The 52,583-nt window shown below is 30.2% G+C and overlaps 1 protein-coding gene across 1 annotated transcript; it reads left to right on the top strand.

The window, feature by feature from the left end:
* Positions 1 to 9,232: 9,232 nt before the first annotated feature.
* Positions 9,233 to 33,134, top strand: LOC126771399 (uncharacterized). Its single transcript, XM_050491264.1, has 4 exons — positions 9,233 to 9,313; positions 15,063 to 15,216; positions 22,218 to 22,319; positions 32,852 to 33,134. Exons 1-4 carry the CDS (start codon positions 9,233 to 9,235, stop codon positions 32,899 to 32,901), a joined length of 387 nt encoding a protein of 128 aa, XP_050347221.1. The 3' UTR covers positions 32,902 to 33,134.
* The last annotated feature ends 19,449 nt before the right edge of the window (positions 33,135 to 52,583 follow it).

The following is a 52,583-nucleotide window of genomic DNA, read 5'->3' as shown; positions in this document are numbered from 1 at the left end:
TAAACTTTAAGAAATAAAAAAAAACAATAATAACATAAATTGAACATAACGGCTTATATAAATAAAAGCGATGAATTGATATCCCTTTTATAAAAGGATAAGATTAGATAACAAGAACTATAACTTCGTAATTATCTTAAAATATTTAAAAAAAAAAAAAACAAAAATTCCATTGAATTAAGTGATGGAATAGAGCACACGCAAATTCAAATTATTTATACATATTTTTTTTAATTTTACATTATTATTGTTAATTATCAAAAAATTAGATCGACAGTATTGAATATTACAAATTCCCATCAACAAGATACAATGACTCCAAAATTAAAATTTTATTTAAAAAAATCCATAATAGCATTATTTCAGTGTTACAACTTAAAATATTGAAACTACATTTAAAATAAATTTGACTCGTTATAAATTAATCATAACTACTGTCGAACAAGGGTCTCTTGCACGGGGTTACATTATTATTATGACTAGTATAGACAGGGCTGATTGGCGAAATAGGTGAATGTTCCTTTCGTTAATGTTAGATACAATCGAGGGCCAGTTGATATAATCAGTGCTCTTGTTAAACGCTTTACGGTGATGACTATCTCATGTCAAACAGCAACTTAACACACCGATATAAGAAAACAAACCGAGTTCGTTTAAACATAAAATAATTAATCGAATTATTAATGCGAAGTGTTTATTTCGTCACAATATAATGAAATGTACTTAAATTTTCATATTTCGAATGCTGCATTAACAAAAAATCAAATACACTTGAAGCGATTGCGTGAAATATACATATGTATGGTAATACGCGTTAATAATCTGTTTCCTGACTTCTTAATAATTCCTTCCTCAAAATCGATGTAACCAGAAAAATAGGAACTATTTAGTACTTTCAATATTGATTAATAAAAGTGTTGTGGCAACTATATATAAAAAAATATAAATATTTAAAAAAGTTACAGTTAATAATTCAGTAAATATAAACATTTACTATATCTATGAATGACTTCATCGTTATAATATTTAAAAAGTAATTAAATAGTCGGATTATGAGAGTGAGGGAATAGAGTGCATCTGTGTTTGTGTACACACTTGTGCACACATAATATGTCCTGCGGAGTTGGCTCTCTTGAAACTTGCCGCCCTGGCCGAAATCGTTTAAGAGGACATCATCATTATTTCTAATTCATACTTATTTACTCAATATGGAAGCATTATATTTATTGATAGTAAAACTTAAAACAACGTCAACGTTGAACTTTTTTCTTTTTAAAATATCCTGATTATTATAAATACCATTCGTATATATATAGTAATCTTTAGACAATATCGATTTATATATTTTAATGTAGCAATGGAGGCGGCTTGGCCGTTTTTGTTTGTAAAACCATACACTTTGTCACAAAAAATAGCGCCTGATTATGCAGTCACGTAATATTAAGTTTGGGTTTGTTCTTTGTATTAATATTTTAGGATATAATAATTGTACTCCAATATTTGTGACAAAATTCATCCATTATTGGTTTCGAATAAATATGGCTGCACGATCATAAAATCTAGAGATTTTTTTTTTGTCAAGACGAGGTTTTTATTTATCTAAAAGATATATAAATTTATCTTTAACGCAAGTCTATATGTAACTATTCGGACTTGAAATCTCTGACTTTAAAGTAATTTAATAATAAGTTAATTATTTAAATTTCTAAGATATTCTTTAGAAATAATAACCGATAAGTAATATAATAATAATGAATTATTATTAGTTTATTACTGGAATATTGAAATATATTATTTTAATAATAAATTGTTTCAAGGTGTCACTGTCTATGGTTTATGATTATTTGAATTTAAAGTAGATCATGCAAATCTTTTTTAATTTAATACAATAATTATTTATATAATATTAATATATCTCGTATTCTTTTTACGTCACTGATGATGTTATAAAATCCTATAACTTTTTATTGGCCCGACCCGGGATTTGAACCCAGGACCTCTAGATCTGCGATTTTATATCTAGCCACGAGACCAACGATATAGTCTGACGTTACTATCGGGGTGTCATAAACATGCATTGTGTAATTGGTAAAAAAAAAACAAATGGTTGCCTCAAAACGGATTAAAATATTTTACCTAACAATTACACAATATGTTTAAGTATATATATTTTCATATGCTTATTAAAATTTGTTAATAGTTTCATTGAAGCACTCTTATAAAATTATTATAAATCAAATTTATTGCATCATCCTTAACATTACATAAATGTTAAGGATACGGTCTCGCGATGAGTTAACGAAAGTAACCTGTTTCCAATAAAATTTTTATCGAATTTTTGCGTGTTAATTTAATATAAATCACTAGTTTTGACTATATCATTAGTCAATTGCAATTGCGACTATGAGTGTTTAACTGAGCCGCAAAAGTAACTTGACTGTGTCTACCCTAAATTAGAACAGGTTTCCTGGTTGAGTAACATTGTAGCTTCTTTTATAAATATAATTAATTGAAATTAAACGTAGCATGGCGTTTACATGTTATAAAATGGGAAAAGTAGGTCAAATATTATATGTGCATCTATCAAACAAAAGAAGTTGATTAATTACGGCCAAGGTATCGCTTGGTGTCAGCTAAGAACAAAGACGATTGGTTCTCATCACAATAGCTTAGCATACGTATGACCAAATGTAACCTAACATTTAGTACGTATAAAAATACGTAACGTATTTTTATAATATATTCGGTCAGCCTGTAACATCGAACTCGTTGATACGCTTAGGTTAAGAAATTAAGATAACAACTCATTTTATTTTTATTTTTTGTTATAATAAAAAATATGGAATCGAATAAATTTGCAATTTAAAACTCAATCAATACGATTTTGAAACGATGTAATTATTTTATTCTAGTGATATGCAAGGCAAAATAAACATTCACGGACGAAAATACTACGTACATACACAAGATATACGTAGAGCTCCTTCCAAAAATTTAAAGTTTTAAATTCATAAATCGAACTTATTCCAATTACTAAATATGAATTTTAAAATTTTGGCGAGTATATAAATATCAATATCAATAGGATTTATATATCGAAAGTAATTATATAAGACGTGCAGTTGTGGTTTCGATTTCTTGCTAAATTGCTTTAGTAAATAACTTTGGATTAATGAATAGCAATAATAGATGATTGAAGAGATGACTCGTGACTTTAAGTAAAAAAAGACCTTCATACTTATATAGCAGGTGAATGACCTACATATTATAAGCACATAGAACATGTTCATTTTTAATGTGCAATTTTTTATATGATTTTACAATCGCATAGAAAAAATTATAACCAATCATTTGTTATCAAATATCGAAACGAAAATTTCTACGAGAAACATGTTTGATAGCTTATTAAAATCAGTAGTCCGCAAGCCCGAGAGCTCACAAGCTGAATGAAGATAGACGGTGAAAAAAATTTGGTAACAATGTACGAACGCCTATTCGGTGCACGTGACAATATGACTTACCTTGGACTAGCCATTACATTCTGTGACCAAAATAATAGGCATTTAATGATACAGTCGAGATGTAAGTGTTGAAAGCGTTGTGTAATATTGAAGGCGCATTCACAAAATACTCCACATTACCAGTGCACACGTAGAAAGTACGGTATAACATTTTATACGAATCTTATTCTATACCAATAAACATATTGCGCTCATAATATCTTATTTCCGCGTTTTTAGTTCGATTTTACATACATTTTCTGGTTATTAAGCAGTTCTTTTTTAATTTTATACTAACACTAAGGATGTTTAAATGTTGGTATAATAAGTTCTTTCTTGTATAAAATGTACAGTTTTTTTTCCTTGTGTCAATGTAAGAACCGTCATAATATTAAAATAAGGCTCAAGTAATCGTTTGTTAGTAGCAAATCTTATAATAGCGATCTTCGTACAACATCCTTTACAAAGCGGGGTCAGAAATTAAAAAACCATTATAAATTGTAAATGAAGAATAAAGGTACCATTGCATTGTTCAGGCACAAACTTCCTTTTCTTAATTCTTATGGTCGACCTCAGGCATATAAGCGTCAAGGCAACTATAAATGCACTGGTTATTTAGTTATAATGCCGATAAAGGCCTTGTCATTGTGTTCGTGTTTACATAAGCGCCGACCTCACCTAATTCTTTTATTTTGCGGAAGATTGTCACATATGATTATTAGACAATTTTTTATATCTCGTTTTCAAGGTCAAAATAATTTAGTTTATCCACTCTCGACTCCAAGAGCGACTCCAAGTTTGGCCAAGCAAGCCTTGGCTAAGTTTATTATGTAATACACGTTAATTAAATATTTAGTAAGAACAATAGAATGTATTCGCTAATTACAACCAACTGTTATAAGAATCAAATAGACAAGACTTTAACGAGCAAATTTAAAAAGCGAACATCATTCATTTTTTTGATCGGTGCTATGTACTTAACACTCTGGCTAAATAAGATATAATCGCTTCGAGATAAATTGTTACAATTTAATGCATGATAACTCAATGTTGCCAATTGACATTTCATTTTGTCAGCACTCAATAAACTCGTAATAAAACCTTTTTAGACCTCGATTAACTGATCACCTGTAATTGGCGATTGTGTGAATAAAGCGTTCATGTATTATACGGTCTATTTTCCTAAGTAATGTAAATGGTGTGTCATTAAGATCTATCTTCAGAGCATACTATTAATATAAGTCATATTTAATAGATATTATATTTGAATTACGGATCCAACAAATATTTTTTTATCTGTTCTTCGATCGCAATATTATAATTTCGGTAATTTATTAATACCTGTTAGCAACATTAAGTACATTATATATAATTTTTTTTATGAATAATAAATCATGGCAAATTATTATTAAATAACTTGTATATATCGCGGAAGACGGAAGTTATTGCAACCGGTTTGTGGACACGCCGCGTATGTGTACGAGTATGTTAATATGCGCTTGCGCTGGTTTGGCGTAAGCAGACGAGCGATTTATTAATAGTAATTAGAATATATTAATAACAAGTTTTAAAAATTTGCTTTTATGTAAATTATAAAACGGTAATATATCTGTAATAAAACAGACCTAATCGTGTGATTGCGTTTTTTCCTCATAAAAAAAGGTTTATTGAGACGCAGTAACGATAATTTTTATAATGTATGTTAAACACAAGACAATTGTTAATCTTGGGTTCATTATTTTTCATCTTATGTCAAGCATCTTTGAACTATTCTGTAAAATAATCAACTCACCCCAGAAAACGGTCGTTAATTGTCAGAAAGTGATACGTATTATTGAGCATAATATCATAACATTTCAAGAATAGACATATGAAAATAATATATCACCTAAGTCGGTTGTCAAAATTTCACGGGTGAGTGATGAAGTGATTTCTTACGCAATAGCATTGCTGAATATAAATATTAAGCATTACGGACTGATGTACAATAAAAGTTTAAGATATTCGTATTGATACGTTTAGACTTAAATTATAATGTTGAGCTAAAATTACACCTAAGAGGTGGCGAATTTTTCTTAAAAAACGAAAAAATATGACAAAGCTAACGACAAATTTGTCTTCTGTTTGTGGACACTTAATATCGCCTCAGGCTTTTCGATAACAGTGACGTATGGGCGAGGCAATGGCCATTCATGGCGAGTGCCATGATATACGTACTCGTGTATTGTGTAATCGCTTATTAATACTTCACATTTAGCTTATTATTTGATAATTTGATAGATATTAGGTATGGTAAAATTAGGAAATGATAACGGTTCGGTTTAATAGAATGTTGTGTTGTTATTTTTATTTCTTTATTATTTAATTGGTAGTTGGGCTTTTTGTGGGCCCGTCGGGGTAGGTACTACCCACTCATCAGATATTCTACTGCTAAACAGAAGTATTTAGTAGTGTTGTATTCCCGTTTGATTGGTGATTGAGCCAGTGTAATTACAAGCACAAGGGACATAATATCTTAGTTCCCAAGGTTGGTGGCACATTGACAACGTAAGGAACAATTAATATTTCTTCCAGTGCCAATGTTTACCTGTGTGCCTACCTATTTCATAAAAAAAATCGAGTAGTTGTATTTATACGCAATATGACATAAATGTAGACAATCGTTGACACGGTCAATCATTTTATTATTATCGTTGACAGAAAACGGTATTTTTTATGCACTTGCAGACGTGGGGGTCAGAGTTTGGCCTTCAAGTACATTTACTTACGGGCAATCTTATAACCGATTGTTACAAGACCAAAATTGCTTTATAGTTGAATTGCTACTAAATATGTTAGGTGTGGCATAACGGTCGTCAATTGCGTGGAAACGGAGTATATTACAACTTTGGGTAACCTTCGTTATGTAGGCGACAACATTGACTTCAGCGTTGTCATGCTATTAGCATTGTATATACTTGAAGATAGAGTGATAATGTTCTTTTTTTAAATTACAAAGTTTATTTGAGGTCAAACAATTGTAGGTCGTATATACAATACTATGAGATATTTTGCAATATTATTATCATAGTAATTAATTAGTATACTGATCTATATTTTGATAAAACATTGTTTTACATTAAAATAATTTTACAAAGATTACTTATTGATAAAAAAATACCAGCTCATTGTATCTTTTATACCTTGTTATATTCGAATCTGAACTGATCTAAATTAAGCAATAACTTTTATAGAAAAAAAAACAAAAAAAATTGCACCAGTAATACGAGTAATATAATTTATTTCTATAGCATTATCTTAACACCATTCTTAAAATACTTTTGTTTGAGTGTCGACAATTTAATTATGTTAATTGAACATGAATTGCGACTGACCTAATGTCAATCTCAAAGATCAGCAAACTAAACAGGAGACATCGCGCTTTGTATAGTATATGTGTACTCCCTATTTCTATATTCTTTCCGATGATGATTTCTTTCCATTCCGATGCGTCCCATCGGACCAAACATATGTCATTTGGGGCCGGTTTTAAATTTAACGTAGTCGAGTCGAACCGAGTCTATTTGCCCTGCTGCTTTACTTGTAGCATCACAAGGGCCAGTATGAACAATGTCGAATGATGTAGTTTAGGACTTTTTACAGAAAAAATAGTAGTGATTTTATTGAAATACTATCGACGTAGGTACTTACTGATAAATATTAGAAAGTTCATGTTTTTCGGTATGTGTGATAGATTGATCCGATCGTTTTCCAGTCATCCTTTGAACTATTTATATTATTTACATACGAGGTTAGGTTAGTCGCCACGAGCTCTCATAAATACTATTTAATAATACGATTTATAATAACTTAATAGTAAATGTGAAATATAGTAGCTTGACATATAATCTCAACAATATATGAGCTCAGCACCGACTTCAGACAGCTTTAGCACATAAAAATATAAAATTTATTAACACCTCCTTTGATTTTTTTTTGATTAAGTGCATTTTCATATGTTTTTTATCTTTTTTTTAATAGTTACGATATAATATATCTTTGAATATTTGTGTTAGTATATATAAACTATGGCAAGACAAAAAATAAACTAGTTTTTCGATAGATTATTTTAACGCGGAAATTATAATATTTTATTATGATTATGATTTATGATTTTTATTATTCACGAATTCTATTTTAATTAATCATAAAAAAATAATAATGTCAACTTAAAAAAAAGAGTTTTATAAATTAATTCACATGCGTGTTACATTTTTTGCACATTGACACAGGATTGATTACCTATGGTACCGACTACTGGCAGCTTAGCTCTCGAACTTAAGCCGGAACACAACAATACTAATGGTTGTTAGAAAGACATAGTATTCTAGTATTATAATTGCATCATAAGTACTATATAATGTATACCTCTGCATGACTTAGGTATTTAACTTGCCTTTTGGTCACCATATAATCATACACTAATTGTGCAAATTGTTTGCAAATTATATTGACTATTGAAATAATTGCACGAACTTGACATAGTTACCTTATTATGACCGATTTACTAATCAGTTAGCAAATGAATTGATTTATTGCGTGCATAACTGTATCGCTAATTTAAATTTTAAGTAGAAGTAATTAGAATCATATTTGTAACGTAAGTTGATGATTTTCTTTACGAATATATATATATATATTTTAAATTTGCATTATTTAACATAAATTTATTTTAAACAAAAGCATAATATAATGATTGCAAATATATATTTTTTACTTTTCTTTTTCACTTTAATCTACGAAATTGTTTCTCAATCATTGTCTCATTATTTCAAATTTTAATATAAATGTATATTTTTAATCCATTAATAAAGAAACTTAAATTAAAAAGAACAATGCTTGAACTGATTCTTACGTGCACTTAAAACAATGATTTCACATGACAACTTTTAGTTGGCACTTAACTGCACCCTACTTAAAAGAAAAACGAGTTCTTGTTAACTCGAGCCCTTATTCATTCCATGTTCTTTGCGCATTTTATTAAACATCTATTGTACACTCACTTTTGCAACATTAGTTGTTGTCCATGCATATTGCAATGCATACTTTACGCATTGATTTAATTTGTTGTGTTGCACTATAAATATTTGCAATAAATTATCATGAGAATGTTCTGGAAAGTTGAATTTTAGGTCCGTAAAGACTTCGAAGATATTACGACATCTATCTTTACGCGGTAATTCACATTGCTACTTTGGGGAATTGCAATGTTATAGATTTTATGGAGTTCGTAAGTTGCTTTATGCATAGTAGTTAAATAGAGTATGATTGGAATCCGGTTTTGTTATAAAGCTATACTATAAACGTAAATATATAAGTAATTATTTCTCTTACAATTGCATTGATTTTGAACAGTTCTTCGTTTTTTTTTACGTTTTATTGTAAGCGTAAAAAGTAAGACGAAATACTATAGCAGCTTTCCTTAAAAAAATCGCTGTAGACATTAATTTTGCGTTAAACAAGCCCGTTATACTTTAGGTCGAGATTGTTATCAAGTTACAGGATATTGTTACAATTTAATACATTTATGGGCAAATCATAATAGACGTAGGTTGCGCCAAGACGTTGTAAAATACGTTCACACTTCATTTATTTCGACTGCACGGCCGTGTGAAGGCTTAACGAACCGCTGGAATGCATGTGTTACTCCTGTTGTAGTGGCATTATGTTAAAGGATGTGTACCTTTAACATAATGCCTTTAAAAGAAGAGTCGGCCAAGCTCTGTGACATTATTTCTATATACCCCTCCGATTTTAGACTTCAAGCATATAATGTAATTGTATAATTATAAAAGCTGTCTATTGATTTAGCCTATTTCGGCTTTGCCTATATATGATGTTTATGAAGTGACTAGTTATTCAATGCAGTGGCTTCTTTTTTCGAATGTCAAACCAGTGATGACAAAAAAAGATAAATTATTTTTTAAATAAACATCCACCTAACCTAAACAACCGCTAAACAACGTTCATAAGTAAGGTCATAAGTGTGCACATACACAAAACGGGCATGCACGTGTGTGCACGTGTTTTGAATTAACATAGAATGTGTTCTAAAAATGAATGAATGTAAGCGTTATACGTAGCGTTATTAAAAATAAGTTAATAATTTTATACTTCTTAATGATTTCGGCAAGAATATATTTAAAATGAAATCTAAATGAGGGAATATTTTATTACGGTTAAGGTTTAATACTACTAGTAGTATGAAATATTCAACAGTTTGACTGGTTTGTACGTGGTCTCGATAATAGGCAGGCGTCGCACGTAGCTAACGTAATCGTCCTTGTAAGGATGCAGGCTAGATTGTGCCTAGATTGAAGAATTTATGAGAATAATTAGGTAATAAAACCTTGCTCCAGTATTGTAAGGAACTTGATAATTGATACCATTGTTCGCTGGATAAAAATTGTATTAAAATTATTTTATTTATACTTCAATTTTGTGCAATATTGTGCTAGTACTGCTACCCAAGTGTTGTCTTGAGATTAAGACAATATACTATAGAGAAGTTAAAACCTATTTCTTAATATGTCTATTAGTTTTATGCCCATCATTACGTATCATAACGTACGCATTTTGATGCTTGATGATATACATAAAATATTTCGAGTTAATGGGCAAAAAGTTAATTTTTGCTTATATCTAAATCAGCAAATAAAGGGACTTATTTAAAATTAAAACTTCGTATTATATTAACAAAAGTATTTATTTTATGTAAATATTGAAATAGCTATTTGTTAACACAATTAATTCAAAGCATTTCTAAAATATTGATAATAAATAATAAAAAAAACATCGCTTTATCGATACAAAACAAAGATCAAAATTTTTAAATCTAAGAGCATGTTACGTAACTTAGACTTTACTTATCCGTGAAGTAAGCCGCAATTAGGTAACAACAGCTGATTGTTAAGAAACTATCTCGTAATATTATGGACATTTATATATATCTATATACATTATATGAATTAGAAAAATATATCTTAAAAAATATTATGCAAGATTACAATATTCGATAACTTATCGTTTTCTCTTCCTTCATACGAACGTTTTTTTATTCATTCCACTAATATTATAAAAGCGTAAGTTTGTGAAGTAGGATAGATGGATATTTGTTACTCTTTCATGCAAAAACTACTGAATGGATTTGGATGAAATTTGAAATAGAGATAGTTTATACTTTGACTTAACAAATAGAAGACATAATACAGAAAGCTAGCAACATTTATATCCCCCCCCCCCCGGTGACGCTGTAGAGGCCACACAGCAACTTACATTTCGAAAAAAAAAAATTTATATTGTTAATTTTGAAAATCTAAAATCTACAAGCATAAGTTTTATAATAATACCGAATAATTACAATATTTCAAGGAATAGTTATGATATATATTAGGTATTGTGATATCCGTTACGTTCGAATCCGTTAGCTTTATAAGATTTTTTTTCATATAAATCCGGTAATATATTGTAACGCTATGATCCATTTTTAAAAGCTGAGTGAGCGTGTAGCCTGACACGTATAATATATAAAATTTTAGATTCATTAGTGACTCACATTGACAATTTAAGAAATTTCTTAAGGATCAAAGTATATGGGCAGAGTCTGGACCAAAAGGGAAAACCGTGTGTCTTATCTATACTAATATTATAAAAATTAAGGTAAACTGAATCGATTTTGATAAAATATTGTATGAACCAAGCTTGATTCCTAGGTAAGGATATAGGTTACTTTTATAACTTAGGTACACCTCCCTCTCTTATATGCGGGTGACGCCGCAGGCAGAAACTAGTATTTATATGTATATAGGCGGGACAAGGTATGGTGGTTATCAATCATCGGGATGCATAAGTCACTTGAGAGATAAAGAGTTAGTAGAGATTACGTAGCCGTTAATGCAATTACTTTTAAAATAATTTATTCCTTAAACTAATAAACTTTGCACTATGGTTATCTTAATATTCAAATTGACTTCGAAACAAACAGCCGGCAAGTTTGAGCTTAAATGCAGTCTAGGAAGTTTCGGCTAAGGGTAGTATTGATAAGAGCATTAGCGATAAAACAACCTCCAGCGTTATGATACAATCTGCGAACTTACTTCGACATGGTTTCATGTTTAGTCAGATCAATACTTGGGCAAAACTAATCTTTTCGTTGTTCTATTAATATTGTGGAACATTTGTTTGTTAAATTTTCACATGACAGTACAACATCAGTTAAAAATTATGATCCTCATCCTGACCGATTTCGGCGCCAGCGGCCATACTTAAGAGAGACAAGTCTGACTAGAGCTATGCGGGACATATTAAAGTACTCAAGTGCAATTTCCAGAATCACATATATATAGGAACAAACAAAGTAAATAATGATCGTCAAACATATTTCTTACTTTATAATCTATTCATAATTTCGATAAACTCAATTTTATATATTGAGCTTACATGTCATAATTAATAAATAATGTTAATTAAATTAAAAAATATTATTTTAACAATACAATAAAATATAGACAATTGAAAATTCGTATAAGTTTTACAATTACAAAACTATTCTAATTCGTTCATTGTTTGTTTGTTCTTTTGTATTAAGTATTGTTTCTATTATATTAAAATAATATTTAATTATTCAAATTAAAATTAAACAAAGATAACCTACATCATATCCTATGAGTTATTACTTACACCGTTTGCCTGGAAGAGATCGCTATGTAGCGATATGGTCGCCAAAATTGTATGCTACTTTTATTTAGGCTGTGTCCATGTTTTTTCTCTTTGTGGTGTACAATAAAGTATAAAGTAAAGTAGATAACATGTATTCGATATATATACATTTTACGAATGAACACAAATATTCTAATCATCATATTACTAATTTTTCACCTATAACGTCATCAGCGGCTAGATAAATGATCATTCGTTTTAACCCAAATAAATATCACTTTCATTGACTGTTAAAAGCCTGGAGATTACCATACGGTAAATCTACGTTTATTACTAGATATCTAAAATTAAATAAATGATATTCTTAATCTAGTTTAAGCACGTACAGTTATAATGATAGTTTTTAAAGTTAGGAAATTTGTTAAATTCATACTTTCAAATCAATTATAGTGTAGTGGTATTGGCGTTCCTTAGTGGGCGTTTAACGTGTGCTCAGATTTATCATATTTACTTCAAGCGGCAAATTATCACTGACGAAATATGAATTAGCATATATCTGAATATATTATAATATAAATGGTTAGCTTATGGCTATTAAATTTTACGATAAAATTACTTTGTTCCAATTCATTTACAATATATAAGTTTTTTTTGTTGAATTTGAAAAATATGTTATCAAAAAAGTAAATGAATGAAATAAACTTAATTTACTTTAATTAGTCACGTTTATATTTATATTATAATTATATTTATAATTTGTAAATCATAATACTCACGAAACTTAAGAAGTTAGTTAGCATTCATGTAAACAGGGCTTGTATTCAGCATTTTCATAAATATATTTAATGTGAATCATATTTAATAAATAAAGAGATTGTAAATATCGCACTGCTCGGCATATGCATTCATTTTGAGTTTGAATATATCAGATTTTCATCTGACACTTCAGCCTTACCACCGAGCATATGCTTAATTAAAAACACAATAAGCGTATCTTAAGTCCATAATACTTGCCCGGATATTATTCTGTGCCCTTCCGTTTAGATCTACGTTTACTATCTGAGTCATCTCGGCTCTCGATACTAGTTCAGTGGATTACATTTATATCATACTAAAAGTCAACTTTGATTTATAATACCTGATTTCTATTTGAAATGTAGATGACTAATAGGCCTCTGACCCACAGCACATAAGTGGCCCGCCTTCAGCAGGCCTCAGTTAAGGTCACATATCAAGTTCATACGTTCGGAGGCAAATTGCGCATGTGCATTTGTTACATAAGAGTTTCCGCGGTTCCCGTTCACTCGCTATTGCGGAATTGCAAAACCTACAATCCTAGGACTGTGAATAGCGAACTGGTTTAAATGCTGTTTATGTTGCTATTTAAATGAGTATTTGTTTTTCTATTATTTCGTTTTAATTGTTTTTATAACATTTAAAAACAAACTCTTATGTTAGGCTCTATTAAATAGTATTTATATTAATATATATTATATACTTCGCAAATATGATTATGACAAAAAAAAACTAATATAGATTTTTAATTTAAAATGCAAACTTTATTTTAATTATTTATATTCAAGAGAAGGGTGTTTTAATATTAGTATAACAATAGCGTTACAGAATTATAAAGTGAATGTATTTTTATATGAGCAATTAAATTGAAAGCAACGAATTATAGTAAGGTCACGGAAGAAATCAAACAATTGTTCGTTCGACATATTGATTAATTAGATGTAGTTTTAATTATGTTTTTTTTTTTCATTCATTCGCAAATGAATTATTGCACTCATGATTGTATGCTTATAACGTCACGTGATTTGGAACGATGGTCATCTTGTAACAGTTTCTTTTCCGAAGATTATATTTTTTCTTTAATATGTTAATTTAGGAAATAACTTCGAAATGTTAGATTTATGTATATATCTGTCAGCGCAATACAAATGATGTCTTTACAAATATACCCATTTGTTAATTTTATAGATCCTTATTTGTCATAATCGAGGATAAAACTGTATATATCTGGTGGTAGGGCTTTGTGCAAGCTCGTCTGGGTAGGTACCACCCACTCATCAGATATTCTACCGCAAAACAGCAATACTTGATATTGTTGTATTCCGGTTTGAAGGGTGAGTGAGCCAGTGTAATTACAGGTACAAGGGACATAAAATCTTAGTTCCCAAGATTGGTGGCGCATTGGCTATAAGCGCTGGTTGACATTTCTTACAATGCCAATGTCTAAGGGCGTTTGGTGACCACTTACCATCAGGTGGCCCATATGTTCGTCCACCTTCCTATTCTATAAAAAAAAATATCACGGTTATTTATAGGCATTTATTGATTATACATAAATTTTTGTTTACGTGAGTAAATATTTACATCAACTAATATATTTAGTTCAATATTTTAATATGCAAATCATCTGTATATTGAAGCGAGACTCGTTAATGAATTAATAATTCATTATTGCTTATTGGTCAAAATCTGTCAAAAATATTACACAATATTACAATTTTTGGATACAAATATAAATTTTATGTTGAATAAATTAATAGCCGAGATGAGTCCGTCATTAAAACATGTGAATCTTAAACGAAGATTGCGACTTTTAACTATTATTGGACAAGGAACACCTCTTTCGTTAGCTGAATTTATATTAGTAATTCATATCGTGCTCATGTGTCAGATGAAAATCTACCCATGTGTTTCTACCAATACGCCTTAGGGTAATGGTGGATTAAGGTCCAAACCATCTCCTTAAAAAATAAAAGAGGTGTAAGTCCAGCATTTTGACATTTACAGGTTGCTATTTTTACTTTGATTAAATATAGTATTTATTATAATTTTGTTCTGTTTTGTTCACAGGCGCTTATTCTTTGCGCGTGCGCGTTAATGACATCGGCACAGTTCAACCACTTTGGTCTTGGTTTCTCAGACGGTTACCTCGCCACCAACTTTGGCCCTCCGAGTTTAAATACTCTATCTGCGGCAGCTGCTAGAGATCCGAGGGCTAACACAGGTACTGCCGTGATATATCTATGTAACTCATTTAAGCCGCCACCTACAGACTTATTAAAGCCTCTTGTTTAATAATATTCAGTCAGTTAATATTATAAAATACCAAATAGTCTATTTAAAAAAATACTTAACGTACATAAGTTTTCTTTTATATTTATTTTTACGAGTTTCATAGTACTGCATAGATGTTGAAAATACATGTTATTAGAAAACAATAATTTGTTCTTATTATTCTAATCGTTGGTAATTGAATGATTGCTCAGTTACTGTAATAATAATAATTTAAAGATATATAATAAATTTGTGCAACAACCTAACTTTATGCTCTGTTTTTATTGGCTATTTTATACATACTATAATCAATAAACAGTGCAATTAAGAACAAATTTAGGGAATATATTCATTTAAAAATAAAATTTGTTGTTACAATATATTAATTATGCGAGTCGTCCGCCCCAATTACACACACGCAAAATATATATTTTTTTAATCTAAACTGTTATTTCAATTTATCTATAAATAGTGTGATCAATATTTAAACTTCAATGAAGATATAAATATGTTTTTAGTTACATTAGCTTGAATTTAAAAATGTAATAGATTTATAAAACAAAGCATAAGTATACATACTTAATTTATATTATATACTAAACATAATATATATGTATAATATTCTTAGGCCTAGAATTAAATTACATTTAAGACTCATAAAAATTCCTGACTTACTTTGGTCAGCTTAGCATATAATAGAAGGTAGATAGCCATATATAGAATAGTTTAACAAAAGGATATTAAGAAACGTTTTAAGGCGTGGTATCTGATGTTTTGTGGCAAATATAGAAACGACTGCATTTGACTAATTGTTTGTAACGACATGTGTTCAGGTTATTACGAAAACAAACATTGCAGTCGCAAATACTTTCAACATCGTTTGTGGTTGTCTTTGTCTTACTATGGTTATTTTTATTTTTAATTCCTAATAAAGTGCAGTAAGAGACTGGGAAATGTGTTATACATTTGCTTAAATGTTAATTGTTATAATAGTAAAAGAAAAACTACACTTTCAAGTTCGCCATTCCATCTCAATCTCAAGTTATTTTTTCTAATTAAATTATTTTTAAGTGAATCACATAATTAATATGTCTTTGTTCAGATTCAGACTACAATTATAATAAATTTCATTCCAATCTGTTCAGTGATTTAGTGATGATATATTAATCAGATAGACAGCGTTCATTTGGAATTTATAATAATAGCCTTAATGTCTAATTTGTACAATTAATGGTATATAATTTACACAATGAATATCATATTACAAAATGTTCCGCTGAATTTTGCTAGTAAAATATTACTGAAGGACACTACATCGGTTCCCACATTTGCCAATGCACTTTAATTATTTAGCATTTTTTATGCCCCAGTTTTTTTCACGGTTGCGGCTTCCGTAATTTAAACACTTGAAGCCAAATGAACGTTTACGCAAACCAATGTAAATTAGACTGGTCTGTTCGAAGGCAGGAAAGGGGCCGACCAGTTAAATTTATTTAGTCCAATTTCTAAAGAATCGAGCCCTACTAATTAATCTTTGTTGAAACACTTCCTTCATGAGTTACTAAATCATATACATGCAATCTATTTAATAAATAAATTAACCAGTTAATTATAGATAACAAAACGATTTCGAATACTTATCTTAATCTATTAACGCCGTTACTCGATTCATAAATTGTTATTTGTGTAAGCAATATCGTTTAATTAATACTTTAATTAAGTTTATTCAAGTTAAATATAATGTTTTTTTAAGCTTGATTAAGTAAATAAGAAAGTCAAATTATTTGTTTCGATAATGAGAGATTTTGAGTTTCTAAATAATTAAAGTTATTGTATTATCATGAATGACTAAATTTGTGATTATAATTCATCTCGTGCTTAACGGTGAAGGAAAACATCGTGAGGAAACCTGTATGTGTAATTTCATTGAAATTCTGCCACATGTGTAATCTACCAACCCGCATTGGAGCAGCGTGGTGAAATAAGCTCCAAAACCTTCTCCAAAACCTCAAAAGGGAGAGGAGGCCTTAGCCCAGCAGTGGGAAATTAACAGGCTGATACTGTAATGACTAAATATGACTTATTTTGAATCTCTTAAAACACACGATGAGAATTCGATTCGATTAAGAGATTATTCAAATCGAGCTAGTAGTTCCTGAAGTTAGCGCGTTCGACCGTAAATACACTCCAGCTTTATAATAGAATAGAAATAGTTAAGCAGGGCTTGCTTCCTTTCATCCAGACATATCGTGTTACTAGTGTTTAAGAGATATAGTTATCTGATCCCAACGACCTTTGCAGGCGAATCAGTTACGCATTAGATTGGAATAATTTCCAGACCGAAACAGATCTGTATTATTTAAATGGTTTCAATGCTAGATTTATGATAGCGTAATGTATTCGTATACGTTATAAATCTATGGATCTGGCGACCATAGCGGTTGAATCTGTCTACTGACTTAAAAAGCAATCAGGCTTATGACCTTTAAATATATTATTAATTGTTGACTGACTGCTAACCATCGCAGGTTTGATATTAAATCTTGACAAATGGAAACAAAGTCGATACGGACGTTGAGCGTGTTTGTGATGACTGGGTTTGTTTTGTGCGTATAAACGACCCTCAACACAGGTTTCCCTCGTGGATAATTTAGTTAAATTTAATACAAATTTTTAAACATAGAATCAGAATTTGTCCGAAGAGAAAAGTTAAATTAAATTAGACTTGTCAGAATAACGAAGGCAAATATTCGCGCGACATTGTATATCATATACGTGGTTATTGTTAGAAGGGTCCCGGTCCGTTTAATGACAGAATCATGCTCGGCTGAGCAAAAACCGTCGAGGACGTTGCACAAGTGTTTTGCACACGGCATCCCTCAATCAGAATTAATTGTTGCGCGTATAACGAGTTTGATAAAACGTTATATAGCTATTGATGTTTTGTGACTGTATTTCATTATATTTTTGGATGGATGACAGACGAACTCTCATAAAACGCTTTTGAAGAATTCTTTCAGTGCTTTATGTTTTTTATGTAGCTGAGCTTAGTAATAGAACATCATCATGTTTTTTTTATATATAATGGTGTGTTCAATTGCAAAATTCTTCTCCATAAGAGAATAAGATTGATTTATGCTTTAAATAATATAATTCAAATATCTAACTGTAAGGGAGGAGCTCGTCCTAAAATTTTCTTTCATCAAATTTCGAATACAAAATCGAACACTAGAATTATAATTTGAAACGTCAATTTCTTTTTATTCCTTTATTATATTACACCAGCAAACTTTAAAAAAAAACTCTTGATATTTTAATGATATATTTATAAAACTTGTAGGTACATACAAGTTAACAGTCAATTTGCATTTTAAACGAAAATAAATTAGATCCCATTTTGTTGCTGTTAGTGATAAAACAAAACAAGTGTACTATTGTGTTGTAAGATCCCGCGTTAAACAATCATTTCACAATATGTGCAAGAGATAGTAATTACCTACTATATGCGTGTATTTAATTATTAAAAATCACTACACTTAAATATTTAAGATATGAAAAAAGAACGATCTTTAAGCAACTATTTGATAATGTGGTATTTGTAATATTTAAGTATAAGGTAGGAAACGAAATACTGCATTGTTTCATAATTATAGTAATTACTAATATACCTTCATTTGCTTTCTTACTATCATATAAAGGCTTTTTTTTTTTTTTATAGAATAGGAAGGTGGACGAGCATATGGGCCACCTGATGGTAAGTGGTCACCAAACGCCCTTAGACATTGGCATTCTAAGAAATGTCAACCATCGCTTATAGCCAATGCGCCACCAACCTTGGGAACTAAGATTTTATGTCCCTTGTGCCTGTAATTACACTGGCTCACTCACCCTTCAAACCGGAACACAACAATATCAAGTATTGCTGTTTTGCGGTAGAATATCTGATGAGTGGGTGGTACCTACCCAGACGAGCTTGCACAAAGCCCTACCACCAGTAACTATCATACTAACAGCTATCATTGTGGCTAATACGACATAGCCCAAATCAGGATCAATCCTACATTCTCTCCACTATGACGCAGATAAAGCCTTTAAAGCTGTGTTTTCTAGCTTACATTCTAGTAATTTATGGGCTCTTACACTTAGCTCTTATGGTTTTTGCATTATTTTTTTATTTATTTAATTCAAGTTTTATTCTACTACTTGACTACTACTACTCGCTTTTTTGCCACTTACGTTGCCGTTCTATGCACCGGCAGTTCGAGACGTCTTGGTATTCGTTTTCAATCGCTCGATTCACTTCGATGATTGATTAAATACAATGTTACGCTTGTACTGAAATTATTATTTTGTTGTACGAGCAAAGCTGTTCACTTAGAATTAAAACGGTCTAGTAAATCATGTAAATATTCCGTCAATGGGCAGAAGTTTCCTAACTAATTTGAAGCTCGCAGAATGTACAATTATGAATATGTCAGAATCTTCTCGAACATCAAGGTTTCCTTACGATGGATGTCTGATGATTTTTTTTTTAATATTCAAATATGTGAAATGAAAAATATAATTTCTATCTCTACTTTACTTCTACTTTAAATAATTTAAGCGGAACAAAGTATGTATTTATTTAGCGAACGGTCAATTATAACTTGTTAATAGTAAAAAATTTATATATAACTTTAACTGCCTTAGTTTTGTTTAAGTATCCTGTTCGAAAGTTTGTATCATTTATGACTAAATCTATTGTTCTCTAGCGACACCGTTTACAAAGGTTATTAGATAAAAAAATACATTCCCTTGTGCTTGTTTCAACGAACTATTTATAATCAAGGTAGATTTTCACCTCATAACTTTATTTACGCACAATTATTAGACTAATATGATATTTTCATCAATCTTTGACAGCGGTGCAAGTCGTTAAAAGAAAACAAAACTTGGTAGTTAAGTAATTAGAAGACATCACTTTACTTAATTATTTATTTATGTAAATTATTTGATTTATCTGTAGTTAAATGCGAGTGAGCTCTGATTGATTTCTATTTGAAAGCTATTATAGTGGACATTCGTGGATTGCACAATTTTAATTATCTACCGCCTATATATAAACTGTACGCCCACTGTACAAAAATAAAAAGCTTATTGCAATTAAATCTTTATTTGCATAATAATAAGAGCTATAATCGCATTAGTATTGGAGCAATAATATTGCTATAATTATTATTTTAATATCCTTGAATGACAACGTTGTTTATTTAGCATAATTAGGCTTGTTTCTATTTAATTATTTTGTAACGTAACATCATATTTAGCTGAACTAAATCGATTCGACGACATACAATTAACAATAAATTCATAGTGTGCCAATGATATAAAACCACTTAGGCCTTTATATAAATTTGTCGTAGGATGTAATAGATAATATATAAAGGGGCGATCATTTTTAATTATTTTATTTTATTTGTTGATGAATAAAAGTTTAAATGATTTGTTAAGTTCATTTAAGATATGAGAGTATATATTTATAAATACATAATATGCGTATATATATAGATACATATGTACCAAAAATCAATGTAATGAAACGAGGTCAATGACCAGAGCGTATTCTTTTTCTCCTTCTCTATTTATATCTAAAGAGTCCACATAACACTTAAATTTGTAACGTTACTAAAGATGTACCCGTTCGCGTATTCAGGTTTCGAAGTTTATGTAATAAGAAAGTTTTTAGCACATATTATAGCAAATGTAAGTTACGAGTTAATTTATTGGTAATCGTGTTAATGTGTTGAAAGTTTTTACTTATAATTATTCTACAAAGTGATTTTCACAAAACTTTCTTGTCGTATCAATAAAATTTGCAATATGTAATGTTATTGATCGCGTTTATAATAAATAATGTTTATTTGCTTCGTAATACATGTATCTTAAAATTTAATGAACTTATAATAGTTTTGTATGAAACGCTTTTCAAAATATTAATATTATATATTATTTGTATTTTTCAATATTATTCATGCGCAAGATCATCGCGAGTGATGCAAAAATCATTTACTACTAAACCATTATAAACTTTGGTCTATCTGTATGCGGATACGATAGCGGATTGTAGAATACAAGATTCGATTCTCGTGTCAGGGTAATTAAAAATATTCGATTTTTCTCTAGCAAAATCTAAGGAGCTAGGTAGCCCATACGTAGAGAGCTTACGATCTCATGGCTCGTAAAGCACGTCTGCTCCCTTTTCGATCGTGCTATACCATAGAACTATGACATGGGAGTGTGAGCACTTGTATTCATAAATCTAAAACAAGAAGTTATCTTACTTATTGAGATTGACAACTGTAGGCAAAATAAAACTTACATCCTGCAGCATCTTTTTGATACGATATCCAAGCTTGAATTCTATTGTTATATCTATAACTTAAACCAGATATATTTATATTGACTGCTAAATATATTTACCATTTAAATATTTGTTAGACTTGTGTCTTTGTGTATTTTTTCTGATCTTGAGCTTGTTAACTTTTGCCTTGTTGTAAATTAAATTTATTTTGTAATAAATTAATGCGGAGGACATTGTTGAGAAGGTTGAACGTTTGTACGATATGTAATTAAGTTTTGCTTAAATTCGTCTGTTTGATTTTTAAATACGTAGAAAATTTTCGAAAAACTATTTTATCGTTTAATTGTATTATATACAAATGATTACGTACACAATCATCACATTAACAATGACTATAATAATATTAGTAACAAAATTATAAGCGTAAGATTTTATCTACGTAAATTGTAGAGTTATCTACATAAATTGTAAATTATTAATTTTTATAATCTACATATTTCAAGTTCAGTAATTTAATAAAATGAAACAAATATATTTATAATATTATTAAAATATACCGTTTATATAAATTTTGTATGTTTAAACGATAACAACGTTTTCTGTCTTTACAGGCCCAGTAGTGTTCCCACCTTCGCCCCCCGGCGACCCATCTCAGAGCAGCGGAGTAGTCCCTGGTGCATCGGGTTATGGCTTCCAGCCTCCGAGCTCCCAAGGTAAAATTTACCGACGTTAGTGACAAAAAAAAACATAGCAAATACTAGTTAGCAGCTCATGTACCACGGAAAGAGACAGTAAGAAATCATTGTATATATAATCTGTATCTATGACTGTATTTGCTTTTAAAACTTTAAGCTCTTTTTCTTCTTATTTACCTTGTTTTAAATTGAACAGTTAATTTATAAGTTGTAACATCTGTTTCTTTCTGAATTTTCTTTTCTTTCATTTCTCGTATTTAAATGGAATTCGTTAACATTTTTTAGTAACAAGTTTCTTAGTATCTTAAATATTTGTTTCTTTTTCTTTCATAATGATTTCTCGCTGTCTTTTTCATTGAGAATTTAAAGCCCTTCAAACTTTGTTACGAACTCTTAAAGCCATTTCTCCCTAGGAGATATCAATAGCATGTTTTTTAATTTATTTTCTTAATAATTGTATATAAGTAGTTAATGCTTGTATAATAGTTAAAAATGCATGTTAGTTACTGCACCTGTACCTTCCTTAATCAATTGCATGTACTTATGTTATTTAAAAAATCTTAATTATCTGGAACAATAGTTGTAATTACTTGGAAACAACATAACATGGGATGTTTGTTTTTATCGCATTTTCTTAATGTTAAATATTGTTTAAGTTTTATTGTTTGTTGTACAGCTGTAAATGTCATCGATGTAAATAAATATTTATTACTTTAAAATAAAAAAAATAAGAATTGTACCCTGTTTTATTAGAACCTATAAGTGAATGCATTATTGTTTTTTATAATTGTTGCATTGAATTAATATAATATAAATAAAATTAAATCTAAGCGACTTATCTTAATAAGTACAAATATATGTTACTTTGTATGCTTGTGCTCTAAGCCATTCACCCGATTGTGATGAAACTTAAGCGTACTCAGCGTACGACCGCGAATGTTCCTGGCCTATAAAACAACATTTTTTTTTAATTGTCCTTCAATATTAAGGTTTCGTGGACGCTTATTCTATTCGTGGATATAATAAAAGTGCCGCGTAAAGTATGATATATCGTTCTAAGTTCTTATTGTAAAGTGACAATTTCTTATGAATCATTGTGATCTGCGGTCAAATTGCGCCCAATCTTGTCCAAGCCGTTCCGGCAGCGAATAAGCGACAGTATGACCTTCGCAATGCCGGATCAATGTATTACTAGACTGGTTCCTTCTGAATTTATTAATAAGTGTACAATATATTTTTTCGTCAGCTGTTTTCGCTCACGATTCGATACGTTTCTGTATCGAATATCTTATTAGGTCTTTTCCTGTTGTGACAAATTATATTAAATTTTGATTATGAGTTCTATTTACTTCGTTTATTGTATATAATTGATTGTGTATTTTATTGACTAAGATGATTCTATTTAAAGTTTTATTACACTTGATTACCATATGAATAATTTATTTTATTTAGATTTCTAATGATATATGTATATAGAAAATGCTCCAGATTAATCATAAGAGAGACGTAACTTTTAAATGTGATGTCAATATTCTTTAAATGAGTTGTGTGTTAATATTTTATCCAATATTAGGATGTTAGATAATTTTATAAGTCATTAACCCACTTTAATGTGGGAAGCGAAAAGCATTTGATACTAACAAACGAGATTACAAAGCCTGATTACAGGATCTAGTCTTATTTGGTTGCATTCCTATCCGCAGCACGTCTTGCTTCGTCCTTTTGTTGTCAAGATATTAATCTACTGTCGTTTATTAGTTCTGTGTTTAACTCTATCGATGTTGCAATGTTTTGCCTTAGCTGTCTGGATTTAGAGATCCAAAGCCCCTAGGCACTATGTTATTTGAGGCCTATTTCCTATTACGAAGAGGTTTGAGTAAAATTATAATGTTTTTGGCTGGGTAGGCCCCTCGGCTGGCGGGGCCTAGGCCTAGGCATAAATCCGTGACTGTTTAGCTGCATTATTTTTTTTCTATGTATTCTTTGAAATATTATTTTCTCATGATTGTATTTAACTCTCCGATACCGTCGATAATTTTACAGCGAATTGCAGGAAATATACAAGATTTTGTAAAAAACGCAAATGGAGTATCCAATTTAATCAAGAACATTAAAAAAATGATTTGATTATAACAGCATATCTATATAATATATATTAATATAGCACTCTTCAATCAAAGGCAAAGAGGAAAAGAAAGTTTGAAGCTTATCCACCTAACTAGACTAAGACTAGCTTAGTCTAATGCGGGTGGTGGCAGAATTTCATCCGACAGATGGATATTTCCATTCGCTGAGTACCTAAGCCCCCGAGCATAAATTATGAGTTGCTTTTGATTTTATTTTTTTACTTAATTTTATATGTAGTAGTTAATATGTTTAAATTTTCTCCCTCTCTCTCTCTTTCTTTTTTAAATTTGTATTTTTTATAATTTTGCGTCTTCTTTCTTTTCATATTTGACTATATGTATCTATGTAATGTTGGATACAATATATGGTTAATTAAAGATTTATTAATATTTCTTATTTTGTTGAGTACTAGTTCCGCCCGTGCCTTTGCTGGCGTTTTTGTTAGGTACCCTTTTCTGTACCCCTGACAATGTGTATGCAAAATTTTATATGGATCGGTTGTGTAGTTAAGACGTGAAATAAACAAACAAAACCCAAAAAACTCAGGGTACCAATCACGTGTTCCAGCCGCTGGACTATGCCGGCTGTACCAAGTTTTTTATAATTTAATTTATTTTTATAAAAAAAGAACAGTTACTTGATTAATTGTACATTTAAGTCTTTATAAAATTGATAAACCTTGCCGAAATATTAATTTAATTTTCATAAACGATACGATAATTGAATTTCTATTATTCATCTCGGCTCTTTTTAATTGTATTTGGGAAAACTCGATGACTTTATATACGCAGTTTTAACTCGTCCCAAACATTTAATTTGGACTCCCTTAATCTCACAAACCCTTCCAACACGGTCAAACGCATTTAAATTATGAAATTGACATATCAAAAGCATGGGGGAACAGAAACCAATTCAACTAAGCTTGTAACGCGACTCTGTTTGATATTTATTTAATCTCGGTCTAGTGGCTTCATATAACGCTGGAGATTCCGAGGTCTTCGAGGAGAGAGGTTAAGCCTGGGGTCTAGTGTTAGGTCAATAAAAGTTATTGGGTTTTTCTTTTGAAGAATCTCAGTAGCAGTCCGGAGTCTGGTTTGAAGTGTGTGTTCTTACGTAAAGCCGTTGATCTTTCGCCTGAACTCTTTCCGGTCGTGTCGGATTGCCGTCTCACCAGATGATGAAAGTGAGAGAATAGAGCGCGTTTGCGCACAAACCTGTGCACTATAATATGTCCTGCGTAGTTGGCTAATCTCTTCTGAGATTGGCCACCGTGTCCAAAATCGATGAGGACACATCATATATTTATTTAGTACACACTAGAAGTAATCAAGTTAGGTAATGGAAATAAAGCAAAATACATTTATAATTAATTAAATATAAAGTATTTGTGTCTGTTTAGTTTTATTTATTATTTAAGTTTATCTATTTTCATTGTGTATTGTAATATACTATGTTTAGTATATATATATATATATATATATATATATATATATATATATATATATATATATATATATATATATATTAAATATTAGTATATAAAAAGGATAGATAAAAAATTAAAGTGTGATGACATGTATGAATATAAATTAAAATATAAATAATGACTGGTCATGACCTCTTGGAACAGTAGTAGATTACAGGCAGAAGTTCACCATTTTACGTGATACGGGATATCTGGGAATATAGCACCACTCCTTCGATTGGCGTTATGTGGTATATATATTTTACGAAATAGGTAGGCGTAAGTAGACACCACCGCCCAAACCACCAGCACGGCATACGTCCAATTTTGTAATATATTTTTTAGAAGAGCAAGATATACATAAAAACACATTACTTAAGAACTTGAATATGATTTAATAAAAGAGTTTGTGCAAAATTAATTAGGACCCCGAGTCGCTGCCATTTCGCAGCGGGGCTATGCGATGTTTATCTAATGCATATTTATATGTTTGCTTTCAAAAATACGCGAGCTATGTGTGCTCTTTAAATTAATTCGTTGGGGTTAATGTGTTTTCGACCATGATAACACCACACCCTGGAAATCAGGATGTGCTTATTTATTATACTTAGGTATACTGAATTATAACTTACAAGGTATATGAGAACGCTTATGTTTTTTTATTTGTCCATATTTTATATATTATTTATTATATATAATATAACTGTAAAATTCTTTAATTTTTCGCAATCAGTTTTTTTTTATTGAAGATTATATATATTTTTTATTGCTTCCACTGGTCTTAAGTGGGCTGGTTAATTTTTCGACCAGAGAATCTGTATTCTACAAGCACAGCTATTATTCATTTTAATTTAGAAATATTTAAAGTTCTTGATTAAATTACACCTACGAGATAAGATGTTTGGTTCCATTAAAATTCTGACACGATTTTATAAAAACTCCCCTTGTTTCTGACTCTAAATCTATGATAAAGGTGCAGACCCTGGTAAAATCTCGGGTTGGTAAACAAGTTGTTGGGATTTGTTGCCAAGATATTCGCAAAAGCAGTCTGGTCAAAGAGTTGGCAGTGCACACGCTTGTTCTTACTAATATTATAAACTAGTTCTCGCTCGCGGCTTCACCCATGTGATGAGGACGGGGCGTTAGGTACTCCTAAGTGTACTATAATATATCCTGCGCAGTTAGTTAGACTTCGTTGCGAATGGTTGAATTTGGTTTTACTGTAAACTCGTGAATAATTATCATGGGTGCTATTTAAACCTATACAGATAGCAACATTTAATTTTAAAACATTCCTAAAAGTAATCATGAAAAGATTTAATTATTATTAATATAATACATGTTCACAATTTATATATCAGACCAATCAAAAACTGCACTATAGAAGGTCAATACAAATAGTTTTACTCAACCAATTAACTACTCGATCTACCAAATCTTAACCTTTCGTAATACTTTCCAATTCTTATCACTTAATTGGTTCATGCATCAGAAAAATGTTATGACATAAAAACATTATTGTGTTTGTAATCTATATTTAAATTGTGGTTTTACCCATGTTGAATTTGGAGAGTAAAACTCTGTATGTCCCACAGCTGAGCTAAGACTTGCTATACGAGGTTTGGAGCTTAATCCATCACGCCGCTTCTTAAGATAAACATGTGGCAGATTTTTTTTTCGACACATACGGGGTGCTTTATGATATTCCATTACCAAGAACGAGATGAATTATAAACAAAAACTAAGCAATTGAAAAATTATATTGTCTGGCATTGAACCCGCAATCGTCGGTTGTGATTCACGTGTCCTAACTTTCTCGGTTTACTTTATTTTTATTTGTATTATACGTGCCAGACTCATATATTTTTTTTAATTTTATTATATTAGCTAAGCTAGTTACAATAAATTTGACAAGATATATATGGAAACATGAATGCAATCAATAACAATATAATAATTAATTGTGTCCTATATAAAACTAAATGTCATCCGGAAGCAAAATGACCGGTCACTAACGTTTACAAATTAAAAGTCTTGTTTTATTTTAGGTCGTAAATATGAAACATTTCCCGGCCCACTGCACTAACTGTCCACTCGTATCGCTTGTCGTTTTTAATTATTTCTCGCTTCTTGCATCATCTAGTTTAAGATAACTAGATTTCGATAGTATTAACGTTGATGAATACAGCGCTGTCTAGTGACAATAATCAGATTTCCATACAAATCGCAGTCTAATAAGTAAAAACATTCGCACTAGGCACACAAATGACTCTTATGATTACTGCTATACTTAAGGTTGAAACTATCATTATTTAATTAATCCAATTGCTTATATTTATAATTTTTACCTGCTATGAAGGTTACAGGGAAAACGGACGAAATGTTCTTGGTTAAGAACCTTCAATATAAACGTTTTACGTATTTATTCTATCCGTGCGAAGCCAGGAAGGGTAGCTAGTATAAATATAATAAATAAATAATTCTAGTATTGTTTACCAGAAATATCATTATAAAATAATAAATAAAAGTTAACAGGACATTACGTAACATGAATTCTCTTCAAACTTTCTTACATTGTCTCGGTTTTCAAACATGACAAAAATAGAGAAAAGTTATAATTGGATAACATTTTGCTTTTTATAAAAGATCACATCGAGAGAATTTATTATTACTACACGAAGCGACCACTTACAGCTCAAACTTTATGAGGTTGATATTATTGTTGTTTGTTAAAACGTATTTGAATACTCGAATGAGGAGCTCAATTTAGAATGGTTGCGAAAATGTAGTCATAGTATCAAAATGTATTAAATATAAATATTATAATAACAGTTTATCAGTCAACGAAATAATCACAATCTAGCAAAACGCGCAAGGTAATATGTTTAGCACAATAAAACTGGTAGTAGTACTTTCTGCTATGTCTGCTTGTTTGCAGTTTCGTATCGTGATATAATTTTTTTTCTACTTCTTGTCATCAATGGTAATCGTATCTTATGTTAATCAATCAATCAATAACTAATTACGAGTAATTTTTGCTATTTTTTAAGGAACACTTCATATTAACATTAGCTTGAATCGTCAATAATTTCAAAATATAAGACAAAATTTGATTAAGATTTTCAAAACAAATGCAAATATATTAATAAGTTTTTTTATTTCGGCTTGAGGTCGACTAGTTGTTTTATCTAAGTTAGGCTCACTTCACCTTTTAATCTATGAATAATACATTTATTATGCCTTGAAAATGCACAGCAAGAAATTTTGTGTTGGTGTTAAATTTTGTTGCGATACAATTGATATTTAATAAGGAAACGTTTTTTTGTTACGAAAGATAATAACGGTAGATGTTAGCTCTATAATAACTGAACTTCTCTTGTTTCTGATTACGAATGATTATTTATTTACTAAACAAAACATATCTTTAAATACATTTAAGTAGAATGCATTTTTTTTAAGTTACGTTTTCCAGTAACAAGTACGATACTAAGGATACGTAAAAGATCAATCTACATATTATGTTGTCAAAACAGACCACGAAAGTTTACCGTAAAAATGATATTGGACCTGGATCGCTAGGAATGGAAAATTGGACCTAGGTTACTAACAAATTAATTAATTAAAAATAAAAAATATTTTAAAAAAATATATATCAATTTTATATTCAGTGTTAATTCAATATAGCGCTTTAAAATCCAAAAAAGTTTAAATCCGGGTAAGCAAAATTGAAGAACAACTGAATGCTTCAAGCATTCGCCTTAAAAGGAACGGAGGTCTTGCCCAGCAGTGGGATAATTACATTTCGTCACTTTATTTTAATATTATAAAGTTACGTAACCGCTGCTATGTATTTAATATCTAGCCTAATGGAATACATAACAAGTTACACGTTCTCCTTGATATTAAAAAGTTAACTACGTAAATATTTTAATAGTATTCAAAATAATATTGCCTTTGAAGCGTCATCTTATTACTGATATTTGTTCATTGACGCTAAATTATTAGACACGTTATATAATGATATATATAATTATCATTATATTGACGTAACACCTAAGATAATGATAGTAATTTCGTGTATACAATTTATTTAATATTATGTTCATATACAGCAGAGAGTATTGTACTCTTTATAAAACATATGTATATCTATTTATTTCTTAAATATTTCACACTCTTCGAAGTTTTTGTACAAATATAAATCGACATGTGATATACGTGTTAAGTGTTAAAGATAATAAATAATGATTCATGAATTGAAAATTGATTATATTGTATTATAAAACTTTATTCAAGCAGATTTTTAAACGCATTTTTTGATCGTCGATTAAAAAGATGTTATTTGGTAATGGCCACTTACCAACAGTTGCCCAATTTGCCACTCTGCCTACCTATTTTAAATATAAAAGCTACCACCGGTTCAGAATGAGGATATTTCAATATTTACTTTAAAAAGAAAAAAAGACAAAAAGTACAATATCCCGTAAAAAATCGCTAAAATGTCAATGAAAAAATATATTAATAAAAAAAAAAAAAAAAACAATTACAAACATAAATAATTAGAATACTCAATTGTTATCGTCCTAAGTGAATCCTTGTTCAATCACGTCGATATTAGTCGATTAATTTCCAAATCGTAAGCGTTTTTTTCAATAAAAGTTTGTGATGCAATTTGTGCTTATTTATCATTTTGTTTTTAATATAATATTTGTCAAATAAATTTCAACAGTGTAAACGTGGTAAAAACCCACCAAACAGTTTTGGTGGGATATAAATTTAATTAGGATAACATATAACGATAGGTATAGTCAAAAATACGAATTAATATTTTATCCTAGTTAATAATATCAATGCGATAGTGAGTTTGTTACACTATCAGGCCTGTACTCCGGAATTTACCCGATTATCGTTATACTACGCGGACACGTTGTCAAAAGTCCTAATGACAATGCAAACGGACATTAGTTTTATATAAATACTATATACTGATATCCCCTATAGTTACGTAAAATATGTATAGTTATATAATATAAATAAATACAAATTATATTTACATTCGCCTTACAATGATAATTTGTTAGTATTATATAAATACGATACATTATAAGTATTTAAATTTCTAATGATCATTTCCGTATTTATTCTGTAAGAATGAAATTATTATTCTAAATTTTAGTTTTAGTTTCCATTGAAATGTATAAATTCATAGTTAAAATCTACAACGATGTAACGAATAAAAATTTTACTGCAAACATTTAAACTTCGTCCGTATTACGAATTGAAAAGCATAAACGAAACGTTTTTGTGACATGAACTGTCCAAATATCGCGTATCAAATACGCCATATGTATCAAACGTCTTGCACTACGGAAATGGCCCGTCTCGCCGCCGCGGCGCCTCACAGGAACCGCCCTGAAGGGTTGCACCGTCACAAATCAAGTTATGAGAAACGCCACAAAAGGAAACTTTGTGCATTTCCGTCCCGACGAGCATGAAATTTGACGCGAGACAAGCAATTCTATCCCCTAAATGCGCTTAAACAAACATTGTTATCGTTTAAGCGAGACCTAATATAAGTAGACGTAAATTAAATTTCGCGCTGAGATTGAAAAAATCAAGAAAATACTGTACAAGTTTTCACTACCACGAGTTTCAGTGTGTCTAGTACGAGTTTTTCTACTCATTCGACAGCGTTGACGTTAACTGCGATTTACGTGCAATTAAAACAGCGCCGTGTAGTGATAATAAGTAGTGTGCTTCATTTATTCATAATATTCAAATTATATAATAATGTATCCGGCGGTTTCACGCGCTTTAAATTAAAATTATACCTATTTTGTATAGGCTAAGTTACAGTCCGCCAATAACTCACAGCTGGGCAAAGTCTTAGGACTCATACCACGCCACAACTTATGCGTACTTGCTTACAGAAATAACTAAACTCCACAATATGTGGTGTGATTTATGTGATTGAATCTCGACAGACCTTAACTAAATTATATAGGTAAATACGGTAACTAATATGATAATTAACAACAGACACGTCAAAGCTTACGTTCATAAAAATATAATCTGAGTTACATTATTGTCAAATAAAATAAAATATGTACGACCTTGTAATGTATATGCTAACGAAAATACTAATTATGCTTTTTGACATTTTAATACCGGGCATATTGTGTGTAAGGAAGTGTTTTTGATGTAACTTACGATTATTTTGCTAGAGCTTATTTTTAATAGTCCTGCATGTGTTCTAAAAATTTTTACTATAAAGTTTGATATAAGGGCAGAATAAATTATGATAGATATATTCAGAAACAGGATTTTTTTATTTATTAACAATCTTTACAAATAAAAAAGTGTCTGTCTGTGATTTCGAAGTAACTACCTCTTTTGTAAGTTAAGCTAGTTTAGTCTCTGTTTAGTTATTTTAGAGTAACACTACTCGCAAATATATTTTTTAAATATGTGTACTAACAAAACCAGCGGCTTCCTAAGCGTTGAATTCAAGCTTATGAAGAAAATCCTTTTAAATCAATTTCAACGTACATAATGCCTGTTTAAAATATATATGATATAATTTATTTCAATTCGTCACAAACTGAGTTCGCAGGTATTGCTAGTTTTATAATAAATTTAAGTAAATAATAAATTTAGCAACATAAATGCACAGCTAGTGGCTCACAATCAATTGTCGATGGTGGATATAAAAATTAGTTAAAAAAAGGTTTTGTTATAATTTAATTTCATTAATTTGGTCAAATATTTATGTAATAGTTACAACCACTTTTATGTAGAACAATGGAAACATAAAACAACATGTGATTTTATTATATAGAAATATTATCATACATACATAGTCGGAAAATTATTATATTTTTATTTCATTCTACACAAAACTCATAAATCCAGCTATACGTACACACGCACACATTAAAACATTTTTTTTTCGTTGCAGGCTCAGGTGTTCCAAGATATTTCTACCGAGGTTTCTACAGAAGAAGATAAAATTTATAAATAATACATAAATGATATATAAATACTAATTAAATCCACATGTACCTACCCTATGTATTATATTAGCTTTCATGTTTGTACAGTTACATTCCGTAGTACAAATATTAAATAACATTGTATATAAAAATGTAAATCTGTGATATCTGTGTGAAAGATGCTTTATTTAAATTTGCAATTAAATAATGAAGAATTAATTCGCTGTCGACACATGTAATGTGTTGATTCGGATTTTAAATTATTTGTACGTTTGTGTTTTACAAGCTCCTGATTTGTAAATAATTAAAATATTTAGATAAATAAGTTGTATATTTTATCCTTCCTTAATTTTGCCGTAACAGCCTGTGAATGTCCCACTGCTGGGCTAAAGGCCTCCTCTTCTCTTTTTGAGGAGAAGGTTTGGAGCTTATTCCACCACGCTGCTCCAATGCGGGTTGGTAGAATTCACATGTGGCAGAATTTCAGTGAAATTAGACACATGCAGGTTTCCTCACGATGTTTTCCTTCACCGTAAAGCACGAGATGAATTATAATCACAAGCCGAGATGGCCCTGTGGTAAGAACGCGTGAATCTTAACCGATGATCGTGGGTTCAAACCCGGGCAAGCACCACTGAATTTTCATGTGCTTGATTTGTGATTAATTTTATATTAGTTGAAAAAATGCATGCATTCGTAATGTAAAAAGTTAGTAACCCACTGCTGAGTGAAGGCTTGTTGCGCGCTTATTGGAATTATTACACGCGTCGGAGAATTTCATATGATACAGGTAGGCATTCCTCACATTGTTTTTTTACAACGAAGTGAATCATAACAACAAAACAATCACATGAGAACTCAGTATTGCTTGCCGGGGTCGAACCCGCAGTCTTCACTGGGCCATCTCGGTTTTTGAATGGAGCCAATATTATCCAGTGATCGGGAGATCAATGACTTGAAAAGGCAGTAGGTCTTACCTTCAGTATTTTTGGTGTGTAAAATAAGCTTTTTTATTTAAGCCGAAGTGAATAAATATAATTGTCGTGAGACAGCCTGATCGTTAGGTTAGCGGATTTCACAATACAAACTCTCTCACACATCTTAATCATTAATATGAATATAAATATATAAAATTGTTTTAAGAAATCTTATATATTACAATTATAAATTAAAAAAACTTATGAAGAAATTATACTAATTTCATATTTTATTCAGATTGCCGCGTTAGTCTAGTGGCTAAATATAAGGCTGGTCCCGAGGGACTGGGTTCAAGCCCCAGGTATAGCTAATTAAAAGTTATTGCAATTTTCTGTCGAAAAATTCTCAGTTGTTGTCCGGAGTATGGAAGTTGGAATATGTGTACAGCCGTGCATGCGTGTCTCATCTGATTCCCAGCGGATCGGGCAGCCAACATTGGATATATTATAGCGCACACAATTGTGCACTATATGTCCTGTGTCACTTTTTACATATTTTATTTATATATAAATATACACGTTGTTTTATATAAAACAAGGTTTCGATTATATTCGGGTTTTTGATTACATCTACCCTCATAGGTTCATACGAGATACGTAGAACAAATGAAATTTGAGTTCGCAGATGTAGTGAAATGCCACTTTACGCCCCTTATCATTGCCTAAACGAATTTAGCTAAGGAAAGAACTTTTATATCCTTTCTTTTATAATAACTATTCTATTTAAAATAGCGCTAAAATTGTAGCATAGCGTATTCTATATTTAAAAATATATAACAAAAAAAAAAAAAAACAATGTCTTGAAAGATACCGTTCAAATACTCACATTTATAAGATAAGATTTTGTTTCCACATATTATTACATTTCGTTTACTATCTTATATCTTATTCGGAGGGCTATTTATTTTTAAATTAGATTCTTTTTCGGGTGAAGCCTCCTGCTTTGTATTCGATATGGCTATTATGCAGGAATCCGTCACCGCCACTGACTCGATAAAAAACCTTAACCTCGGGTTACCTTCAAAGAGAAATTTACCTTTGGAAAATGAACGACGTATTTCGAAGATAAAATTTCGTTTGATATTCAAATCACTGATATCCATTGGGTATACCTGAAGAAAATAAGAAATAAACATGAAATTATTTCAAAATTACATTACAGTATTATGTTTTAGCAAAATTCGAAAACATTATGAAGCTATTTTTTAATTAATAATTAATAAAACCCGTCATCGATTTCTATTCAGTAATAGTGTTTAATGATAATATTATCAGTAGGTAAGTTTGCCGTTTTTTGTTTCCATTTAGAAAATCATTCAACAAAGGCACTAAGAAGGTAAAAAAAAATATGTAATTTAATGTTGAATAGGTTCGTTTTTATGCTTTTAATTTATTTTATCGTCACGGCCTCGTTTGACTAACAATTTATAAGTAACATGTGACATTTATTAAATATGACTTATTGTAACTTTTTTGATGTCATAATTCGTGTAATGTGTTTTTATTAATTTACGGCCTTATTTACGTTGCGTAATGGCTGTTTAGTTAAAATGTTTTCTTTTTCTGTCATTACAGATTAGACGGAATAAGAAAACACAACATTGTTTATCAAATCACTCCCCAAGTAACGTTTATAAGTAAGGCGGTTAATCATTTTTTAATTTGTATATATAGTGAACTAAATCTAAAACTTTATATACAAGGTGGTAGGGCTTTTTGCAAGTTCTTTTGGTTTGGTACCACACACTCATCAGATATTGTACCGCTAAACAGCAACACTTTGTGTTGTTGCGTTCCGGTTTGAAGAGTGAGTGAGCCAGTGTAACTACAGACACAAGGGACATAACATCTTAGTTCCCAAGGTTGGGGGCGCTTTTGCGATGTAAGAAATGGTTAATATTTGTTACATCGCCAAGCGGTGGTGACCACTTAACTCGTCCGCCTACCTATTATATAATAAAAAAACACAAAAAAATATGAATCCGTTTCAGATTTCACGAAATATGTTTTAGACATATTATTTATTAAAACTACACGTCATTGAGTACTGTTCGTTATTGAAGCTTCGGTTGCTTATTAGTTTACAATTAAATACAGATACTTTTTTTTGTTAATTAATTGGTAATATACTTAGGTAAGGTCAAAGAAGCTTATGATATTCAATGCATTTCTGATTGAAATTTTATTATTGTACGCAACCTTTTAAGGCAAATTACTAACACACATAACTTGCCAAACAGAACGCATTAATTATTATATGATAGTATTTTAAGGTCCACGGAAGGAAGTCTTGTTACATGTATAAACAACATGCATATAGCATGTCATTTAATTAGCGTCAAAAGAATCATAATATAATTATTTATTCATATATTTTTGTAAATAACATATATAGATAAAAAAGGGTTACTGGTGTTTTTTTTCGATTCGATGCTATAAGGTTTACAAATATTTTAAGCTTATACACAAGATTCTAAAATACACTACAAACCCCATTCAACTGTGCAAGTAGCCATCATTATTTTTAATCTAATAATATAAAAGCGCGTTGTAATAATTATTTATAATGGGTGTATTTTTAATTTTATATCGTTCATACGAAATTTTATTGTAATTTTTATATAAATTATTTATATTATAGGTACATCATTTCACAAATGTAAACGTCAAGGGTCAGTTAGATCGTCGAGCTATAACAGCCACTGCGAAGGTATATCCGAACAGCGAAAACAGTTTCTACCATTCCCGGGATCAATCATCTGCGACCACCTCGGATGCTTAGTTAGCGTCTGGAGGGAACTTCACTGGTTGGGATAAATTTGAGAGAAACAAAATGAATATTTAAATGATATGTCAGAAAGAGAAAGCGATATTGGTCGTGTTACATTATGTTACATGGCTGTGACAAAATTCGTCTATAGCCAAAGCGATGTAAGATTTATAAGCATTTGTAATGATTAAACAAGTGAACTTATCTTAATATATAAATATTCTTAATATTAAATTTTTAGTTAAAAAGTTATATATGTCTGTTCGGTATGTAACAAAGTTATATCTAGGAATTGTATTGCTGTAAATTTTTGCACACATGTGTGCTTTACAGATACATATACATCATCATATATCAGGACACTTTTTTATGTTTATTAAATGAATTTTCTAAGTTTTGTATAATTTTAAAGGTAATTTATTTAAAAAAAACATTCTTGATATAAAATTGAGTTCATTTAAAAAAAATGGTATGTCTAACCTTGAAGTAAAATCATATGTTTGGTAAGGTTTTTTTTTTTTTTAATTTAGTTACTATTTTTGGTATTTTGATAAGAGACTATGGTATTGAAAATAAATATAAATAAGTATAATATTTTCCCATACTTTTGTTTTAGTTTTTTCTATATATATTATTGTGTTATTTACTATTTTATTTATTATTAAGTATTATTTACTATTTTATTTTAGAGTCAAGATTTCCATTTACAAATCATATTATTGTGTATTTTTAATGTAAATAGACATTATTTTGTAGTACATAGTTTTAAACGATATTAATATAGTTTATAAGTGTATATCAAAGCACTTTAGGCAAGTTTGTATAAGGCCAGGCAGATGACAGATAAGAAAATGATAAATGGCATAACATATACATACTGCATTTTACACACACACACACACACACACAGACACGAGCATTATATAGACGGATTTGTTTATGGAAAATGAAACGAAGACAACAACTGCCTGCTTAACAAAAATAAGAGTAAAGACAAATAAGAAACTTTGTACAGATGCGATTATTCATTACGGATTCGCGCAAAAAGGGCGTTGTTATTGAAACTTTAAAAGTAAAATTAACGTGAATATATGTAGTTAAGTGGAATAATGACTAGTGTGTTATAAAACAAATATGTATTCATCAAAAACTGTTTGTAGTGTATAATATAATAGATTTACTGGTGATTTAATACTTGTGGTAGAGCTTTGTGTAAGCTCGTCTGGGTAGGTACCACCCAATCATCAGATATTCTACCGCAACACAGCAGTACTTGGTATTGTTGTGTTGCGGTTTGAAGGGTGAGTGAGCCAGTTTAATTACAGTCACAAGGGACATAACATCTTAGTTCCCATGGTTGGTGGCGCATTGGTGATGTAAGCGGTTAACATTTCTTACAATGCCAATGTCTATGGGCGTTGGTGACCACTTACTATCAGGTGGCCCATATGCTCGTCCGCCTTCTTATTCTAAATATATAAAAAAATTAGCAAATCGCAAGAAATATGTAAATCTAAAGTTTATCTTTACTTCTGATTGAAATATGTTATTCATAGTTTCAACTCAATCGGATAAGTAATACAGAAACTTATAGAGGACGGACAATGATTCATATTCTTTATAATAAATATATACAAATGTTCAAAGACACGTAACTCGATTTAATATACTAATTATTAGCATGACATTTTTGTGCCTCTTTTAGAAATCGTATTGTATAACGTTTATATATATATATATTTTTTTTTATAGAATAGGAAGGTGGACGAGCATATGGGCCACCTGATGGTAAGTGGTCACCAAACGCCCTTAGACATTGGCATTGTAAAAAATGTCAACCATCGCTTATAGCCAATGCGCCACCAACCTTGGGAACTAAGATTTTATGTCCCTTGTGCCTGTAATTACACTGGCTCACTCACCCTTCAAACCGGAACACAACAATATCAAGTATCGCTGTTTTGCGGTAGAATATCTGATGAGTGGGTGGTACCTACCCAGACGGGCTAGCACAAAGCCCTACCACCACTATACATATATTCAACATATATTACACATCGATGTTTCGAAAAATGATAGTCATGTATAATATTACATTGGTTTTATATATTTATTTATCATAACGTAACAAAACAATTACATACATGTTATACAATTTAAAATTTTTATATAAGTGCCATATTTGCCTTTTAAACAAATCTGTCCGACATAATTTGCTAGATATTGTCAGTTGTAAAACAACACATCTTAAAATTCTTATTGTAACGTTAGCTGTTATATGTACTCGTATGTAGTTGGCTATTGCGATTGACTGTTATTTATTAATTATGTTAATTATTAATTAAATATATAACAATATACGGAAATTATTGTTTTAAGTAAAATGATCTTACCAAAAATATTTTTTATTAATCCCTCGTCAGATGATTTTGTTTAATAGAACTGAAATAATAATTGTCATATAGGTTCAAATTATATTAATTTAACTATTTTATTATAATCATTTTCTCACTTAGCCAATCAATGTATGGAATATGAAAGAGTTCGAATCTCTATTATTGATGAACATGCTTGTGTATTATACATATATGTTGAGTTTTTAAGTTCCCACTTATCATGACTTCTAATGTTAAGTAAAAACAAGACATCACAAAAACGTAATTAAATTTTAATTTAAATCGATTTAGCAAAAAAATAGGTAGCTCAATATTGTCAGCTTAGCATTTTAAATATTTGAATATGTTACTAGTAATGGAAGAGCCCGTGATTGTCTCCAATGCTGGGTAATACCTCTTTATTATAACATATTACATGACAACTCAGTGGTGCTCGTACGCGTAATCTCTGGTTAAGAACCACGTATTCTAACCACTAGCCCATCTCGATTCTTATAATATATAAGCAGCATACATTTTTTAAAGTCACAAGAAGTTATTTGTTTTACTTACATAAAATACAAGAAGAAGAAGCAGTCAGAAGTAACAGAAGTCTCTACATCAACGTAGTCTGGATACGATTCGAACGATTTTTCTCGATAAACATTGGATAGTGTTGTGCTCAAACTTCGTGCATCATTAAACGAACTCACTAAAATACTAAATAAGAGTTATAGCTGTTTTAGTAAACAAATTAAATAATTCTCCACTTGAAGTCTTTCGTCACATTAACATTAGTATTCCTAGACATAAGACACTTAATCTTTCATTACGCTGCCGTCCATGACATCTAAGTATGTAGGCCCTTTTTATTACTTAACTAGCTGAGTGGCAGAGCCCTCTTTGTGTTGGAACACAGAGAAAAACATATATTTCCATTGATTAAAATTTGACCGAAATTAATTTCTAAAAATGACATTTGCAATCATAGAAGCATACAATTTTTTTTTAATTACATTTCATTTTAGTTAATACAACGAAAATTTTGTAGGTTATTTTATTCTATGTAATTTGAAAAATATAAAAGTTAAATGAGGCTTAACGAGACGAGACCTTGTCATTGTTACAATAAAAAAATTGTCCAAGAAAAAAATAAAAAACGCGTTATTCGATTTTAAGTTTGAAATTGGCGGTACGAACACTGTGTATATGAATGTTTTATATTATTTTATAGAATGTATATATATATATATATGTATATATATGTATCGTATGTGGTCCTAGCAGTAGGCAATTTTGTATTGAACCCAAAAGGATGTCTAAGTATATGCGAGTTTTAAAAAAAAAGTGAATTCGTCCATAAACCCTGGTATTGTAAAGTTTACTTCCAAGTTATTTTAAATTGTAAAAGTTTTTGGAAAATAAAAAACATTAGAGGAAGAAAAAATACTGAACGTCTATACGAAGTGTCTTTCGCCGGTTTTTCTAGTCAGTTTTTTTTTTTTGATTCGTTTGTTTGACTACCGATAGGAAAGTTCATCATGATTCATTCATTATGAATGAAGTCAAAACTTAACATTACAAATAATATATGTGTAAAACTATCGATTAAAAAAACTACGGGGATATAAGACATGTTATTATTTAATGATTTATTTTCAACTATTTTTTTATTTTTGCAAATACAAAATATATTTTATGGATTACGATTAATGAATAACTTACCGTTAAGTGATGATGGGTTTTTTTCATTATTAGAAGAAATTGCTACGAAATAAATTTTGTTATTGAAATTAACTTAATTTTATTAATTTATTTAATTAACAGTTTAGTATATACACAGAAATAAAACAGATAAAAAATATCAAAAGATAAGTAATGCTTATTCCTTCAAAATATTTTTCAGCTAAGAAAAAATAAGTAATTTTGCATAAAAATGTAAATTACAAAAACTGAATTCTTTTGCCAATAAAATAATTGTTAGGAAAAGTATTATTTTACCCATCATTTCTAATTAATAATTGCTTAGTATTTTCTACATTTACATTCTGTCAGTATGCCTCCAATCTAGGATAGATTACATGAAATAGCGTCCTAAATGGAGTAGAATATATTGTGTAGCATTAAATATTAACAACAACGAAACAACAGTATGCCATTAAAGTATTAAATCTTATATCAATCGTTGGCGGTTATTCATTTGAACACGTGCAAAATTGAAACGTGACGGTCTTATCATAACTAAATATATAAAATAGTCGTGGATCATGATTCATTTATTTCGTTAATTGTATTTCACATTATTATTATATCGTGACATTATTGTTTTGAATTTCGTCAATACTTTTCTTATCTAATACCTAATGCCATCAGACAAGACTGCACATACAAGATTGAATTTGTGATATGTATATTTACGAACTCATATCATTCACACTCTAGGGTGACTGGAAGAAATCTCTTATAGAAAAATGCTTTTGTTCTTTTAACACCTTTACATTCATGTTATAAATAATCTTGAGAATATGATTGGTACATATATGATAAAATAAAGTTACAATCTAGATCAAGAACTATTCTTTTAAACCTCGTTAATCTATTAGTTACCTTATCCACAAATGTTAGACCAATAAATAAAGTTTTTGGAGTTTTCTGCCGAGAAATAGTCGCAATAGTAACCCACAGTTCTGTTACGTTGGCAGCGTAATCCCATGTTTCTTTAAGTGCTAGCCGACCTTTCGAATGTCATGACGGTTTGTCGAAAGTGCACCGCTTTTTCCGCACAAATTTGTGCCCTTGAATATCTCCTGCGCAATAGATTAGGCAGTGAAATTGAGTGGAAACACACATACACAATGCGAAGTTCAAAGCAGGGGTTGGCTTAAATATATATATGTATAATGTATAATGCGATATCTGCTATTAATTAATTGCGAGTAAAAGATAATTTAAACTAATATTGTATTTATATATATTAAATAATATTTTAATACATGCATTTTGGTTCATTTTAGTGTTTTTATAGATTTAAAAAATTTGTTCTTAAAAGTTTACAAGGCACTTGATTAGAAAATCTAAAATCTTGTAATGCGGTAGTTCAATGTAACTTTTTATAAATTAACCTAACCGTGACCGTGTAAAGATGTTTTTTATTTTAGTTTATAGTAAAGAACACGTTAATATATAAAGTTCGTCGTACACATTAAGAGTACAAGAGTACATTATTAATATTTTTATGCTTAAAAAAATTATGTTTCTAAAAGTATTTTTCTAAGCATTTCTGTATTATTGTAATTTTTTAGCACTTGTAGCACTTTTCCGAATAATAATATCGACGATACGAACTGTTTGCAATCAATTAAAAAGATAAATAATATTAAATTATGACGTGTGAAATTTGAGGATCACCTGTTTATAAGCGGTTCGAGTAAAATTTTATTATTTTTGGCTTGGGCCCTTTGCTTTGGGAGCCTTATAGACCTAGGTATAAATTTTGTTTCAAGTACTTAAACAATATTTAAGTTTAATAATGATTATTAGTTTAGTTATAGTACCATGGCCGTCGTATATGCGCTTAGAAAATAAAAGTGTATATTCCTACCAACTTTGATTATCTGGCTATCAAGTTACTTGATGTGCTTATTGTTTTGCTATATTTTCATAGCAATCGTTTAAACTTGTACGTAATAATGATAATAGTAAAACAGGCGTTTGCGATAAATTGACTATTTTTATAGTTTATTAGCTTACCTGACAGTTATTTCAATAAAAGATATTAAGTTAGAATTAGCGTTAGCTTATATATTTTTGTATTGTTCAGTCCATTAGATTTTAGTTTTTTTAAAAATGATTTTAATGTTATTTTATAATTTCGTCTAGATGTTTAAATATATATAGATAAAATATATGTTGTATTGTTTTCAAGCCTTCTCCTCCCGCCGTAAGTTTCGCCGGGGCTAGAGGGTCTCTGTGCCTGGAGAACCCCCTAGGATTCGGAGGCCTGCGGAGGCGGGCCTACCGTCGGGACGTCACGGTAGTATGGGCAAGCGATCCCGTGACGTCCCCCTAAAAGACGGAGTGGGTACCGCTGGTTTTTAGTGGGTATTCCGGCGCCAGTGAGTCCCACATACCCCCCCCCACATCATGTGGGGATATAAATGCGTGAAGAAAAAAAAAGCTTTGAATCGAGGGGCTTGCGATGTGATTGATGTAGGAACGTTATATGTTGTAATCACTTACAGGTATTTTAATAAAATCAGCTAACTAGCCTGTGTGTATTCTAGTGATGGATAGGTAAAATAAATCTTAATAAAATGTAGAATTTATTACTAAAAATGCAACCAAAATAAGTCATTATTAATAGTGTTAAGTTTGTAGAAGCTTTGAAGATTTATTACAATTAATAATAAAAAGTATATTTAAGAAAATTTGTAAATTTTGTAAAAAAAATTAACTAGGCTGTTCTTTGTACATGTTAGATTATTATTATCTTTTCTCTGCTCTCTGTGAGTAACACATGCATTAGCTTGCATGATAAACAAAACAATTAGAAAAGTTCCATAGAAATACTTTTATGCATATTATGCATAGTTCGGTTAAGTCAAATATTTTAGCAAATATTATTTGTATTACCGTTAGACATTTTTTCAAAGTCTAATAAATAATATATATATATTATATTATCTGTTTTTAATTACTTACGCGTCTAAGTCTAAAACCAGGTAAGAAGACTGTATCGCAACTGTCTCCACCCCCAGCATAACCACCAGGTAAATTAAAAAACAGGTCACTGCTATAGTATTATACATTTAATTTTTTTTTAATTTACCTACCTGCCCGGGCCCAAAGCCTGGTAAAAAGCCTGTACAACCTTCGTGACCCCCAATATCACCACCATCTAACAGTGGAATAAATGTAGAAAACAGTAATACTCCAGATATTTGTCGAAGAAAAAGATTTTTGATTCTTATAACTGGTACTTTTTTTTTAATAAAAATAAACCTTCAGGCCCAGTGCCTACAAATGTTATTTTTTATTTATATATAGTGCTTGCAACTTACCTATCATCCCTTTATAATAAAAAAGTCAAATGAAAATTAATAAAAGAAATAAATTTATTTTGTAAAACATCTTTTATTTTCTGATCCTGTTACTACAGGTGATATAATATTTTTATATGAATACTTGAATAATTACAATATTGCATAACTCAAAATATTTATTCTCGCATGAGATTAGTTGCGTTCAAAAATTAAAAATTCTACACATCTACACCGTCTTCTCATAAACATATAAAACACACACATAAATATAAATGTAATATGTATGCATGTAAAACTTATTGTTATTGACATAGTAATAGTCACATATACAAACATATATGATGTAAATTGTCGTATGTCAAAGCTATAATTTATTTTTCAAACTCAAATTAAAATAAATTCCTAATAATTATTGCGTAAGACTGGAATTCAGGCACAGTTGAATATAACAACGAACAAAATTTATTTTAACTAATCATCACCATTCGAGCACGTAAGCTCCTCACCCAGCCGTACGTACCTACTTGGGAAAAATAAGAAAGAATTTCCAAGGTCACGCTCGTGCCATCAGGCTGGAGGCCAGTTCTAGAAGTCTAACAAAATTTTACATACACTAATAGGATTGAATGTGAATGAAATGTTTGAATTTTAACCAATAAATATTCAATTTGGTCTGACTTAAAATATTCCATGACTTTTTAATTTGATTTTATTTCCGGTAAACGCAGACAATACAGCTAGGGCAGACAATAAGCAGACTACAAATATTATTATAAATTTAGAAACCGATAGACCTTGAATTCGTGTTGCTTAATTTATGTAAGTAATACTAAAAAGGTTATATTTTATGCATAATTGTAAACACAGAAGCAAAGTTCATTCAGTGTTTTCTCAAAATAAACTAAATTGATTATTATTTTAAAATTATAAGTCTTTATGTGCAAGCTAATTTAATTTAATTGTGTTCAATAAAGTTGTATGTATTTCCAGAATAAAAGATATTAGTATACATTGTCTTATTAGGTAATAAAATATTTATTGTACTTATACTGTTATTTTTTTCAGAAATCTTGTTTCATATGAATTGGAATAAAAAAAAATGTGGTTAAAAATAAAAATAAAAATAAAAAGACTAGTGGGTATATAAAAATAATAGGTTTGATGAATTGTTTCGATGAAGTTATTTAATTTTAACTATAAAATCAATATTTAATACTCTTTATTTTGTTATGTACTTGCAACTAATATTTTTAATACGCGACAGTTAAATAACATCATTTAAGAATTGAGGTTTTTGTAAAAGTATTCTATTGTGAAGTTTTAACTCAAAGTTATTTATTTTAAAAAGCTTTTGAGAATCCACTATACATAATGAGTTTTCCAATTAAAACGGATAATGATGCTTTGTGAAATTCACTGTCTGACAATTGTAAGCGCAGAATTGTTTTTAGAGTTTATTATAAAGAGTAAACTATTGAAATAACTAGGTTTAATTGTTTTGGCAATTTAGTTTTTGCTAATAATAGCGATAACGTAAAAAATTATTACGTAAACATAGATATTTTAAATTTCTGACAAAGCGTAAGTATTAAAAAATGTTAGTATAAAGAGCACTATGAAAAAAAGACACTATGTAAAACAATAACAAAAAGAGAAAATAAATTGCAAGCTGTAATCACTTGTAATTACAGTGAACTTTGATTTAACAACGGCATTTTGTCGTCATCATTACGCGATAGCGGCACCAAGGTGGAGGCTACCTTGTGTTAACCCAGGAAAATCCCACAAGGCGATATGAACTCCTTTTCCCCCTGTCGTATACTTCGTCGGCGTGAGGGGGGTTTTGTGTACCTCGAAAACCGAGGAATTTAAGGACCGCAGAGGCAGGTCAGTTGTCGGGGCGTCACGGTAGTATGCGCTAGCGATCCCGTGACGCCCCTCGAAAAAGACGGAGTAGCTACCGCTGTTTTTAGTGTTCCGGTGTACTAGTGCCGGTGAGTCCCACATACTGTCCCACTTCATGTGGGGAAAACGCTTAAATACGTTATAATAGTCATTAAAAAGGGAAATCCCATAAATGATAGACGAAGCAAGCGATTCCGTTCGTGGCTTTAAATAGTTACGATGGATTAAGAGGGAGTCTGAGTTGAGGTCCAGGTCCCTCATACCATCTCCGCTTTCATGACGATAAGCATATGCAGTTTATAAAGGTATCCATCGCTGCCTTATGAGTCGATAGCTTTATTAATATAGAAGACAATGTACAGGTTGTAATACGGTTAATTTAATTTACTATCAAACCAATAAGTCGAATAATTTAAGTTGTTGAAATTTGTAATTTGTGTCGAAAATATTTATTCATTTATAATAATTTGTATCGAAATAATTTACATTACTCATTTTTCTTATCCTCAATATATAAGATATGTTACTTATTTATATAGTTGTTTTTTATTTACGTTTTTTTTAATTGTCTTAAACAGCGATTGTGATGAGATCCTTATATATAAAGTTTTAATAAAACATATTTATCCTTTAAATAATGATATATTTCTTCAGCCAAAGTAATACTGGAACATACAATTTATCTCATTAAGAAATACATATACAATACTATTATATTATATTTTTAAAGTTCAATATTACAATTTACATGTAGTAGGATACATATTATCCTTTTTTCTTATTTAATGTGAACACATTTGTTTGAATCCAGTTTTATGAAATAAATAAAAAAAATAACGTCATCACCGTCTTTATAAATTTATTTTTAAAGAAAGAAGTAGGGATTATTTATTAAAATATTTGACGGCATTAAAATTTGTAATTTAGAACCGAGTTGATCTATCTGCCTGTTCCAGAAGAGCTAATAAAATTATAATTAATATAATATTTTTAAAATACTTACTTTTTTTAACAATGCTGTAAGAATATTAAAATTATATATTAGTGATATAATGTCAAAATAATACTTCAATAATTTAAGTCAAGTGGTCCGAAAATACAAGGCAACACTGTTATGTCACGTGCTTAATTTGTGTTTGTAATTCGTCTTGTACTCGACGGTGATGAGAAATATTGTGAGAAAACCTGCATGTAAGATGAAAATCTGCCACATGTGTATCCACCAATCTGCATCGGAGTAGCGTGGTGGAATAAGCTTCAAAGGTTTTACTCAAGAGGAGACATTAGTAGGCTGTAACTTTTTGCTGATAATAAAAGAAGAACGTCACTCTTAACTTATGAAATACGACAGTAAACCAACTACTTAGTCAAGAATCAATTCAATATTTCTAATAATATAGTCATATAATAATCTTATTAGTAAAGACTATTACTCTGTATCTGAATCGAATGATTGCTGGATCTCGTGCAGGAACTAAGCGCATGAAATTTATATATACGATTAATACGATTTATAATTGCCTGCAATATTATAGTTTAGAAGAGCATAGTAAAGGTGTTTATAATATTAGTAAGGACATTAAATTACACTCACCGAGCCTATGATTATTCTTAACGCTGTACCCTGTAACGAAAATAAAAAGAAAGTAAGCATTTTGCGACAAATAGTCGTCGGAGTCGTTTGAAGATATTGGTAACTATATCTTAAATCAAAAATGATATCTTATTTTTCTAAAGTCTGCAATTACACCCAACGTCAATCAATTAATAACCAAACTTTTTTTTTATTAAAATAGATAGACATTTTGATGTATAATTTTGAAATATTTTTTTTATAGAATATGTGACATGATGGAAAGTGATCACCAACGCCTATTGACATTGGCATTGTAATAAATGTTAACCATCGCTTGTAAGCGATGTACCACCAATGCGCCACCAACCTTGGGAACTAAGATGTTATGACCCTTGTGCCTGTAATTACACGGACTCACTCACCTTTCAGAATACAACATTACCAAGAAATACTGTATTGCGGTAGAATATCTGATGAGTGGGTGGCACTTACCCAGACGAGCTTGCACAAAGCCAGCATCAGCCACAGTGTAATAATACCAAATTGGTCAAACTCACCACTAATCCTCCTGGTTGCTTGCATTTCTTATTAGCAGTATTTATTACCACTACATTTTCATTAGTGTTCTTGGCCTCTGCTTTATTTGGCGAAATAACTGAAACATTATATTGGTATATATTAATAGTTTGTTTTTAATTAAGCACAAAATAATAATAAAGACTTATTAATTGAACAAAAAAACATAGTTTCGTTTCAAAAATATAATGAATTTAATGAAAGTGTTACTATAGTGAAATCTTATTCAATTAAATATGAGCAGAATATGTTAGAAATACATGATTTTTATTTTAGATATTAAAGTAGATAAAAAAAATATATACCCGTAGTAGTAGTTCCACCAGGATGCGCATTGACTACAACAGAATGAAATTATAAACAAACATTGCCTTATAGAAAAAAACAAACAAATGAATAGTTATTTTTAAACATCAAAATTATTAATTTCAAATATATATTTAAGAAAAACGTTCAAGTAGTATAAATAAAGCTTAATCTACATATTGGATATTGAAAACTTTCTAACAATACACTAATTACCATGGCGATCGTTAGTTGATAGTAAAAATAATAAAATAAAGCTGACAAATAAAATGTTAGCATTCATTCCGAAGGAATTAGTTGATGATTCACGACTGTTAAAAGCAATGACTTTTTTTATAATGGTAAAATATATATATAGTGTTTCGTACTTATTGTCTTAATTATTATTAAAAAACATTACCAAGAATTATAATACGATAAATTATATTACGATTGGCAATAAATATCGATACAAATTTAATGAATTTGATTGTAATGACTACTAGCAAATGTCATGGCTTCGTCCACACAAACATACATTTGTATATAAATTTGTTTTAATTAACTTTCTATATCAGTACTTCCTGTTAATTTTTTCAGCTACTAAATAAATTGCTAAAACGTATTATAAAATAATATGTTTTTTTTTTTAAATATTATACATTATAAATACAAAAAAGATTTTAATTTTAAAAGTAATAATAATTTATAATGTAATATTATTTTCACGTTTTACTTTATTCGTCACCTGGGACGAAGTAGCCTAGAACAATTCAAACTGTTATAATCGGATTAATTTGTAAATTATAATTAGTTACAGTAAATCCCTTTGAAAATTAATTTAATTTTCAATCTAAATAATATATATATTTTGTTTTCTATCCAGTATATCATATTAATCTTGAAATAAATATATTTTTTTAAATAATAATTTTAATTTTATTTAGGTATGCCAACTTTTTTTTATAGAATAGGAATGCGGACGAGCACCTGATGGTGAATGCCATAGACATTGGCATTGTAAGAAATGTTATCGCTTACATCACCAATGCGCCACCAACCTTGGGAGCTAAGATGTTATGTCCCTTGTGCCTGTAATTACACTAGCTCACTCACCCTTCAAACCAGAACATAACAATACCAAGTACTGCTGTTTTGCGGTAGAATATCTGATGAGTGGGTTGTACCTATCCAGACGAGCTTGCACAAAGCTCTACCACCATTACATAATATGTATGTATCAGATATCATAAACATAATAGAAAACATACATGTAGCTATAATATTTTAAATTCTGCATTTAATTGAAATAGTTTTTATTAAAACAAATTTAAGTATTTTCCGTAAGAACAGTGTCAACCGACACTTACTTGGTGTTAAGCCCATCAGGATTGGTACCACTAACTCATTAGACAGCCAAACAACAATACTAAGTATTGTTGTGTTTTGGTTGTAAGGGTGAGTAAGCTAGTGAAACTACAGATACAACGTTGTAAGGTCATAATATCTTAGTTCCCAAGGTTGGCGGTGCAATGGCGGTGTGAGGGGTGATTAGTATTTCTTACGGTGCCAGTGTCTAAGGCGGTCGTGAACATTTACCATCAGGTGGACCATTTACTCAACCGTCTATTTATCACATAAAAAATATAAGATAAATAGTGAAGGATTAGGTTTAGCTATTATACATAAAATAATTAAGCATACAGCACAAACTAATAGGTACAAGGCCTTTATTCAATGATTAAATTTAATAATAGAGTGATGATATTCATCAATTACTTACATCCATCTAGAACAGATTTATGGCATTTAACGTTGAACTTAGTCAATGAATCAAAATAGGATAGTTAATAAATTATAATTAATGATCATAAGTAAAAAGCCAGTAGCGGAGTACGAATAACCGAGCCAGGCAAAAGCCAAAACCATCAAACTGGCGTCAGCATACTTACTCGAAGAACATTACTAACATTACATTTCCATAGTATTACTACCACCAGATGAGGCAGAGAAAGAACTGTTAATAATGAACCTCAAAAATAATTGTGCTACAGGCTGGGACTTATTACCACAGCTCAGCTTCTAAAATCATCTAAGCATATAATATAATACTCTTTTTAAGCTCTTTAACCTTTGCATAATTCAGGGAGTGTCCCATGAGGTCTTTAAAAGATCGCTTATTACCACAGCTCAGCTTCTAAAATCATCTAAGCATATAATATAATACTCTTTTTAAGCTCTTTAACCTTTGCATAATTCAGGGAGTGTCCCATGAGGTCTTTAAAAGATCGCTTATTACTCTTGTTCACAAGGATGGGAAGCGAGACCAAGTTCCGAATTATAGACCTATACCAGTTCTGTCATATCTTTCCAAAATATTAGAAAATGATAATAGAAAATGACTAAATAACAGACTAATTAATTTTCTGGAACATAACAAAATTTTATCTGCCTCACAGTTTGGTTTTAGGTCTGGAAAAGTACTGAAGATGCAGTCATCATTTAACGGATTATGTTACTTCTCAGGTAGATAGAAAGCAAAAGTGTTTAGGTATATTCTTTGACCTAGCCAAGGCGTTTGATACCGTCTCTATTCCCATTCTCGTGCACAAGTTGGAATGCCTCGGTATTCGTGGCAAACCGCTCCTGATTTTTAAGGACTTTTTGGTTAATCGTTCACAACAAGTTAGAATTGGTGATCACGTCAGTTCTTAGGCACCTGTCATTTGTGGCGTCCCTCAGGGTAGTATTCTTGGCACAACTCTCTTTTTGATCTATATTAAGGACCTATGTGAAAAAACTCTAACAAATGGTAAAATTTTTACCTACGCGGATGATACTGCGCTTGTATTCCACGGAGAGACTTGGGACAAAGTACGGTATTATGCTCAATTAGGACTCTACAAAGTCAATCAATGGCTTGGTGTAAACCTGTTGACATTGAATCTCTCCAAAACCTCATTTATTCAGTTTTCTGTGGCCAAAACATAACCAGAGAACATTAATCTTAAGGTTCGCACACATAACTACCCCAGTGATTCTCTTGCTTCCTGTTCATGCTTTGAGATAGCTAAATCTACGACCGTCAAATATCTAGAAGTTATTTTGGATGAAAAACTTAGTTGGCGCTCTCATATAGACATCACAACTGCGCGCACCAGAAAACTTATTTGGGTTTTCAAGAAGTTGAGGTACGTTGCTGATTTAGATCTTCTACGCACAATATATTATGCACTAGGTCAGTCAGTTATTGGATAATGTATAAAAACTTGGGGTGGTGCTTGTAAAACCTTTATATTAGACTTAGAAAGAGCGCATAGGTCTATCTTAAAAGTCATGACCTCTAGCCCATACAGATTTTTTATAACTAAGTTGTATGAAAAATGACAACTCTTAAGGGTTAAGCCACTATACGTCTATCAATTAGTTATCCAACAACATAGAATCACCCCCTATCATGCCCATGAATACAGTAAACAACGTGTCATTAACAAACGTATTCCATTAAAAAACGTATGTCCACATGTTATATGTCGAACAGCTTTAGCCAAACGACAACATGATTTTAAAGCAGTTTATTTGTATAATTAAATAAATAAAATAAAAAATATACACCCCTTATGTAATCGTAAAACTAAAGTAATTATTAAAAATTGGCTACTAGGACTAGATTATGAACAAACTAAACTGTTGTTGCTATAATATTTTTTGAAACAAATTACACATATACACATACACACACACACATATACACACATGAAAACACACACATACCTACACACTCCACTCTAGTATACAGTAAGAAATAATTATTTATCATTTATTTTTTATTTACATAGAACGATATGTAACTAAAATTTGAGAGAGGACACTAATTTCTGTAATACAGGTCTTTGAGCCTAGCTTAGAAATCAGGGACTTAATTATACTTTGAAACTTTTTATGTGAATAAAGTATATTTATTATTATTATTATTACTGATGGTAGGGCTTTGTGCAAGCTCGTCTGGCTCCGCAAAACAGCAGTACTTGGTATTGTTGTGTTCCGGTTTGAATGGTGAGCGAGCAAGTGTAATTGTGTAAATGCACAAGGGACATAACATCTTAGTTCCTAAGGTTGATGGCATATTGGTGATGTAGGCGATGGTTAACATTTCTTACAAGGCCAATATCTATGGGCGTTGGTGACCAGT

The sequence above is a fragment of the Nymphalis io genome, chromosome 10 (genome assembly GCF_905147045.1).
Source record: "Nymphalis io chromosome 10, ilAglIoxx1.1, whole genome shotgun sequence".
NCBI lineage: Eukaryota > Metazoa > Arthropoda > Insecta > Lepidoptera > Nymphalidae > Nymphalis > Nymphalis io.
Note: the sequence above shows the minus strand (reverse complement) of the source record. Positions and strands in the feature narration are given on the sequence as shown.

Bases quoted from the DNA above. Each gene is read 5' to 3' on its own strand.
- LOC126771399 (XM_050491264.1), top strand. From the start codon at position 9,233: ATGCCTTTAAAAGAAGAGTCGGCCAAGCTCTGTGACATTATTTCTATA. The intron at 9,314-15,062 runs GTAATTGTATAA...TTTTGTTCACAG, and splicing joins TTAGACTTCAAGCATATAAT to GCGCTTATTCTTTGCGCGTG. The intron at 15,217-22,217 runs GTACTGCCGTGA...CTGTCTTTACAG, and splicing joins AGATCCGAGGGCTAACACAG to GCCCAGTAGTGTTCCCACCT.